This window comes from Trachurus japonicus, chromosome 19 (assembly GCF_045865225.1).
Source record: "Trachurus japonicus isolate A0001 chromosome 19, Traja_1.0".
In the NCBI taxonomy this organism is placed as follows: Eukaryota; Metazoa; Chordata; class Actinopteri; order Carangiformes; family Carangidae; genus Trachurus; species Trachurus japonicus.
Window position 1 is genome coordinate 25659052 of NC_140925.1, and position 72089 is coordinate 25731140.

The 72089-nt window shown below is 41.8% G+C and overlaps 2 protein-coding genes across 2 annotated transcripts in view; one reads left to right on the forward strand and one right to left on the reverse strand.

The window, feature by feature from the left end:
- Positions 1–650: 650 nt before the first annotated feature.
- On the reverse strand, positions 651–58876 carry LOC146968193 (rho-related GTP-binding protein RhoN-like). Its single transcript, XM_085761980.1, has 5 exons — positions 58573–58876; positions 57139–57226; positions 16136–16245; positions 4608–4742; positions 651–1732 (listed from the first exon to the last, which is right to left on the reverse strand). The coding sequence occupies exons 1-5, from the start codon at positions 58675–58677 to the stop codon at positions 1478–1480; spliced, it is 693 nt and encodes a 230-aa protein (XP_085618106.1). The 5' UTR covers positions 58678–58876; the 3' UTR covers positions 651–1477.
- Positions 58877–62008: 3132 nt separating this feature from the next.
- The window catches only part of LOC146968194 (NADPH-dependent quinone oxidoreductase VAT1-like), a 17024-nt gene continuing 6943 nt past the window's right edge, over positions 62009–72089 (forward strand). Inside the window, exons 1-4 of the mRNA XM_085762516.1 lie at positions 62009–62543; positions 67907–68114; positions 70193–70363; positions 70515–70604. Coding sequence (XP_085618642.1) covers positions 62160–62543; positions 67907–68114; positions 70193–70363; positions 70515–70604 — 853 coding nt within the window. The 5' untranslated portion in view covers positions 62009–62159. The remainder of the gene's footprint in view (positions 62544–67906; positions 68115–70192; positions 70364–70514; positions 70605–72089) is intronic.

The following is a 72089-nucleotide window of genomic DNA, read 5'->3' on the forward strand; positions in this document are numbered from 1 at the left end:
TACCCAGAAAATGAGTTGTTAACTTAAACCTTATTGTCATGTCAGGTATTTTTGAGCCAATATCTCCGAAACTCGGAGACTTAAATGCATTTTGTTTAAATGCTAAACCTCTAAACTAAGATGGGAACGTGGTAGATTACTTGTTACTTGTTTAACATCAACTTCTGATGCTAGCAGACTAGCAGTGGTATTTAGCTCTTAAAGTCTCATGTTTACAAATGTGTTGTTGAATTTATTCTTAATCAAATTTGTCTTGAGTTGTTGCAAACAGGCTGCCAGGTGAATATAGTGGATTTATCTCTGTGCATTTTTGTTCCCAGCCAAGTTTTCTATTTGCTGTGCAGTTATTCTGTGCAGTGGATTCTGGTTGGAGATGTTTTTCAAGTGAAAGATTTCCGTATCTTTCCCAAGATACAGAAGAAACTTTTTCAGAGAAAAATTGTTTGTGTCTTCCTGAGACAAAATGTTCAGAGGTAGAAAGTACCACTGAGCTCTTTGCTCAGATGAGGTGAACTGAGATGCACAGAGAAAAAATTCTGGCCAAGACGAAAGAAGAATGAATCAAAGATTTCCCATTTATATACTTAACTTTTCTACCCATAATTATTCAGGGGAAATTAATAACTTACATAATAAAAATGTTCCACCACTCAGCAGAGCAAGTTTTTTTTAATTTCATTATTACATGTACAACATAACAGTCACCCTCTTAACTCCCTCTGTGACTTTCTTCCCAGTGTGGATTAATAGAACAGTATTAATTTCACAACACTTCAGTATTATGTGGTGAGTGATTATTCAGTTTTCAATATTAAAAGCACTTGTGGTTTAAGAAAATTAGTGTCATCTCAGCCCACGAGTATTTGTCTGTCCAGATTTTTCTTTTTCGGCTCATCGTATGAAGTGGAGGTTCATTCCCTGACATTTACAGATGAACTCAGAACAGCTTGCGTGCATTGCATTGTGCTTCATTTACTTAGAGAGAGTAGCATTTCAAAATGGGGAAACAACATAATAGAGGTCAAGACCAGCACTGTTATCACTGGTTCTTGCAAGATGATATTTCAAATTATTGTTATTTTTTTTCTTTTGAATCCACACACACACACACACATATTCAATTCCTTGTATTTCATTTGACAACCAGCCTTTTTGCGTCCATGCTCATTTCCTTCCACTTGTTCAAAAGGCATCAAACTAAACCAGCTTTTCCCGCTACATACCCCCCCCCCCCCGATGAGAACACGGCCACAGAGAAAAAATAACAAGGAGATTTTTGCTAAAGATGACAAGACAAACAAATCCTTAAGTATTCCACAGGATAGTATTCATTCTTGTTTTCATCACATTGTCCTTTTATGCAGTGCAAAAGATCGACACCAATAAATTAAGTTCATGTGCGTCATGGTTTGCATCCATTGGCAGCGCACACACACACACACACACACACAGAGGCCAGGTTGCTGGTAGAACGGTCCTACATGAGCACGCAGCTTTTGGCCCGGTCCTTTCTAATGGGAGGTGGGTGCTCATGGATCTCAGTCCGTGGCGGTTGCTGGGAGACCCGCTTAAGGCCGCGGCGTGAGCCAGCACGTTTGAGCTGTGGCCGATGGATGCGGGACACGGACGCCAGCGTGGTGACGTGGAAAACATCGCGGACACTGTTCTCCGAATACTTGGAGGTGCACTCGGTGTAGGCCACGGCTCCGATCTGCCTCGCCAGGTTAGTGCCCTGAAAACACAGAGAAATACAGAATGAACAGTGAAGACTTTACTCTGCTTTTTACTGATTTAGCCGGCCACTTTGGCTCCAGCAGATGTGGTGCAACATTATTCAGTAAAGATCTTGGCTGAGGTCAAATTAAATTCCTTTATTTAAAAGTCTCCTTCTCCTTCAACCTCTGATTTTGTCATTTTCTGACTCATGAGGGAAATATCTGGCTCTGGCTCCATCTCCTAAATGCTACAAAATGTTCACAAGCTAGCTGTATGTTTTCGGGTTGTACGTCTGTCCGTCCGTTTATTCTATTCCTGTCCATTGCCTTTAGGGAGTCCTTCAGATTTACTCCTCAAGGATCAACTGTTCAGATTTTGTCGGTCAAAACTCAAAGTCACTGTGAAAACAATGTTTGGGGGAAGGACTCGAGGCAAAGTTAGCACAATTGTTGACTTGGATTTGAGGATGAAGTTGTTCAAACTCTATGTTCAAACCACTATGATATACAATCATAAAGCAGTAACTCTGGTGTGTTTGCTGTTTGGTGTTGGTGTTATCAGAGCTTCAGTGTCTGAAAACAATTCTCTATGGGTTCTTATCTACAAGTGTCTTGTTTGTAATTATATGAAGTTTTTCATCAGTTGTTACCATAACGTATTGATTTGTGCAGATTTAAAATCCAAAGAGTTATCTAGCCCTCAGCTGCACTTTGTGTTTGTTTGCAGTCCAGAAGTGAGTGACTCACCTTGAGAGCTGCTGAGAGCTAATACTTAGAGCTATGATAAAAATAAATTGTGTGCCTGTGTGAGAGAAGCAGATTGGCATCATGTGGTGGAAATGATGCTTTTTACATTCTTAAATGTCCTTAAACCATGGTGAACCTGAAATACTTGAATTGTGTGGGAGGCCTGGTGTAATTCAATACAGGCGCATAAAGCATTTACACAACATACTAAAACATTCTCAATTTGGTGAATTCTGGGTTTGGACATTTCAAAACAGGCCCTGAAGGATTATTGTTATTATCACAGCTTGTTAGACGCTGTCACTGTTTACCTTGCTTTTGTAGAAACTGAGCCGTTGTACTTGTGTACAGGAAAAACGCTCCACTCAGTAAAAGCCTTCACTCAGAGGCATGATAGGTCAGGGCATACAGATGGCTAAGATCCCCTACGCTGCTATGAAATATTTAAGTCCTATCTGTGTGACTATAAAACTCTGGCGTAAAAGCTCAGCTTATTCCCAGTGGTGGTTAGCACCGTCTTAAATCTGGCCTGCTTGAACTTGCATGGCGTGCATTTATTTTGCTCACCTGTTCTCCAACAGCACTGACTCTGTGTGCACTCGCAGTATGTTGTAATACAGCAAGGGACACCTAGACATTAAACCGATTTAACGACTCTGAGGTTGTTGATCCAGTCAAGTCAAATTCTATTGATTGGTGTAATTTTATAGATATATCATGGATCAGAGCTGAGAGTTAGACCAGACTGAAGAAATACCTAGCGACAAGATTGAGCTGTATTACTTTTTCTTAATGGAAAATATTAAGTTTAAGCTGTGCTAGCAGAGAGGCTGTATTATTTTTTCAATAATGGAAACTTTCCAACATTTGAAGTCTCCATTTCAAAGACCCGGCCACTGAGCTGATTTCAGCTGTAGCGACACAGTTCACATACGATTTAATTGCACATGGACTGTGCCGTTTGTTCTGGTGAGTGCACTTCCCCCGGGGGTCACATCAGTTGGAACGAAGTGCATTAATTGTAAAGATCCAAGTTTGTGGCCATTTGTGGCAAAGTCCTTTTAAATGAATAAGGAAAAGCTCATCTGGTTCATACCACAATGTTCAAGTACCCCAGCCATTTTCAGTCCAAATCATCCCTCATCTGCTTTATTTACACGTTTACCACTATGTGCATCTCTGGCAACATCTGTGACTTTTTCTTTTGTGTTTAAAGTGAAAGTGTAGCTGCCTATGTGCAGGGTCGTTAAGTGGCCCTCCATTAGAAATGACCCCAACAAAGTAACAGTGGCCTCGAAGTGAGGATCGGATAGAAAAGTTGAAGAAACGGTTTCAAAGTTTAATGTGGCTGCAGGAAAAAAAACAAAAAACATATATAGATGTTTTGGTTTAATCAAAGGCCTTTGTGAATTTGGAGTTAAATCAATTCATGCATAGAAAACTAATCTGAGATCTTGATGGACCAATTTTGATGCCATTACTGACAGGACAATGAAGGTCGTTACCTTTGCTTTGTCAGAGGTATGAGAAAATATTAATTTGTTGACAAAAGGCTGCCAAGAAGTGGGAATTCACATTTACATGAAAATAGGCTATTAAAATTCATGCGTGCCACTGTTCATCGCTCCAAGACACAAACAAAACAATTGTATTATCGCACATCCTGCTGTTTGTCTCCTCCTTTGTTCAGTCCCGGCTCTCTTTATACTCCTTGTGTTTCCATATTTGTGGAAGTTATGATCTGAAGCGAATGTCATTCTCCAAATTCATTTTCCAACGTTTTGTTTATGTGCACAGGAGAACAAAATAATAGGTGTCATTTGTTTGGGATGATACTGTTTAATTTTGAACGTGAATCAGTGTTACTATAGGCAAATGAAAATCGCTGTGGTGGAAAATTACAAAGGACTGCACATTTTAAAACCATATGTCACACATGTTTCAATAGTGTTCAATAAATTAAATACTATTCAGTTCTTCTCACACGCAAAATTACTGTGGCGTTGTTGGTGAACAGACGTTCATTTTAAGCTAGGTTTGACAGTGCAGATGGTCTCAGAGGAGATGGACACCAATACAAACAAACTCTTTCAAGAAAGAAAGAAAGACAGACAGAGGATGTGTCATTGTCTTTGTGCTCCTCACCTGTTCGTGGGTGACAGGGATGAGTCTGTGTTTGGAGAGCTCTCTCAGGACGTTGAGGTCCGTCCTCATGTCCAACTTGCAGCCGACCAGCACCACCTTGGCATTGGGACAGAATTCCTGCGTCTCGCCTTGCCACTGTGTATCAAAGGATAAATACATGTGAGTCAACAATAATAACATACATATGCGGACAACTTAACATTTAATTTGTTGTTGCATCTCAGTCCAAAATCATGGGTATCAGTTTGCTGCTATTCATTTCCTAAACTTAGTAAAAGTTCCATTCAGCATCTCATCAGGTCATAATTTCTGAACGTGCTCTGAAACAGTAACACCCCCTGAAGATCTGGTTTTTCCTGACCTTCAACAGTTGAACTTCTCACCTCCCATCACTCCTGGACCTTCTGACATTCCTGTCAGTTGTTGCTAAACTTCTGCTCCCTACACCCTGAGCTAAAACACTTCCTTGTGTAAGTCACTGTCGTAAGCTATTATCACTAATGTCAAACACCAAAAGCTCTCATTAAATAATTTGTCAAATGACTTTGATTTGGATAAGTACACTGTATTTTAAAGGAGACATATTCTGCCCCTTTTCCACAAATTAAAACAGTCCCCAGGTGTCTTAAAGACATGTCTGTGACATGCTTTGGTCAAAATCCCCCAAGGATCAAACATCACAGCTCTTTTCATCCTCTCTAAACAGCCCTGTTCACAACGGCTGCTTTCAGTGCCTGTCCCTTTAAATGCAAATCACTGCTTGCCCCGCCCCTTCTACTGGTCCCAGGTAGGGGTGGGGTTATGCAAATTTGAAAGCTAGTTACATCACTGGGAGACATCTGAGGGAGCAGCTCATAAAACCACATGGTTGTCAATCTAGGGATCCTGCAAATTACAGATTTTTTTTGGTAGTTTGTTTTTCAATTCTTGCATTTTGGGGCAAGACAAACACCCAAATATATGTTAAAGAGCCTTCAAAAAGTGATATTTCCATAATATGTCCCCCTTAAACGACGAATAAGACATTTTACATTTGTAACATTTGAGAACTTTGTTTTGTTTTTACAGGTATCATGTCTGAAACCATTCTAATGATCTGATACCTGCAACTACCACACTAAAACACACTTTCTATTCCAAGTTTTGAAAGTAAAGATAATGGGCTTCGTGAACTAGGTGCAGGCGGGGCGAGTCAGCCCTGCGCCTCGCCTTCGCTTCGCTAACGAGGCATGTCCAGGAGCAGTTTGCAATTTTCCTTCGAACCGCAGTGGGGCGCATCCCGCCTACTTCCCTCCCACCGGCGCAAATGGCATAGAGGGAGGAGAGAAGGCGTGGAGTGGGTTTGACACAGCCGAGTCAGATCTTCACCAATCAAATGAGCTCCTCTCCTCGCCTTTAAATCCGCCGCGCGCGAGAGGCGCACGTTTGATTTCACCGTGGAAGAGGGAGGTAATTGACTTGGTGCGCACACGTCACCAAGACCTCACAGGCAGGTTTCCACAGTTCCAGGCACATTTAGATGGAATTAATAATCACAATAATCAGCACATACACGTACTGTATATCCATATCGATTGTCCCGTCACACTGATGACAGATCAAAGGCTGTCGGCATGCTTAATGGAAACTCAGCCTGACTGAATTAACACAGATGAAAGTTGAGGATGGATTACTGCTGTGTTGACACTACACACTGTGCCGTTGCGATGATCTGCTATATTTAAAGAGTTCATTTGCAAAAGCAGATAAGTGCCATTTTGAAAAAAATGAGCTGAGGCTTTGTAATTATTCTTTGCATAGTGTTGTTTTCAATAAAACTTAATTTTTTTGAGATATGTCTGTTTTGTTACATCTCAAAGTCACTCAACTTTGGTTTGACTGATATCACCTTATGTAAATAAAAAAAATAAAAAAAATGAAGATTCTAGAATTTAAAAAAAAAACGGAGTTATCTGCTTTTGCAAATGAACTCTTCATTTATTTATTTACTTATTGATTTATTGAGCCGCATCGTCACGCGACCATAACAAATAAAACTGAAAACAAATAAACTATCATCTTTCACAGCAAGTGAGACGGGAGGAAACTGATGTTCTGGTCCGGTCCAAGCTGGCAGTGTCCGGTCGCGCGAACAGACATCACGGGCTGATGATGCAAAAGTAGTCTGGGAGGGAGGAGGTTATGATGTTATCCAGGTTTGCTCTGACATATTGAGAGCTGTTGCCCAGTAAAAAAAAACAAAAAACAAAACACACACACACCTTTTCCATTAATAAAGACACTCATATTTAGTAACCTATATTTAAACACGTGTGCACAGATCACAACATAAACAAACAGCTGTGCGTAAAGGAGGCATCACGGAGCGTCTCTCTTTTTCTTTTTTCTTTAGAATTTACCTGAGATGGGAGATGTGAATATCTGCTCACTATCTGATGCCGAGGCTGATTGTGGTTTGCTGTGAGAGATGATAGTTTATTTGTTTTCAGTTTTATTTGTTATGGTCGCGTGACGATGCGCGCTGGCCCCTAATAAATCAATAAGTAAATAAATAAATAAATAGCTGATCATCGCAACGGCACAGTGTGTAGTGTCAACACCTGCTCTTGGGACATCCACGGCTGCTTTTTTGTCCCTCCCTGGTTTCATCTGTGTTAATTCAGTCAGGCTGAGTTTCCATTACGCAAGCCTTTGATCTGTCATCAGTGTGACGGGACAATCTATATAGATATACGTGTATGTGCTGATTCAGATACAATAAATAGGGGTTATTGTGATTATTATTATTATTATTATTATTATTAATTGCATTTAAATGTGCCTGGAACTGTGGAAACCTGCCTGTGAGGTCTTGGTGACGTCGGCGCACTGCGCGCTGGGCAGTCAAAATACCAGTCCGCTGGCTGCGCTGCGCCTTGCGCTGAGATTAGACCAGGTTGGAGCTGGCGAGCTTTCGGCGCACTCTCCGCGCGGTCTATCTGCAACAAATTGTCACTGCGCCACGGTGAATCTGTCGACACCTCCCCCTGCTGCGCGACCACTCCCATCTCGGCGCACAGCAGTCTGCCAATTTACCGAATCCGCTGCGCACCTTGTTGCACTGGAGGAAAATGCCACTGCGCCAGCTGCGCCAGGGCTCGCCTCGCTGCGCCCCCCTGAGTTGCGCCAGGAAAATAGGGCCCAATATGAGGATTGACATAATAATATTTGTTTGTTGTTGTGCAACCTGTTGATCCAATTTTGCAGTTTTTCAATAATACAAAACTTTTTGTGTGTTTTGTGGCCTTGATTTCTTTTCAGAGTTGAGTAAATCTGAATTTCTTTATATTTCATCCTCTCATCTTTTAACCTGTCATCACCAACCCAAACCCCTGTATTAGCTGATGTGAGACATCACGGGCCCTAGTTTCCTAGACCGAGCGAAGTCTAAGCGCAGCGCAGCTTCGCCACGCCAACGAGGCGTGTCCAGGTCCATTTCGCAAGTTTGGTGGGCAGCCCAGTCCGACTTACGCCAGCGCAAGCCCTCCCCTCGTCCCTCCTACCGGCGCAAACGGCAAAGGGGGAGGAGAGAGGGCGGGAGGGAGACAGGAGGAGGAGAAGTGGGATTAACACAGCCGATTCGGATCTTCACCAATCAAATGAGCTCCTCTCCTCACCTTTAACTGCGTCGCGGGCGATGCGCGCTGCAAGTTTGTCATTTTATACTTTGACATGGACGGAGGAGACAGCGACGCCAGAGGCCGAACCTCTCCCAGGAGGAAACAGCTGTTTTGGTCCGGAGGTCCGAGCTCAGAGTGGCCGAATAATGAGTTTACTAATATCCTTGATCAGGTTTGATCTGATACACTGAGAACCGCTGCCCAGTGTAAGAAACAACAACTAATAAACTAATAAAGAAACTCATATTTATTCACACCCTGTGTAAGCAAGATGAGAGGTGTACACTAATCACAACATAAACAAACACCATGCGGGATGAAATCAGCATAAAGGACGCTCTCTCTCTCTCTCTCGCTCTCTCTGTCCTCCTCTCTTTTTTCTCTGTGATGAGAGCTGCTGAGTATAGGCTGTATACTGACTATCTGATACCGAGGCTGTTGTGGTGGGCTAAGAGAGATGATGATTTGTGTTTTGTTTTTCATTACTCACCGCTAATGAATTAATAAGTAAATAAATAAAGCGGATCATCACAACGGCACAGTGCGTATCTCAACACTGCAGTGACATGCAGTCATCCGCCCTCAGTCCTGCTTGGGACATCCACAGCTGCTTTTCAGTGCCAGTTCGTCCCTGCTGTGTTAATTCAGGTGGAGTTTCCATTACGCGTGCCGACAGCCTTTGATCTCTGCTTTGATCTGACGTCAGATGTGACGGGACAATCTATATAGATATAAATTCACGTGTTGATTCCATTAGTTGCATTAAATAGTGGTTATTGTGGATATTTATTGCATTGAAGTGTGCCTGGAACTGTGGAAACCTGCCTGTGAGGTCTTGGTGATGTGTGTGCACTGCACGCCAGTCAGCCAAACTTCCACTGCACCAGCTGCGCTTCGCCCTGCGCTGAGAGTAGACCTGGTTTGAGGTGGCGAGCTTTCAGCGCAACCTCGGCGGGACATTTTCGCACGAAACTTCCACTGCACCAAGCTGAATCTGTGACGCCTCCCCCTGCTGCGCGGCCATGCCTATCTCAGCGCAGCGCAATCTACCAATCTGCCAATCTGACTTTGCGCTAGGCTGCGCTGGTCGAAACTTGCATTACACCGGCTGCGCTACCTTGCGCCACCTGCGCTGCGCCACCAAACTAGGGCCCCACATCTTAGTCAACCTAAAGTTAAGAACTGTGAACTTGAACCCATTACATCCTGTAATGATCATGTGGCAGAACAATACTCAGACATGGAAACAGACACAGAGTGGAGCAGACGACAAACTAACACTGTAGAGGAACAACAGTGTAATTGTTTTGTTTGCCACAACATGAGCTCACTACAACGTGATGTCCATGGTAGAGTAGACAGATGGAGAGAGACAGACAATATGAATTACAGACCACAAACATGACTCAGAACTATCTAACTTCTCTTCATCGCCGTCGTTCTCTCTGAGACTCCTTTCATTATCTTCTCACACCATGGCACAGGCAGCCACTTTGAGCACTGATGCTGCATTTGTTCGTTCTCACAAAGAGATCTTTTCTCCCGGATGCCTGCGTCGCTGCTGTTACGGGCTTCAGCGTGTTGTGCGTGTTGTGCTGTTGTGCAGAGCGAGCAGTTGCTTTTCAGTACGCCTCTCCACCAAAAAACTGTGCAACTGGTGAATAGCAGCAATTTAGATGAGTCACAAAGGACCCATGGGACGAGTGGCTTATTGTTCGTGTTAATGTTAAGAACTGGTGAGTTTTGTCCCCGATGCAGAGCACGAGCTGCTGGTGCAGAGTCCATCAAAGGATGTAAAATTGATGCTGTGTGTTTTCAGAGCAGTTGACAGATTGGACACAATATTATGATCTGAGGAGATATTTACACCACGATTAACAATAAATCCTATGAACTTTTAGGAGCTCCTGACTTTTCCTTTAATGCCACCTTCAGTTTGGCCTTTTTTATTTTTATTTTTATTTTTAAATATTTCATGACATGTGCCACTGTTTCCATGTTTTGTTTTGGGTTTTTTTTCAAAGGAGGTTAAATCGAAAGCAACTGGACTTAGTTATTTGTCTAGGAAGACGTTTCACCTCTCATCCAAGAGGCTTCATCAGTTCATGTACGCATCTGACCAGGCTGGGACTGGTCCAACTATCTGGTGTGGAGACTCACTATTTAACCTCTTGTGTGGGCGTTCACAAGGGTGATGATGTCACTGTTGTGCTCCAAGTGCCAACGACAGTCGTTAAAATTACCGTCTTTGATGGAAAGTGGTTTCGACTTCGTTAGTGCCCTATGTTGTTATAACGACAGTCGTTGGAGTCACTTACCACTTGTGAACAGTAGTTGTTCTTTGAGGCTAGATTGTTGAATCTCCTGGGAAGGGATGAAAGGGCAGCATTGTAAATTGGAGATAGGTGGTGTCTCAGACCTCCTCCCCTGTTGAGGGATGGTTTCTCTACTTTTACATAGATGGCTTCTTTAACTCCTCTTTCAAACCATCTGTCCTCTCTGTCTAGGATTTGGACATTGCTGTCCTCAAAGGAGTGGGCTTTCTCCTTGAGGTGTAAATGGACAGCAGAGTCCAGGAGTTAGGAGTTAGCTCTCCTGTGTTGGGCCATGCGTTTATGCAGTGGTTGTTTTGTTTCTCCAATGTAGAGGTCTTTGCATTCCTCGTTGCATTGGACTGCATACACCAGATTGCTTTTGTGGGTGTGTGGTGTTTTGTCCTTGGGATGTACCAGTCTCTGTCTGAGTGTGTTGCTGGGTTTGAAATACACAGGGATACGGTGTTTGTTAAAGATCCTCCTGAGTGTTTCTTTTTTTTTTTTTTTTTTTTTTTTTAGTATATTTTTGGCTTTTTGCCTTTATTTGATAGTGATGACAGTAGAGATAGACAGGAAATGGGGAGGCAGAGAGAGGGGGAATGACACGCAGGAAAGGTCTGCCCGACGCGGGATTCGAACCGGGGACGCCTGCGGCGAGGACTGTAGCCTCTACATGGGGCGGCCGCTCTACCCACTGCGCCACGCACCGCCCCCTCCTGAGTGTTTCTGATACTCCAGACACATATGGAATGACTATGTTGTTTCTCTTGTTTTGTCTTTCTTTCTCAACCACTTTTTGGTTTTCTTTCTGGAAGCAGCTGCAGTTTTCACAAAGGTCCAGCTAGGGTAACCACAAGTTGTGAGGGCGCCTCTCAGGTGCTTGTGTTCTGCCCCTTGGGCCTGTGAGCTGGTGGGCACGTTATCAGCTCTGTGTTGCAAAGTTCTGACAACACCAAGCTTATGTTCCAGAGGGTGGTGAGAGTCGAAAAGTAGATATTGGTCTGTATGTGTGGGTTTTCTGTATACCCCAATGTGGAGGCTCCTGTCCTTTTTCATATGGACGTCACAATCTAAGAAAGGCAGACTATTGTCCTTGACATCCTCTCTGGTGAACTTGATGTTTTTGTCCACTGAGTTAATGTGTTCGGTAAAAGCTTGCACCTCTTTGGTTTTGATTTTAACCCATGTGTCGTCCACATACCTGAACCAGTGGCTCGGTGTTGTTCCTTCAAAGGAGTTCAAAGCCTTGTTCTCTACCTCCTCCATGTATAGATTAGCCACAATAGGGGATACTGGTGAACCCATGGCACAGCCGTGTTTTTGTCTGTAAAATTTGCCGTTGAACTGGAAGTATGTGGTGTTCAGGCACAAATCCAGAAGCTGGCAAATATGTTCAGGTTTGAGTTTTGTTCGGTTTTGCAGGGAGTTGTCTTGTGTGAGTCGTTCTCTTACTGTGGCCGAAGCCTCCATAGTTGGAATACAGGTAAAAAGATAAGTCACATCGTAGGATACCATAGTGTCATCTGGTTCCATTTTTATGTCCCGGACTTTACCCACAAAGTCTATAGAGTTTTGGATGTGGTGTGGGGTGTTTCCCACCAAAGGAGCCAAGATATTGGCTATGTGTTTGGCTATGTTGTAAGTGACCGAGTTTATGCTGCTGACAATGGGCCTGAGCGGGGACCCTTCTTTATGGATTTTGGGGAGTCCATATAGGCATGGGATTGAATCCTGGGGATAAAGCCGGTAGTATTGTGTTTTGTCAATGACCCCTTCTTTTTGTAATTGTTGTAGATATTCTATCACCTTCTTTTTATAGCCACTGGTCGGGTCTCGTTTCAGAGTTTCATAAGTGTTAGAGTCGCTGAGTAGTGTAGATATCTTAGCCTGGTAGTCAGTTGTATTGAGCACAACTGAGCATCTACCCTTGTCTGCTGGGAGGATTGTAATGTTTTGGTCTTTGCTCAAAGCCGTCACTGCTTTCCTCTCCTCAAAAGTGAGGTTAGAGGGGGGGACCTTAGCCTCGGCCACCGCCGCTGACACTTTTAACCTTAGCTGATCCGCCTCAGTTCCGGTTAAGTTGTTTTTCCTTATAGCAGATTCTGTAGCTGTAATCAAATCCACTATAGGTAGCTCTTTCGGTGTCATGGCGAAATTCAAGCCCTTGGCTAGGACCTCTTTCTCAGGTTGGGTGAGTTCTCTGTCTGACAAATTCTTAACCCATCTGTTTTGTGTTTCTTTCTGTGCTGAATGGTCAGTTTTTTGCCTCCATGTGAGTATTTCTGTGTTATCACTGTTTCCATGAAATGTGTTTTGAACATTCATGCACTTGGCGCTTGTGCCAAATATCATCATGATAACATATAAAATGTTTATGATAACCCATTAAAGTAAGGCGGTGAACATGGGGAAACAGCTTCTAAATATCATTTGTTTAGCATTTTGGTGTACTGATACTTGTTATCTTAAACTGAAATGTCTTTAAAGGGATAGTTCACCCAAAATTCAAATTTCACTCATTATCTACTCACCCTCATGTCGACTAAGGACTGGGAGAAGTTTCAGAGTCCTCCGCACCTTCTCTGAGTTACAGGGGGGGTCCACGCAGCAGTATTTGTCCATATAATGGTTGTGAATGGTGCTCACTTTTCTTCGTCCAAAAAGACACCAAAAAACATCCAAATACCTTGTTCCGAAAAAAATTAAATAAGTCTATATTTTAATGTATATGTAGCGGAATCTCCCAGTGCCTCAGTTCACTGCTCTTCCTGTGTCCGGTGGAACAATTTCTCATATTGGGGCTTCAATACAAGAGGGACATTACAGGCGAGCAGTATGGAGGTATTTGGATGTTTTTTGGTGTGTCTTTTTGGACGAAGAAAAGTGAGCACCATTCACAACCATTATATGGACAAATACTGCTGCGCGGACCCCCCCGTAACTCAGAGAAGGCACAGACTCTGAAAATTCTCCCAGCCCTTAGTCAACATGAGTAGATAATGAGTGAAATTTGAATTTTGGGTGAACTATCCCTTTAATTACTATGCCATGCAGGGCGTGAACAGGGCTTTCAAACAGCATTAAAACCATAATATGAGAAATAAAGTTAACATTAATGAAATGTAATTAGAATAATTTAAAAGGGAAATTAACAAACAATTTTTAATTCACTGGAAAATAAATTAAAGATTCCTAGATGGATTAATTGTGCTTGGAAAGACTCTCGGCACTCTCTAAAATTAACACTCCATCCCAGAGTGTCATCAGTGAATCAGTCCTAGGAAGCTGATACTCAAACAGCAGCTTTGAAACCTGTGATTACAATTACACACCCTTGCATTATCAGGGAAAGTTGTTTGTGCTGTGTGTCTGTCTGTCTTCTTCTTTTTCAGTCCTTAATAACAAAAGATGTGGTGTGTACATGTTGAGAATGCTGTATGTTGTAGCCTGGCAGGTTGAAGACAGAAATGGCCTCAGCACATCAAACATTTGATACTTGAATCCAAAAGGCCAGGAGAATAAAAACACTGACACATGATAGAAAGGTGGGGATGCTGCCATGATGGCAGGCTGTTAATCAGAAAGTCAAGAAGAAGAAGAAGAAAAAAAGAAAAGGTGAGAAAGTGTTGCTGGCTGTGAAGAAAGGATGATAGCTGGGTAGAGATTGGGATGACATTTTAGGCTGGGTAATGCTGTATGATAGCGGCAACACAGAAGGACACCCAACATTGTTGATTGGAATGAGGATTTGAAGAGAGATTGGACTGAACAGAACAACACATACAAAAAGGAAATGCTAAAGATTCGAGAGGTATTTTTGTAATTTAGCTGAGAAATAAAGATCCTCTAAGAAGGAAAATTGGAGGGCACAAAAATTGGTTACGCAGAAAGCTATCGAATGAAAGTGCCATGTACTGCAATGAGTGTTATTTGAGAGTGGATGGAAAAAGCTGAAAAAAATAACACCACACTAAACTAGTAACAAGAAAAGACAAGAGAGAACATTTCCATTCATATAGGTACTTCAATTAGACTCGTTCGTTATGCTTCTAATCTGTTTGTTTGAGCGACCACTGAACGTGTCACTCTGGCATCCCGTGCATGCATTGTGTGGTCACTTTATTCTCCGCTACTACCACTAAGGTCAAAGTTCAAGTTAGTTCTCAAGTGGAGCCCCTCTAGTTGTGAGAATTTACCCACCATGAAAGATAAATGTTTTGTTCTGTATTGACGACGTCGGTGGTGTTGAGTGATGGCGTCGGCTGCAGGAATGTCAGTCGCCTGAGAAACGCTCCCTGATGTTCACCTCTCACATACGATCATTAGCTGTGAGAATCATGATTCATCTGTTTGGCTCTAGCGAAATAGCGTCTTTTCTTTAGATAAAGGCTCACGATTTCTTGAAAATAACATACCTTCAGATGCTAATTTGAGTTAGCTAAGTTTACTAGTTAGTCGAACTGAGTGGATATTTTCTTAACTTATTCTCTTTTTAGCCCAAAACTCCTTATTTGTGTTTCTGCGGATAGTGTTTTCTTGCTGAACTAAAGCATTGGTGCACAATTAATCACAATGTAAGTGAAACTGTAATATTTGAAAAATCCTTTTTTGTGTTAAATGTAAAATCTCTCATTGTACAACATTGTTTTGCATTGTTGGAGACGTGCCCCGGAAAAAAAAGTAATGTTCTCTGGATGCTAAAGGGACATGTTAGACCAAACAAAAATTTCATCATCACTTTTATATCCTTTCCAAATGAAAATGTAAAACAAATCCGACCAGTCGAATCATGTATCATAATGTCAATATCTGCCCACATCACTGTATGATGTATTTTTTTTTTGCACACATATTCGCATACAAGTTTTGGTTAAACCTAAAGAACTGAAACTCCAAAAAGTCAATATTTTTTATAGTAACAATGTATCGTATGACAGTGTGACTGTGAAAGAAGTGAATCTGCAGTTCAGCTAAGCTTATGGAGTTTTGTAGCAACTTTCAACTCATTTTATAACTTTATTGTTTTGGTTTACTCTCATCAGTCTCAAAGCTTATAGTTTTTAGCTTCAACAGATTAACTGTAATTGTGAACATTGGACATCCATCCATGATGGCCACAAACACAATCCCAAATGAATGATCGTGTTCCTCTGTAACTGTATAAATAAGCAACTGTTTACCAACAAGCTCACATTAGCATCTTAAACACTGATGATAAAATGAATAATTTACAGTTTACAATACACTCATGTATTCAACATTTTTTACATTGAACGAAAACTTGATTGTGTTCCTGTGCCTTACTGTGTAGTTGTGTGACAAAAGAATTGCATCACAGCATGAATGAAGAAGGGGAAACAGTCACGCTGGCTCATAACACATTCAAGTCTTTTATTATTACAGGCCTGAAAATACCAGAACCTCCTTTAAGGTTGTTCAGTTGTCTGTTCTGGTAAAAGACAAAATGTACCTTTTTTTGAAAATTGTCTGCGATATGTTTAGAGGGGGGGGACATTAGAGGACACATTCACACCTCTGTTAATGTGACACTGACCTTTTTCAGCACGCTGTCCAGTGTCTCTGGACGGCTGATATCAAAGCAGATGAGCACAGCGTCCGAGTCGGGGTAAGCTAAGGGCCTCACGTTGTCATAGTAGGCTGAACCTGTGGGTGAAAAATAAACACAGACATGAGCATTTCCATGTGGATTATATGTTATTTAGTTACTTTGCTGAAGAGTTAACTTGTTACTTTTTTTTGAAATCACAAAGTGAGTCATTACAGAGCAGCTTTGGCAGTAATAACTGTGATTAAACGTAATTACCATGAACTAAGCCACTCTGCAGATGACAATGTGTGGGTGTGATTCATTGCTTTTTTCAAAAACCGAACAGAGGGGCCTCTTCCACGTTCCCCTGGTCTGGTTTGTCTGATTCAGTCTTGAATAAGCCAACGGACCGACATGTGACAGTGATATAATGAATGGCTCTCACAAAGCGTCACCTGGTATTTCAGAATGGCATGTGTTTTTCGCTGGGGGGGCCGAGCTGAATTGAGCATTGTGACCTGGGCAAGGGGACACATTCCTACCCAGGGGGGACAGCATTCCATCTCCATTTCCCTCATTGTCTCCAGCACTACGTCCTTTTGGCACAGGGCTTTGGCAATGCAACAAAAAAACAAAAGGTTCCCAAAGGAATCCACACAAACACTAAACTACCACACAGAGAAGAACTTTTATAAATTAGTTAGTTCTGTTACAATAACTGTTCCTATCATTATTTGCCATATCTAAAAAAAATATTTGTAATGACTCATCCTGTACTCGGAGATTTATGTATAAATGTATTTAATCAAATGTGATAAACTTATTTAAATATACACCTGACCTTTACCTTCGTCGTGAAGTTCAGAAAGTACAGAAAGTATTCACTTCATTTAAGAGGGAGGTAGGAGGAGGTGAACGGGTCTACAGCTTCAAATCACCGGGGTTTCTCCAAACACTTAATTCTCACTTCTAACTGATTAAATTATATCCCGGAAAGACTTGGCATTAATCAAATTCCCCTTAAACTTATTGTAATGTCAATTGCAATGTAGGATACAGGTAACATTTGGGTCATAATTCATGCATTCACATTTCTGTATGCTTTTATTTCCCAACTAGTGATTTACATGAATATAACTTGAAAACTGAAAATGGGATCTGTTCACAACCTGTCTCCTGCTGTTTCCCAATCGTTATCACAACCCATAATGTGGAGGGTAAAAAAAATATATGTGTGTGTGCGTGTGCATGTGTGCGCGTGTGCAAGACACAGGCCAAAAAAGGAAATCAAGCACATTTACTCTCATATGTGTTGTGCTGTCAAAAGCTGGCCCCAAAGCAAAACATGTGTTTGTGCACATTTGCTGGAACCTTTTTTCTCTGTCTCTCCATATTCACAAACACACACACACACACACACACACAATCATGAACACGCTCTGCCTTCTTGTGATTTAGCATTTGGTAGGTGCAGATTAGGTCTTAACAGTCCCGGAAAATGAGGATGATTAATTGAATATCAGGCGAAGGCAGCAAGGGAGAGAGGAAGCGAAGCCAACAATCTCCATAAACCACCCGTAGGTCTCCACAGCTTCACGCGCTCCCACTGACAGCAGTGAAGCGGCTCTTAACAGTTGTAGCTCAGCTTCACACTGATGGCTCCACCTCTGCATCAGGCAGCAGCTGTGATCAACAGCAGCGTTACCAACTTTGAGGCATTGTCTCTGGAACAATCCACGGGAATTACTCTTACTACAAGATGTGGGAGTCTTGTGAAAAAAAAACATACCTTTTTAAACATCCTCTTTTTTTATTTTACCAACACTTGGTTTTCTTTTGAATTGTTTGTTTTGAACTGATGCCAGATATGCTCGGGTCAAACAGAACAAAACAGAGTGAAAACAACAAGATTTAGGTTGTGGTCTCAGCCCACCTCAAGTCATGCAAACTGTATTTTTGAAATAGTCCTGGTGGAACCTGGGCAGCAGGATGGGATGCTGTAAAACAAGTCATTTGCAGAGCTGCTCAGTCTGCACTTCTGCAAGCACCTCCAGTGCCTATATAGGTTACAGCTATGCAGAGTAATGCCTTTTGGTCAGCTACTATCATTAGAAGTAGAACTCGGGCAGACTATTGGAAAATACTTTAATAAATCTTGTATTTACCCACACACCTGGAGCTATTTAATGTACAGAGACATGAGGTAGTTGTTTTCAGTTTCTACTTATTCTGTCTGCCCTGGAACTCATCAATAACACATCATTTTCATTATTCATGTTAAGCTTAGAGAAAAATATATTCTTATTTCTCTGTGTGATTGAGCATGGATCTCTCAACTTGAGCTCCAGTTAATTGGTTTTTCAACCATATCCCATGGTCTTCCTCAGTAACTGCTGCTCTATATCAACATGACAACTAACTCAGCCAATAAGCTGAGGAAGACTGCAAATAGTGATTGAAAGCTAACAAGTGGACTTGGAGATATTTTTTAAATAAGATCTTCTATATGAACTTACCAGTAGTTCAACTTCAGCTAGGATTAAATATAAGTCAACTAAGTTGTAACGCACAATCTTTTCAATTTTCTCTGTATAGAACTTCAGATCAAAACAATTAAGTTCCTCCCAACCTTCCTCAGGCAAACAGGAGTAAAGAAACATGGCAGAATAATAACGTAACGGCAATCCATTATGCTTTAATGTAATTCTAAAAAGCTACTTCCCACCACTTATTCTCCAGTTTTTTCAAGCAGAAATAATGGAAGTGGAAGTCTATTCTCCATTATAGATGTAGACAACAACATGGCTGCTAAATTAACTCGGGCAAGTTTTGAAAGAAGCTGATTTACAAGAGCTGTCCAGGGTGCTGATCCCATTCTGCTACTGTCGCTGCCAAAGGAATAAAACCTCCCATGTGCTGCTGACCAGGGATCAGTGTGTGCTAACTAACCGAGCTGTGTGGGACCGTGGCTTTGTCTTAGTCTCACAGGGGGAAAAAACACACAATGTGATCTGTTTATTCAGGAGAGTGTCTATCAAGCTCAGGCGATTGCTTCTCTCTGGTGTATTCAGTTACTTGGTATTTCTTTAGTACTGTAATTGTTTATTGCTTTGCCAAGTCCCCCTCTGTTCACTCTGCCAGAATAAACAAGTACCAAGACCCACATGAGATTAACGTCCCTCTGCTCTTGAATCCTCCTCCTCCTCCTCCTCCTCCTCCTCCTCCTCCTCCTCGGTGGGTTAAAAAACAGATACCTGCCAAAGCCAGCTTTGAATAAAACACTCATTAGATGAAGCTGTCAAAAGGCTTTTGGGTTGTGTCATCAACTATCCTGACAACATGCAGGAGGTTGTATAGATGTCAGAAATGTTTCCTAAAAGAGAAATAAACACAATAGTGTATTTTGTGGAATAGGGTTGTTGTGTCTTTGTGTTTGTTAGAAGACTGTGGTTAAAGCAGCATATTACTGTTTTGCTTCACTCTCACTGTGCTCATCTGTGTTTTGGGCTGCAGGAAGCAGCTGTTTACAATGAGTCTCTAAACCCTCTGTTTATTACCTGCCCAGCACCAGGCTGCACACAAACTATATGAGGAACATAGTGGAGCATGTAGCAGCTGAGTTAATGGAGACCAAAACAAAGCTAAAAGTGAATATTAGGACGTAGGCTACATTCATCAAGTGGCCAGAAACACAACTGAAGTCACTCTGTATATTATTCATGTATAAATAGATTGAAATTCGGGAAAACACCGGCCATCGACTCAAAAGAATTTAAATATCTGGGGCCAGATTCACAAAACGTTCTTAAGAAAAAAAATCTTCTTAAGTGTAATTTTTTTCTTAACTTCTGTCTTAAGAAGAAAAAGGAGAAGAAGTCATATTCTCCAAAAAAGTTCTTAAGTATTTTCTCAACTTTGTTCTTAAGTTTCTTCTTAAGAAAAAACTTAAGAACAAATGGTATTCTTGAAATCAAAGTTCTCAAATTTGTTCTTTACTTTTTTCTTAACTTTAAGACAACCTTGACCTGTCTTAAATTCCTACGGTGTATGGGTAAACCTCTAAAATCACCTTTTTCAACAAATTTTTAGACAAGTTTAGACTAGTAGCTAGGTCATATTTGTGCCCAAAAATAAATGTTAGACTTGTACGAAATCCGTTTTAATTATCACCTATGGGCTTCTAGTCCTGTGTGGTGGTTGCTTTGTTTTGTTGTGCACAGAGTCGTTTCTGGGTGGAGAGCGACAGTGCTCAGGTGAAGCTATGTGGAGCAGAGCAGAGTGGGAGGCTGAGGGCTGCTAGCTGCACTAACTTAGCTATCTCTGATGCTGCTGAGTGCTAGCACGTCTCTCTCCATCAGCAGCAGCAGTCAGGACTGCAAAGAAAAAGAAATACAGTCTGAGTGAAGCGCTAGAGCCGCGGACCGATTCCCGACCGACACAGGGTACTTGTAGTGAGCTAGCTCGATGCTAACTAGCGGTTAGCATCCGCCGCTAACACCGTCTTCCCAGCTCACCGCGATAACCGCACACCGCACATAACACCGGAGGCTCCCGTGACGGTCGGCTATCGGCTCACGGCTCCAGAGCGTCAGTCAGACTGTATTTCCTTTCCTTTGCGGTCCTGACAACTGCTGCTGTCTGGGGCAGGAGGCTACACAGCTTAGCCCCAGAGGAGGGGCCCAGTTTCAATGTTTTGTTTACAAACTGCAACGAACAAAACTCCAGACTCTACCTGCTATGCTGTTTGATGGTGCATGCAATGCAATGCAATGACGTATTTAAGAAGTTCTTAAGTAGGAAAAATAAGAAATTCGTAAGATATGGCTGTTCTTAAGACAGTTCTTAAGAAAATATTGAGGAATTGCACTTAAAGAGGAACTAAACCCCTAAACCACTTTTTTCTGCTGAAAACAAATGTATTTGGGTATAAGGTAGTGTTGTCAGTTGATTCTGGTCCAACTTTTGACATTTTAGTCAAAATATTTCAATTTGGTGTATTTTGTAGTAAAAATGTAGAGTGACTGCCCTCTATGGGTTGAAACACGGCTATTACAATCGAATTTTCCTATTGGCTGAGATGGAGGCAGATGACGTTTTGGAGGCAGCTTTCGTCACCGGCCACCGGCTCCCTGGCCAATCAGCACCGGCTGCTGCCTGCCGCTAACGGTTGCTAGGCACTCTAGCTGCTCTGCTGCGGCTAACGGCTGCTAACAGCTGCCTGAATGGGAATCGTTATTGCGGCCGGCGCTAACGAGCCGTTAACGAGCTAACGAGCCGGCGGATCAGCTGTAGATGCTGTGTCACGGCTCTGGCGTCCTCTCCTAGTAGTGTCCGCGCTACTAGTGTTGAGTCGCTCGTTAGTAGCTCGTTAGCGCTAGCAGAAGTGTCGATGTGTGTTTATTACTTTTTTTTCTCTTTTGTGTGATTTCGCGGGTGTGAATGGGGCGCAGGGGGGAGGGGGGGTCGTAGAGTGCTCCTGGAGTCCCGCCCATAATCAAGGCATTTTTTGAATTTCAAGCTTAGAGCACGTCATCCAAAACTGAGGGGTTTAGTTCCCCTTTAAGAACTATCTTAGGAACTTCTTAATTTTCTTCTTAAGACATTTCTTTTAAGATCTTTCTTAAGAACATATTGGTGAATCCGGCCCCAGATTTCCAGTATCTGTGAAACTGACTAATGAACATGTTGCACCTTGTTTTTTTAAATAGCCTATACAAAGGAAGAAGGGTGGGACTGATGGACATAAGGCTCTGTGACTCAGTTCACCGCCTGAGACGTCTCGCTACATGAGCATGAGAAACTCATTCAGGCGGAACGCATTTCAAAGCCTACTCCCTGTTTCACGTCAGTACATTTGTTTTGTAGATCTGTCAGTGGGATTCTGCAGAGCAGTGACTCAGGACACATGTTACCGCTGTGTTTGACAAAAGAAGCCCTGTTACACAATAAGGAAATGAAGGATTACAGCAGGTTAAGGTGCATGAACAGCTCTTGGCACAAGCTGTGGTTTTCTCACTCCTCGGCTAGCGCATCGCCCTCTGGCTGGCTTCAGCCCTCACAGTTGGTCCAGGACGCTGTGGCCCTTCTGGTCTTTGATCAGTCTGAGTACAGACTGCAGATCCAGAGGCTCTGAAGACAAGTGTTAGTGACTTGGATTTGATTTGGGCAGCCACAGGTAGACGGATCAACCTACACTGGCTACCTGTGGCCGCCCAAATCAAATCCAAGTCATTAAAGAGGAACTATGCAGGATTTGTTGCTTAACTATGCTTATTTTATTTGACCTTAAACAGCTTTGGAGTAATTGTGATGGTGTAATAAATGGCTTAAAGGGATAGATCACCCAAAATTCAAATTGCACTCATTATCTACTCACCCTCATGTCGACTGGGGACCAGAAATTAGATGGACCAGAAAGAGGACGGAACCTGGCAATTTGAATTTTGGGTGAACTATCCCTTTAAGCCATTTATTACACCATCACAAGAGGAGCTTCCACTACAAACAAGCTTGAAATATAGACTTATTCATTTTGGGGCTTCAATACAAGACGGACATTACATACGAGCAGCATGGAGGTATTTGGATGTTTTTTGGTGTGTCTTTTTGTCACGAAGACAGTTAGTATCCATTTGCAACCGTTATATGGACATGCACTGCTACGCCGAGACCCCCTGTAACTCAGAGAAGCCACGGAGGACTCTGAAACTTCTCCCAGCCCTTAGTCCACATGAGGGGGAGGAGATAATGAGTGCAATTTGAATTTTGGGTGAACTATCCCTTTGACTTGTTAGGAGGGGCGGTAGAGGCTCTGCCTTCCACGTGCGTGTCACTTAGCTGAAAACCAACTCTGCAAGATCGGTGCCCCGTAACTAGGGATGTCCCGATCCAATATTGATATCAACCAAAAAAACGAATATCGGATTATATCCGACTGCATCTAAAATCTCCGATATAAACGCTCCGATACAAGCAGTCCATTATTCCGCTCCAGCACTTCTGTCCCATATGAATACACACAGGTGACTTGTTCACACTCCAACACAGTAGGTGGCGGTAATGCACCTTAATGTTGGTGCGCCGCCCGCGAGAGGAAGAGCGCCCGGCTCCAGCATGCAGAGATCACATGATCACAACAACAATAGCGTGTGTGCCCCACACACACACACACACACAGACACAGAACGGGTGCATGGACAGGTCGCGCTTGCCCGCTAATCAACGGTAAATGCGCTATATTGCTCTAAATGTACAGTTCAAATTAACTACCGACGGGGTCGGTGGTCAGATTTTTCTGGAGGAAGACCAGCTGGTCCACATGTTGTGCCGTGTTAAGGCAGAGACGTTCTAATATGAGGAGACAGACCACTCTGCCCGTTTTGAATGGGGAAAGCTGCGACGCCAAAGATGGCGCATGTCCCGCCCCTTTTCACCAGCAGCCAATCACCTGCGTTGCCAGAGCTGAACTAGGCCAATCATGTTGTTGCACCAGCGCATGCGCACAAGTAGATTTACGACAGACCTACCTACCTGGTGGCAACAACAACGAAAACGAAATGAACGAAAGAGCTACCTCAGGGCCATAGGCGGCCTTACCTATGTTTCAACCGTTTCAATTGAAACGGGCCCCAGCCACCAGGGGGGCCCCCAACTGCCAGCCACCAAGTCAAAGACAGTACAATAATTCATAGGTTTCACCTTATCATACACACACACACGTAGACATCCACCACACACACAAACAGCTCTGTCCACCGTGCGGTCACACACTCGACCCCTGATCCGCTCTGCAACCACTGATGCGCGTTATAATGCCACACCGCGACTGTACCCTACTAATCGCTCCTAATTAATAATACGGCAGGAAATATCAATAACAACGTAGGCTATTACCTTTGAAAACGGCCCGCAAACTATCAATAGACCCTCGTTTTCCTTCTCCCAGTATTATTCCTTTTCTCTTAGTGTTTGTTTTTCCTGCTTTCCTCCTGACGTGCGCCCAGTTGCGTAACCTGATGATTGACGTCTGTCAATCACTTTCCTCCTCTTTCCTTTTTTTCCTCGGGTTAAAATGCCTCCAAACAGGCGATCTATGAGTAGGCTACGTCCTAACTTAACAGAGAAATAAAACACAGCGAGAGCACAACTAAAATGTGATATTATTGGCAGCTTATTTACAGATTGTAATAATGGAGGAGACAGCTGTCTGTCCGCTGCTCCAGCACCGCAGCACCGACAGGATCAGCGCCTGACGTCTGTCTGTCCGCCTGTCTCGTCCTTTCCTTGTCCGTGGTCGTGGTGCTGAAATAACGCGGAGCACTTTGCTCTCATTACTTTTGTTGCCAATTTAAATTCAGAATATTGTTAAAGCCTGTAGTTTGTCTGAAAATGTAGGCTACATAATGATTTTGCTTTCTGATGAAAACCAACTTCAGTCCTCGTTTTTTCTGCGAAGTCCTGGTTTCTTGCCCTGATAGTGATTTTAACATAATGTGTTGTGCGTACCTGGGATGCATGGATAGTGCGTTTACTGCGTCCTTTCAGGGTTTAAAGCATCAGCGACACATGGGCACATAGCTGGCAAATAATTTTATGTTTAACAGGGTAGGGCCTCATATGAAATATTGAAACGGGCCCCCAGATGTCTAAGGCCGCCACTGCTCAGGGCTACGGAACAGAATTCACCACATTCACATCAATAAGCGTTTTACAATGAACCGATCAGTCCACATTTTCTTTAATTTAATTTTTGAATGTATAGTTTTGTTCGTTTCATTTTTTAACCTAAACATTCAAACTGGGCCCCCTCCCCTGGGGGCGTTAGCCTCCTGTCCATGATAGCAGCAGCAGCAGCAGCAGCAGTCCACTCCAAAAAAAAAAACACACACAGTCCGGGTGAAGCACTGGAGCCGTGGACCGATAGACACCGTCACCATTAACGAGAGCCTCTATTGTTTTATTGTACCGAGAGGCTTGTTGTGAGCTGAGAAGCGGCTGTTAGCGGCGGATGCTAGCGCAGCACAACGCCCCTCATGCTTGTTACCGGTCGAGGCTTTAGTTGTCAGTGATGGTCGGTAATCAGTCCGTGGCTCCAGCGGTTCACTCGGACTGTATTTATTTATTTTAACTGAATGCTGCTGCTGAGACAACATGCTAGCACTTGATAGCATCCAAGACAGCTAACGTTAGTGGGGATCGGGGGAGCGGGTGGGAGGGGGGAGCAGACACAGTCACCACACACAGAACTAGGAGCCCATAGGTGATGATTAAGACGGATTTCATGTAAGTCTAGCGTTTATGTTTGGGCAAAAATCTCCAGACTCAAGCTGATATGTCTCCAGGTAGAGCAGGGCAGACCGGTGTAGGTAAGCTGGGGCAGCTGCTAGATCACGGACTCAGCCGTACAGTCACGGCGGTGTCGTAAAACCGCGCGCATGCGCAGTTGAGTTCTCCCTGTGGAAAAATAGCGATTTAAACGTCATTCTGCGGTAAAGTCTATGTTTTTTTTGGTTTTTATTTGTATCTTATTTCACTGGCTAGCACGTCTGTATGTTTTTTCCGCCCTGCTATCACGTTAAAGGGTGGATTTGACCATCCCTCCATTCATTTAGATAGGGGTCTGGTCTCCTTGGGGTTTTAGTGGCGTCACCAAGATGGCCGCCGAGTGGCATGACTTGCCTAGAAGGACTTTGGTTAAGGTGCGTTCACACCGGGCGCGAGTAACAGTGCTAAAGTAACAGTGCTAAAGCCAGAATTAAATTAACGATGCTAATTTCTGTTAGCCTGTCTATGGCGTTTTACATTATACGTTAGCATTAAGCTAGCGGGCTTTATGCTTAGTTGTGACACTGGCTGTGTGTTTTGAATGTTGTTTCAAACTATGTGGGTTTGATTGAACATATTTGATGCTTAAATATTGCTGCTTAATATATTGCTTTACTCCTCTTTTTATTTTATGTATGCCATTTTTACTGTAGGGCAGGCTATAATCTTCAATTTGGAGTGACAAATAAAACCAGTTGAAGCAAGAAGATTTTGCCTTTTATTTGACATTGATGTACATACAGTAATTCAATAACAGTTGTAAATAAGGTTTATTTTTTAATATTTTACAGTTTAAAAGTAAGCTGCCTGCCTGTCAGTCAGCAACAGGAGGACTCTCCTTTGTATTAGAATTAGAATTTTTTTTTTCACCACCCCTAATATCGGATCAATATCGGTATCGGGCCGATATTGAAGGCTGCAATATTGGTATCGTATCGGAAGTGAAAAAGTGGTATCGGGACATCCCTACCCGTAACCCGTAATCTCTTGTTTATGACAGATTAAACTACACAAATAAACATATTGTAACATCGTATATGATGTATAATGTTATGTAGCCTACCGCTCTATTGATTGATTTCTCACCGGCTTCATAGTAAACAAATGCACATGGCCAAGAGGAAGGTTAGCAAAGCTTCTAACACCTCTGACACCTTAAATGCCTACCTACCACTTACTAGTCTACTTGCCAGCCCATAGGGCCCCATTGTGAACCCGGAAATGTTGAGTACCCCAAAGTTTTATGTTAGAAATATATAGTATGGGTCCCCAGCATTCAGAAACTGTCGGATGCTAACTTATATATATTGGGCAATTAGCACAATTGACATAATTAGCATAAATTACCATAGTTTCCTATATGGGCAATATTTCATCAAAATTGACTTGGCTGATCTGGGCAATATTGGAGTGGTTTTAGGGGTTATTGATGATGCTGAATCCATTTCTGACATTTTCAAAATTTAAAATGGCTGTCTAAACCGGTAGTGACCAGATTTTAACCGCCAGTGGGCCAATTTTGATGGATTTCAATCTGGTCCCTTCCGGTTTAGACAGCCATTTTGAATTTTGAAAATGTCAGAAATGGATTCAGCATCATCAATAACCCCTAAAACCACTCCAATATTGCCCAGATCAGCCAAGTCAATTTTGATGAAATATTGCCCATATGGGAAACTATGCTAATTTATGCTAATTATGGCAATTGTGCTAATTGCCCAATATATATAAGTTAGCATCCGGCAGTTTCTGAATACTGGAGACCCATACTATATATTTCTAAAATAAAACATTGGGGTACTCAACATTTCCGGGTACTCATTTTTGGCAAGTAGACTATACTGTGTACTTTGGTTTCACCTCTTTACCTGATCTCCTCGTACCTATTGAATAGATGTGGTACTTACTTCCAGTGTTGTGCAAGTTACTTAAAAGTAGTAACTAGTTACAGTTACTAGTTACTTCATTTTAAAAGTAACTCAGTTAGTAACTGAGTTATAATGTTATGTAACTGAGTTACATAACATGTAATGTAACTGAGTTGTTAGTAACTGAGTTACTTAAACCAAAAAGTAATGCGTTACTGAGAAAGTAACTTTTTCGTTACTTTAAATTTTTTTTTTTTTTTTTCAGTGCTCCCACTAAATAAAGGTTGATTGAATAGGCTTTATGCACAGCTCCACTACTTCCTTTTTTTTATCTGTAAATTTTACCATCATCATCATCATGCTACATGATGTCAGTATGTACAGCAGCTTGACCTAACAGAACTGCAAAAAAATCTTGAGGATACGTCTTAACCGAGTTACATTCAAGAACCTGTTTCAGTGACGGAAAGTAAATTCATTTTTTTCGATCGATCAGCTGTGTTTACCCAGAGCGGTCGATCAGCTGTGTTTACCGTTTTATAGAGGTGGATTCGAGTCCGTCTGTCGGACTCCAACCGCTGCTGCTCGGGTGGAGTGGGTGCTTGTGTGTGCTCGCTGTGACTCTCGGGCTGTGTCCCAGGGGCTGCAGCCTGAACTGGTACATAGCTGATCGGTCTCGGATGCTGCGTTAGCTACGTTACCTTAGCTCACCGTCATACCCTGTCCTGAGGCAGCTGACGTGTGGCCGAAACCACCTTGTGTTTCATTCAACGAAACTGTAGTAACGCGCCACTTCACATTCTCAGTAACGGCAACGGCGTTGTAACGATGGGAAAAGTAATTAATTAGATTACTCGTTACTGAAAAATATAACGCCGTTAGTAACGCCGTTATACTCTAACGCCGTTATTACCAACACTGCTTACTTCTATACTTACACTAAGGTCTCCTACTGCAGTGAAGCTACAGTATAGTTGTTTCCCTTAACTTTTCATTCATTTGCTTTGGGTATAAGAATCTGCCAATTGAGTAAATGTAGTAAATGTATGCCAGGTAGTCATTCTGAAATTACAGCTTGTAGAGTGACTTCATTCTATTGAACAAGATTTTGACTCAAACTGATGATATGAAGTCAGCAATAGCTTAAGTGGTGCAGCAAAATTAATACAATAGACAGATTGCAATGATTTCATAATAGCATGATTTGATGCTTTAGGCCTCAGATAACGTGATTCATCTGTATCTGCAAGCTGCTGGCGGTGATGTCATGTTTGCAGACATTTGTGAGTTTTAGTTGTAGATATGTCCTCAAACCATCTCTGAGCCTCCCTCATGTTCAGCTGAGTATCTAAAGCCCTGTTCGCCATCATGTTGCTTATCAAACTCACAATCTTGCAAGCAGCCGCTGGTGGTGACACCCCGCAGACGTACAGTAGGCATCATGTCACGAGAGCTTCACACAGAGCTCCATGTACTCTAGAACATAATGTAATACAGTTATTGCTCAATATGGGTGGCGTGCACTTTGTGGCCCTCTACTTCTGTAATGAATCCCGCATTCTTAGTTTTGTGGTCCAACAGTGACTTACCTGCTGTGACAATTTCCTACAGCATCAAGAGCCATGTGCAGCGTTTTCTTTAACTTTAGCCGTGTCCCCCTGCTTTCAGTCATCATGCTAAGATAAGCTCATCAACCATCAATTCAATATTTTATCCCCAGAAATACACAGACATGAGCAATCAATCTCCTGGTCTAACTTTGGTAAGGAAGTGATTATGCGTGTGTGTAGAATATTATCCTAAACGTCAGTGCTCTGCAGAAAGTGGTGATCCTCAACCAGAGGTTTGATGCCGACATAAAGTCAGGACTAAAAAAGTCTGAGGTTACAGTAATGATCATTTCATATTCCTGCTAATTAAAACATACTTCAGATGTAGAGAATCAGGTCAGTCATGCTTAGAAAATTAATTCAGCTTCACTATTCCTCATAGAACTGCTATTGGCATAATCTTGGTGCTTACTTGACTTTTCATAAAAAACAAAACACAAATTCACAGTGACACATGCACGACTCTGAGCCTCAAGGTTCCTCCATGTCAACTAATCCATGTTCAGTGCTGGAGCAGCAGCTAATGCGTATTGATCTTTGAGCTTTTTTTGACCCTCTCTGGGACCTGTAGTTTGATGCCCCACGTGGGAGAATTCCTGCTGTTGTAGCAGCACCACAAAGAAACTTCAAGCCCATCTGTCTCTGTCTAAAACCCTCTGATCCAGCACAAACTCTTAAAAGACACCCTGCTGCTGCAGTGCTGCATGTATTTAGCCGCTCTCACAGGAGAACACGAGTGTCATTTAAAATGGTTACAGCTTGTTTGCGTCACTGTTGCACCGGTTATATATAATTGAATATTTGTCTGGCACGTGTTTATAAATTTACAAGCTCCAAAACTAATTGTGCACGGGTTTATTTTTAAGTTTTGTTTAAATGTTGCCAAGGAAACGTCGAAAGTTTTTGGATGTGCGGTTGCTGTACGACGCTTGGCACGGTGACACACAACAGCCTGGGAGGCAGAAACAACATGTTGCCAGTCCACATGGAGCCGTCGTGCTTTTGATGTTTGATGTTCACAAAAAGCTGCGTACCCTTTTTTTCTGTTCGCTTGCAAACAACACGGAGGTAAACTTGTTCTGAGGTAAACTTTCTGTCCATGCCCCCTTGTCAACATGTGTAAAAATCTACTGGTGATGTGCTTAAAAGCACACTACCAGGCTTGTCCTCTGACTGTTGTTCTCTGGCTTTTATTCTGGAGGAGGTTTACTCCTTATGTTGAAGAGAAATGCTGCTTTTCTGGAAAGGGCAGTTGCATCTAATAATGAATGTCATCGCCATGATTTTGAGCTGAAAGTATCATAATGTAATATTAATGCAAATTAAAATATAAATAAATAGATATAAACTCACAACACAAATTAATCACAAATAACATCAACATAACAAACGTCTCTTCGTAATTCACCCATTTCACTGCACGGTCACTGCACTTGATATCAAAGCCTCCACAGTCGTTATATTTTCCACTCATGTTTTCAGCTTTGTCCCAACTTCATCTTTATATTCTAGACTTCATTGCAAGTTCAGCTTAGAGGTACAGAATTTCTTTTTTCTTATGATTTGTCTTGATGATTAACCTTTAATGAGCCCCACTGGGCAGGTTTTCTTAATTATGAAAAGAAAATAGGAGTCATATTCCATATTAAATATGGTAAATCTTGTTAGTGATGTTTTTATGCTCTGGAAATATCTCATTTCCCCTCATTCTGTCTCAGATTTCTCAACCTCAAAGCTGAAAGGTGACTGAGAGGAGACAGCGTGTCTTTCAAAATGATTCAGGAGAAACACACACACACACACACACACACACACACACACACACACACACACACACACACACACACACACCCTGGGATGTTTGCACAGGAAATCAGTATTAATCCTCTACTAGAAAAAACATTTCCAAGAATGGAAATGGTGTGAATGCTGGAAGCAATGCTGAATGAGCTGAAGAAATTGTTGAAAGAAAGAAAGAAAGAAAGATTGAAACAAGAGAGAAAAAAGAAAAGGACAGAAAGAAAGAAAGAAAGAAAGAAAGAAAGAAAGAAAGAAAGAAAGAAAGAAAGAAAGAAATGGAGTAAAAACAAAGGAAGAGAAAAGGAGTAGAAAGAAAGAAAGAAAGAAAGAATCAAACAAACAAAGAAGTAAAAAGACAGAAATGGAGTGAAAAGAAAGAAAAGAAAGAAAGAAGAAAGAAAGAAAAAGAATAAGAAAGAAAAGAAAGAAAGAAATGGAGTAAAAACAAAAGGAAGAGAAAAGGAATAGAAAGAAAGAAAGAAACAATCAAACAAACAAAGAAGTAAAAAGACAGAAATGAGTGAAAGACAAGAAAGAAGAAAGAAGAAAGAAAGAAAGAAAGAAGAAAGAAAGAAAGAAAGAAAGAAAGAAAGAAAGAAAGAAAGAAAGAAAGAAAGAAAGAAAGAAGAAAAAGAGAGAGGGGGATGATAGATAGATAAAGAGGTAGATGGATGGATGGATGGATGGATGGATGGATGGATGGATGGATGGATAGAGAGGAAGGATATAAAAAGTTACGTAAAATACAAATGAAGAGTGAAGAAAGAAGATAGGGAAGAAAGAAAGAAAGAAAAGAAAGAAAAGAAAGAAAGAAAGAAAGAATCAAAAAGAAAGAAAGAAAGAAAGAAAGAAAGAAGAAAGGAGTACAGAGTGGTTAAAAAAATAGGAGGGGTATAGATAGATAGATAGATAGATGAAGATAGATAGATAGATAGATAGATTAGATAGATAGATAATAGAATAGATAGAATAGATAGAATAGAATAGATAGATGAATAGATAGATAGATAGATGGATAGACACATGTTAAAAGCTTGGCATCCTATGTCCAAATAGGCTCCACCTGTAATTGTACTACAATAAAGAATTGGAAAGACTAAACGTCTGAACTTAAATTCATGAGAAAAAAATAAAATTGTTGGAGATGTTTACATCAAAAGTAATAAAAATAATTGAGAGCCTGATGAATTGAGCTGAAAACCTGTTGTTGTTGTGTGTGTGTGTGTGAGTCTGACGGTTCTCTCTGTCTGCGAGAAATATGTGCAGAAAGTAAAACTGTTAAGCGCCAACAAAACTCCTCTCATCCCTAATGATCTGATTGATTGGCAGCCTGCCTCAGAAGTTGCCATGACGACTACCATGCTTACATTTTACTGTTTGAACAGTGTTGTGTTTGTGTGTTTGTCCTGTTTGTGTATGTGTGGTGTTGATGACTGAGTGTGTGAGCGTCTGTTGTGTGTCAGTCTCTGTGATGAGTGTGATGCTATGTTTGTGCGTGGACATCCTCTTTCAGTCTGGTTTATCATGTGTGTGTGTGGGCTGTGTTTAAAAAAACATCTTAACGAGCGTGCCAGGCTGCAGCTGACCCTGTTCTATTTATAGACTTTGATAACGAGCTGGCCCCAACAGCTGGACCAACTGCACACAGAGCAGAGCAGAGCAAGAGAGATTTGTGCTATCTGAGCAGCTTCCCAAAACAGCCCAGAAAAAGATACCGTACCTCTTATAGAATGTGGTCCTCCTGACCATCTGGGCAAGCTACCTTCCTGAGCACATTGATGTGCCATTAAATGTTTGTAGGGCAAAAACTTTTCTCAGGGTCGCAAGGTAGAAAAGGGGGGCATTTCTCCTGCTTTTCTAAAAAAAATCAGCTCTCTACTTTTATATTTGAAGTGGATGAGCCATCACTGGAGTGGGTCTAGCTGCACAATATAGGCCCTGTCCCCAATATCCGCACTTCCGCCCTAAGGTCATTCCTTGAAGTGTGCATTTCTGGAAAAGCGCACTATAGGGGTGTAAAGTGCGCAAGGGACCGATTCAATTAACAGCGGAATTGGGACGCTTCTGACGACGTCACGTTGTTACGTCATTTTCTGTGTTGGTTCATTGTGGAGACATGGAGGCTGCAGTGGCGCTGCTCGCTGAGTGCTTGTGGTGATGCGACATCACCAAGAGCTATTTAAGGAGAATTAGGAGTCGCAGGAGAAGAGATATCTTCACCTCACCCAGCTGTTGATGCTGATGCCTGATCAACATGTAAATTAACATTATTGTATCCTACCTTTTAAAGTTAACTGTTAATGAGACCAGCGCTATTTTTTACAAAAAAAAATCTGTTAACGTTATAACCTGTTGACACCGGAGTTTGGCCGAGGATATATTGAGATATTACTCAAATATTAAGTAATGGTGAACTGTAGCTACTGGGTCCATAAAAGGGTGTAGTCCCTGAGAAAATGAATGATTACATTGTTTCATTATTCATCTCATATTTTGTTTTCACTGCGGTCCATGTTGCCAGCGCTTTTATTAACGGCTTGGATAACGTTAGAAAGACACTATATTTTTTTTTTAATTATGTTAACGATATTTCCTATTGAAAAAGAGTGTGGGTACGTTATACTGTATATTATTCAAATTATAAAATGATGATGTGAACTCTACAGGTTTTTCCTTTCATGAAATGATTGAATTGTGAGGGCCAAACGCAGAGGATGTTGTTATGATTGCTTGGTGTGAAGCCTCTTTGATGAACAAACAGTATATAGCCTAGCTCTAGCCTTGTCTTGCCTTGCCTAAAACCAAAAATAATTAATATCCTCATATTACACTGCAAATGATAGATGAGTTGAGGCTGCCAGACAAATTATTTTTATTTTATTTATTAATTATTTATTATTATTATGTTTTCCCTTCAAGGTTAAATAAATGTAGCTATATCTTATCTTATCTGTAATATTTTGAGCAATTAAATGAAGAAATACTTGTAATCTGTGTTTTAATAAAACTGTTTTTTGTATTTTTAAGGTTGGAAGAATGATTCAGATATTGCCAGGCTGAATCGCACCAATGCCCTGTGCATCAGTTTTACTTTGATGTAGATGATGAGACCCTCCGACCTGACTACCGCTTATCCAGAAGATCCATGAGGGGCCTGATGGATGTTCTCCGCAGGGACCAGGACCATGGCTGGGGATATCATTTAGAGAGGTTCTTATATTGTGTTATTGGATTGCCCACGGACTGTCCTACAGAGTCACCTCCCGAGCTTTCTCTGTGCCAAAGTCCACCGTATGCCGTATGTACATAGAATCGCAGGAAAAATCATGGACATTAAAGAAAAAGTAATTCATTATCCAAATCATGATGAACTTGAGGGAAACTGGCCAGAGATTTGGACGCTTAGCTCGCCATGCTGCATTTGAAAGGCTGTAGAGCAATTGACGATGTCACATACGCATCAAACCACCCAATCATGGCAAGGAAACTACTTTAACTACAAGCAGTTCTACTCTATACAAATGCAAGCTGTCTGTGACTCCAGATGGAACGCTTTCTAATATCTTTGTTGGGTTTCCCCGGTTCGGTTCATGACACCCGTGTACTGAAGAACAGCCACTGTATTGAATGCTGATAAACCCCACCTGGTTTTGTTCTCCTCGGTGATGGAGGATATCCATGCATACAGTCATCCCATAACAATCATCACACCCTTCAAAACACAACCCACTTCAGGGAAGGGTCGAAGAAGAGCGAGTTCAATCACTGTCCCATTCACGTTCTCGTATCCATTGTGGAAAAGAGCATTTGGCATGAATGAAAGCACGCTGGAAGGGCAACGCAGTTTCAAGCCTTGGAGGTTGAAAGTTGGCTTTTGCACATAGGTGGTCACTAGCCTGTGCTTTCTTGCACAAATGTGTGTCTGACATCATGGTGATGTACTGTAACCCAGAGCCAGCTGATGAAGGCCCCCCCAACACCACCACTACCTACCACCAGCAGCAGATCCTGGACAGAGACAAATGGCAACCTGCTGGGGGCGGGGATCGCTGCTCATGTGTCCGCACACCATTCACGTACAGGAACAACTTCATGAACAATGACTATCACTAGAACGTAAAAAACCATAGCTTAACTATTTATGCCATGTTGTCTATGTAACAATACACTGTTAAATTTATTTTCTTGTTAACATGCCTTGAAGCTTATGGTTTCAGTAGGAATAATTTTTTTCTTTCTATGCTAAATGAAAATTGTCTTATTGCTATAATTAATTAATGTTTCTATATACTGTTCACTAATTGTACTGTAAATTTATTTTCTTATGAACATGCCTTGAAGCTGATGTTTCAGTAAGGAATTTTTTTTCTATGTTAAATGCAAAATTGTCCTTAATTATACCAAATACTGTACACTGATGTCTCTGTTTTCTTGCACTGTCAACTGATGAAAAAACTTTTTTTTTACGTGATTACAGTAATGAAAAAGAAGAATCTCTTAATGCAAAAAAATACTTTATTTTACCTAATACTTATCACAAAAAAAATGAAAAAAATCACTTTGTCGCTGTCATGTTTTTCACCAACTGTCCAAAGAAGATCCAGCCATCCTATCCAGCTGATTGCTGTGACCTCTCCACCCACACACTCTTCTCTCTCACGAGCCTCGTCCCGCTGTCAACTCTTTGTATCTCACAGTAGTCTTTACATAAAATCTAATGAGTCTTGACTCCTCTTCCTCTTTTTCATTCCGACACCAGCTGCAGATTCTGTTCTGTTCAGGGGCCTGCATGTCAGAGGTCTCTGCTGAGTCGGTTTCCTCTGCCTTCTGTGAAGGACCCAGCTTCCTCCACAAACCTCACGTGAAGGTACTGGGGCCTCCTTACATTATGTGGACCAGATGAGAAAAGACTGACCGCCTTACGGACGCCTCTGCCCAATGGCCCTCATGCATAGCTGCATAAAAAATCCAGTTTGCTGCCAGTTACCATTCTCCCTCATCTGTCCCTGACCTGTTTTTGGGGAGTGTTTTAAGTCCTATGTAGCATATGGGAAATTAAAAAGAAAGAAAGAAAGAAAAAAATGTCATTTACAATCCTGACGTCTAGTGTTATAGCACTCATACTAATCAAACATTACAAAAGAGATTACCTTGTAACTTTTTCTTAAGGTTTTCCCACTTTTTTTTGCACTGCTGTGGGACAGCTTTCCCTCCACCCCCATGATTTTGATAATTCATTCACATGGAAAACACAGTTTCCTCCATTAAATAATTGTACTGTTACATCAGGCCTGCATACTTTTTTGCTCATGTATGGTCATTATGATAACTTACTCATATCCCTGGGTAGAGGCGTTTCTGTGCCCTGTGAAGAGCCTTGTCATTCTCTGCCCTGGAACTTTATAAAGTTAAAGGTCATCTTCGACGGTCCCTATGTGAAAATAAAAGCAAAACAGTTAATTTTGTCGTGTGTTATAGCCTGTATAAGCATGCCACAGCTTCACATGATTCATCTCTCTCTCTCTCTCTCTCTCTTCTGATAAGCTTTGTTTGCACTTAACCTCCCCTGCATCTAGTCCCCCTTCGTGATGAGATAATGCATAATATTTGACGGATTGACGGGAAAAAAGTGCCATCTTCCTTTAGATCTATTTGATGTTTTTATTCCATTTTTCCATTTCTAACGGACAGAGCTCTCCTTAACGTGTTAAACGTTAAACAGCAAACGGAACAAACTTCCGATTCGTTAAAAAATAATCAATAATCACTTTGTTAAAAGTCTAAAATTCGGCACAAGCCACAAGACATAAGACAATCAGCGTCCTAAAAGCTGACCAGGACATGATGGATTAAGAGGACGAATAACAGCGGAGGTGGAAAAAAAAAACGCAACATTTTATTGATACAATACATCCGTTTTACAAAACAATAACAGAGAAAAGGCTGACAAAACCCGGTTCTGTATTGAACTACCATTTACACTTGAGGAAATACGTTTTTACATAATTTATAGATGCCAATTCTGATCAAAAACACTTTATACTTACACTTTACAAGCATTTTCTTTTCCATCGCTAACCCGCTATCTTCTCGGCTTCAGATAACTCAACTCACCCGTCTTCAGATCTCCAAGGCATCACAGAAAACGCTTTGGCCGTTCGAAACGTCACGACACGATATTTGAAATTATTGGGAAACTGCCTTCAGCGAAGTGCGGTCTGATGGCCACTTCAGGGAGGGGTGCATGAAGGGCGCAATACGGCACCCTTGATGAACCACATTAGAGAATTGGGACACCCTACGGTCTTCCACCCTCAGCGTGAACGCGCATTTGAGGGGCACAAGGGCGGAAGTGCGGATATTGGGACAGGGCCTTAGGCTCACTGAGACAATTCTGTAAGTCTGTCTGCTGTTTTGAGCACATTAAATGAGACACAACAAGTGTGGCTACAAACCGGTGAGGAAATCATGTGTCTAGAGTTTAATTTGTGGCCGTGCTGGCAATTTATCCAGAAAAAATCCTGAATGTTTTTTCGATCCCTCTCACTCTAACGATGATGTCACTCACTCTGACCCAACCCCATACACACTCATTGAAAAGTGTGAAATTTGTCAGAAATCCTCATGTGCTTTTAAAGGATTTATCTCAAAAACGGTACAAGCTATGAAAAAGTTGTAAATACAGGATGAATACATTAGAAGTTTGTCTACAGCTCAGAATTTGAATGAAGTCTCTAGCTGAAAGTATGTGGACGCTTTAAAGGCTGAAAGAAAGAAAGTAAGAAGATTTGAAGAGTTTCAAGACTGTTCCAATGCATTCTCTATGGGGAAAAAAAAATCAGAAATAGTTGAATATTGCAAAAAGTATGAATAGTTGAAAAGAGAAAAGACATAGCACACCTGTCCCGAAAAGGCTGAACATTTTGATATTTGAATTGTTGAAATAGCACAAAGTATGAAGGACTAGTTACATGACAAAGAAAGGCAGAAAATGGCCGAACCGAATAACAATAGTGTGAATGCTTCCAGCATTCACACTAATTATGGCATTTTTGTGAGCCAGCTTCTGTCACTGCAAAGTAATGTTCATTAGTGTGAATGCTGGAAGCATTCACACTATTGTTATTCGGTTCGGCCATTTTCTGCCTTTCTTTGTCATGTAACTAGTCCTTCATACTTTGTGCTATTTCAACAATTCAAATATCAAAATGTTCAGCCTTTTCGGGACAGGTGTGCTATGTCTTTTCTCTTTTCAACTATTCATACTTTTTGCAATATTCAACTATTTCTGATTTTTTTTTCCCCATAGAGAATGCATTGGAACAGTCTTGAAACTCTTCAAATCTTCTTACTTTCTTTCTTTCAGCCTTTAAAGCGTCCACATACTTTCAGCTAGAGACTTCATTCAAATTCTGAGCTGTAGACAAACTTCTAATGTATTCATCCTGTATGTACAACTTTTTCATAGCTTGTACCGTTTTTGAGATAAATCCTTTAAAAGCACATGAGGATTTCTGACAAATTTCACACTTTTCAATGAGTGTGTATGGGGTTGGGTCAGAGTGAGTGACATCATCGTTAGAGTGAGAGGGATCGAAAAAACATTCAGGATTTTTTCTGGATAAATTGCCAGCACGGCCACAAATTAAACTCTAGACACATGATTTCCTCACTGGTTTGTAGCCACACTTGTCGTGTCTCATTTAATGTGCTCAAAACAGCAGACAGACTTACAGAATTGTCTCAGTGAGCCTAATTGTGCAGTTAGACCCGCTCCAGTGGCTCATCCACTTCAATAGAAAAGTAGGAGCTGATTTTTTTAGAAAAGCAGAAATGCCCCCCTTTTCTACCTTGCGACCCTGAGAAAAGTTTTTGCCCTACAAACATTTAATGCACATCAATGTGCTCAGGAAGGTCTCCTTGCCCCGATGGTCAGGACAGCACATTCTGATAAGAGTTACGGTTCTCTTTTTATGGGCTGTTTTGGGAAGCTGCACAGAGCTCAAATCTCTCTGCTCTGCTCTGCTCTGTGTGCAGTTGGTCCAGCTGTAGTGGCCAGCTCGTTATCAAAGTCTATAAATAGAACAGGTGCAGGTGCATCCTGGCCGCTCGTTAAGATGTTTTTAAACACAGCCCCACACACACACATGATAAACCAGACTGACAGAGGATGTCCACGCACAAACACAGGCATCACACTCACACAGACAGACACACACAGACACTCACACACAGTCTCACACACACACACACACATACACATACACAAACAGACAAACAACACAACACTGTTCCACACAGTAAAATGTAAGCATGGTAGTCGCCATGGTAACTTCTGAGGGCAGGCTGCCAATCAATCAGATCATTAGGGAGAGAGGAGTTTTGTGGCGCTTAACAGTTTTACTTTCTGCACATGTACACGCAGACAGAGAGACTGTCAGACTCACACACCCAGACACACACACACACACACACACACACACACACACAGGTTTTCAGCTCAAATTCATCAGGCTCTCAATTATTTTATACTTTTGATGTAAACATCTCCAACAATTTATATTTTTCTCATGAATTTAAGTTCAGACGTTTAGTCTTTCCAACTCTATTAAAGGGATAGTTCAACATTTTGGCAAATTGGCCCATTGCCATAATCGCTATAGTCATAGCAGTAGGTTCGTTACCTTTAATTGTAGGTGTAAGCTATTTTCAGTACGGCGGAGCGCAGCAGCTGGCTGCTCAGAGCTACGCTATGGAGGCTAACGGAATTTCTTGGTTTCCCTCATTAAACTCATCAAATTCAACATCCCAAAACTCCACAGCGCTTTTGTAGACAAGTTGTGACCTGCACAACCACCACGCTATGAGATAATGACGGAACGATACGAAACGGAGCCGTTTTCGAGGTAAATACAGGGTAAATACGGAGACTGCTTGCTGAAAAACTGTCCCTGAACGCAACGCGCATCAGCGGTTTTGTATGTATTTACCTCGAAAACAGCTCCGTTTCGTATCGTTCCGTCATTATCTCATAGCGTGGTGGTTGTGCAGCTCACAACTTGTCTACAAAAGCGCTGTGGAGTTTTGGGATGTTGTATTTGATGAGTTTAATGAGGGAAACCAAGAAATTCCGTTAGCCTCCATAGCGTAGCTCTGAGCAGCCAGCTGCTGCGCTCCGCCGTACTGAAAATAGCTTACACCGACAATTAAAGGTAATGAACCTACTGCTATGACTATAGCAATTATGGCAATGGGCCAATTTGCCAAAATGTTGAACTATCCCTTTAATAGTAGTACAATTACAGGTGGAGCCAGGACATAGGATGCAGCTTTTAACATGTGTCCTATCTATCTATCTATCTATCTATCTATCTATCTATCTATCTATCTATCTATCTATCTATCTATCTATCTATCTATCTATCTATCTATCTATCTATCTATACCCCTCCCTATTTTTTAACCCCTCTGTCTCCTTTTTTTCTTTCTTTCTTTCTTTCTTTCTTCTACTCCTTCATTTGTATTTTACGTAACTTTTTATATCCTTCCCTCTCTATCCATCCATCCATCCATCCATCCATCTACCTCTTTCTATCATCCCCCTCTCTCTTTTTCTTCTTTCTTTCTTTCTTTCTTTCTTTCTTTCTTTCACTCCATTTCTGTCTTTTTACTTCTTTGTTTGTTTGATTGTTTCTTTCTTTCTTTCTATTCCTTTTCTCTTCCTTTGTTTTTACTCCATTTCTTTTTTTCTTTCTTTCTTTCTTTCTTTCTTTCTTTCTTTCACTCCATTTCTGTCTTTTTACTTCTTTGTTTGTTTGATTCTTTCTTTCTTTCTTTCTTTCTGTCCTTTTCTTTTTTCTCTCTTGTTTCAATCTTTCTTTCTTTCTTTCTTTCTTTCAACAATTTCTTCAGCTCATTCAGCATTGCTTCCAGCATTCACACCATTTCCATTCTTGGAAATGTTTTTTCTAGTTAATATTAAAATCCTGTTTGTCCCAGTTACGCCCTTCTGAAGAAATAGTGCCTTTTTAAAGTTTTCATGCAGGTCTGGGTTCCTGAATTCCATCCAGAGAGGACCTGGCAGAGCAATTTAATGCTATTGATTAATGTATTTTTCTTCCACTACCTGAACATATAAATAATGCCACCCACTGAGACTGAGCATTACTGCTGCACACTCCTGCTGGGGGAAGTGGTGGAACAATGTGGCTGTTTAGTAAATAACAGAAGAGAAATCAGCCCGTACTTTTAGATGATTATCATACAGTAATGTCCACACACACACACACACACACACACACACACACATATATACAAGCACACACACACTCGCTGATTGTGGCTAATCACTCAGCGAACATGCACAAACCCTCTGAGACTCCCTGCAGAGTAGACCATGTTCTGCTCGGCTTGTTTTTCTGTCTGAACTGAATTGCATTTTAAAATTTGTACTCAGTTTCATAATGAAGGTGTTAACCCTGATATGTTTTTGTTTTTCCAATTTAGTTTGTGATTAAAACAAGTCATCCATTGAGCTAGAAATATTAGATCATAACATAACAGATATCGTAATGAGTAATGTATCAGTGGGCCTAGAAGCTGAGACTTGAAGAGACACACCATCGGATCTACACAGTGATGAGTTTATTTGTTATGGAGAGTGACCTGTGGCTGAGTGAGCTTTGTCAAGTCTGAGGAAACAACTCATCACTCAAGAATATCATCAGGATTATACAGGACTGAGTTTGGAGATGAATGACAAAATATACAACTCAGTTGCATTGTGGGAAGTGAAGGATCCAGTCTTTTTAGAGCTTGAGACTAAAAATCTAGATGTATCATTTCCCTCTCCCTCACTACTGTTAAGTGGTCACTGTTGACCTTGGAAAAAGTTGTTTTTGTTTTTTTTTAATTAAAGCAGAAGTAAGCGATCCGGTCGTTTTGGCTAATGCTGCGTTCCAGGTAGGCTTTTGAAACCGTAAATTACAGCTTCAAGTCACAACGTCATAGTTCTGGAGAGTATAAGTGCTTAATTTAATTCAACTCTATAGTGAAATTAAACTATGCAAGCCCTCCAGAATAATAATCCATTTTAGATGTAGTACATAGGCTACTGTATTAATCATGGGGCTGGAGTATCTGGAGTAAACTGCTGGTTGTTATGCACAGATTTATTCTTGAATAGGAAACAATGGCCTGAAAAGCAGCGTGGAGGAATGAGTGAAGCTGATGCTGTCAATCAAATCAATGTGCCTGTCAACAATGTGACTACACTGCATATTTTTATTTTCCATACCACACACACACACACGTGCACACGTTGCAGATGTGTGCTGTAGGCTACTATTTAACATGTGCATAAATGAAGCTTGTGTCCTTCAGATTACTTATTTACTAAACTGCTTGATCCTCCTAATCACATTACTCAAATCTGGCCAGAGTGTTTAACGTATAAACAGAATATCAGGCTGGATTTCAGTCAGAGGTTGTATATGATGTTCTGCCATATTTCCAACTCAGTGGGCACAGAGGGGAAGAGCTGCCAGCCAGCACAGTTGGGTCTAAAATCCTGCAGGATTCCTTCAAATTGATGACAGAGGTAACCGAATGGCATATGGGCATCCCCCCATCCCCACCCTCCCACCCCCTCACATTAAAACTGCCAGCTCCTGGTGTGATTTTATGTGCTGTAAAGTTTGGAGCAGTGTGTGTGTGTGTGTGTGTGTGTGTGTGTGCAGCCCAGAGAGTGTGTGTACAAAACCAGAGGAAAATATAAGAACCTCTGATCCACACATGTTGTTTAGTTGGAACAAACACACTGAGGTCAGGATTTGTCAGTTAAAGCAGAAGCAAGCGGAATGTTTGTGTTCATATAAGTCTTCCGACAGCAATCACTTATTGATAGATATCACGTGACGTCACACAGCGTTCGCAGCCGGTCACAGCGCCATCTTGGGTACCGACTTCCAAAGGCAGTCTATGGGCTGTGACATCAAATCTCACAAAAATAGTGGATAAACCTTTTTTTATTACATGGCTCTATTGAATGTCGTATTCCGATAATTTATTGATATTTCTGATATTTATTTACATCTTAATTTTGCATTTAACAGTCTGTTATTCCTGTTTAACAGATCGTTGCTAGTAAAATACACTAGGTAGGGACGCCGCTCTGATCAGCGCAGCACAGAAAAGAGAAACTATGCAGGATATTTACTTTCTGTTTCATTTTTTACCGTCATTAAACAGCTTGGGAGACATGTCCGCCAAGGGAGGCTGCCTCACTCTACTGAGTGTGAGCGGCACGTACGTTCACGTTGCTTTCGTGAATTGTAAACACACAGACGCCCCCTCGGTTTTAGCGTCCAGCAGTTTAGCGGCTAATTCAACTGCAGTGATGGATAACTGTACCGGAGAGCCTCAACATGAGCTTCATCTGAGGAATAAACGGCAGCTTTTACCTGACGGGAGACCGACGCCTGAGCTACGGTAGCTAACAGCTAGCAGCTTTTACCTACTTTCTCTCTCTCCCTCCCTCCCTCCCTCCCTTTCTTATACACGCACACGCGCGCACACACACACACACACGGCCCAGGTTGTCTGTCATATCTGTTGTAAACCTTGTAATAATAGCTTGTTGAGTACAGTTAACACTATTGCTGCCTCGGTTTGAGTGTGGATTATTAATTGTTAACGGTTTGTTTAATGTGAGTGGTGGTCATCGCGTCCTGATGAGTTGGGTTTTAATAACAGCTGATAACGTAGCTGTGTAGATGGCGTGGATTGTGATGAGAAGGTGTTGCGCATATTAAGACTTATTTGTGCAAACCATTGTGCAAAACCTGTTTGTTGTGCCTTTTTGCGTGATAAGATGATTTGCCGAATTCTTCTTCCATTCCTGCAGCCTTTTGTCTCAATGTTAACGATGGCAAAATGTCCAGATATGTTATTACTTTATGAAAATGTCTGTGAGTTAAAAAAGAAAAAAGAAGTGGGCTACGCATTTTTGATTTGATTTGGCTTTTCGTGTATTTGGTTAAACACATATAAGTAACAGGAGAGAGACAGTGAGCGAGAGAGAGAGAGAGAGACGAGGAGAGAGAGAGAGAGGTCCGCTGGGTGAGCTAGATTAACTGTTAACGGGAGAGAGAGCGGCGCACCGCGCTGTCAAAGCTCGTCTCAGCAGAAAGGTGCTGGAGGTGTGTGCGTTCAAGGCAAGGCCATCAAAATGAGAAATATCCATATCCAAACTACATCAGGCAGCAGTCTTCTAGTCAGAGAGGATGTGGCTGCACTGAGCTGAATAGAGGTTAACTCAGTGTTCGGTACCCAGCATGGCGGCGGCCAGGTGGAACGCATCGTGACGTCACCCTACTGATAAGTATCTATATGGAGTGTTTGGTCTAGGGATGCACATGATTAACCGTTAACCGATAACAAGAACTTTGACCGATTAATACTATCGGTTATTTTTTGAATTATTATTAGGTCCTTATGTCGTAAACTCATGGGGGCGTGTCGACACGTGCAGAGTTCACGTGCCTTCAGTCATATTTCGCAGCAAAAAGTTACACAGGAGGAATGACAGTATAGCAGCCCCATGAAGGAAGATCAGACAATAAATGTAGCCTACACGGACATAGATGTCAATCACCTGTAACTACAGCGCTGAGAAAAAAAAAAAAGAGGATGAGGACGAGGACGTCGCTGCTCTCCAGCCTGTTCACCTGCAGCTCTCCTGCAGCTCCACAGAGGAGCTGTCAGAGGAGCTCTGCTGTTCCTTCAACCTGGTTTTTGGCTGCACTTTGTAAAAACAGTTCTACATTGGACGATCTAAGCTCCATATGAGCGCGATCAGCTGAGACAGAGCACAGTGAATGTGGCGCTGCTCTGTCGCAGCGCACGTGTGTATTTAACAAGGGGGCAGTTGTCGGTCTGAGAAGTGAAGCTCACTTCCGCGTTCAAAAAACTGCAATCCCCTCGGCTTCCTCTGGGGGCTGGTGTCAGAAGGGAGCATTCCCCATAGACCCCCATGTTAAAATCGCCGATTTTACATCCTCAATAAACATGTTAAAAGCCTGGTGTCAGAACGTTTTTTTGTCTCAATCACCCCCGCACACACTTTTTTTTTAACTCTACCATTTTACTGTTATTAGGTTAAAACTCTGGCCAATTAGGGCGCGGAAACGTTGAGTGACAGGTCCAAGCAGCTCCGTGGACAGCTGCTTCGAGGCCAGTGGGCGGGCCTCGGCCGGCCAATCCAACATGGCGCTGTTCAGGCTGCCATATAGAGTGCCGAAGCGGAAGTAGCCCCATGGGTCCTCAAATCGAAAAAAGTCTCCATACGAATGAATGGGAGTCCAAGATTTATTTCGTGATCCGTTTGAATTGACCTTTCGCAAAAGCCCCGCCCCCCTTAGTTACCGTTGCTAGCCCGACAAGCTTCTCGATGCTGCCCGAGTGTCAACAGTGTTTTTATATTGAGCGTCTTGCTCAGAGCAGGGTTGCCAACTCTCACGCATCTGGCGACACGCTTTTAGGTCCTGTCTCACGCTCTCACGCCACTCAAACAATTCTCACGCCAAAATCAAGCGATTTGGCAAAAAAAAAAAAAAAAAAATTAAAGCAAGCTTGGCACTCGTCAATAGGCTCTCTGATTGGTGTGCGCGATCCGCGTGTCGATTGGACGGCTGCTCAAGCCTGTGATCACAGCACAGCAGGACGGGGAGTTGTCCACCAACAGCGGCACGGTGCTGAAGCCTGGACCCGACTTGGTCCGAATCCGATGGCCAAAAAAAAGAGGGAGAGAGCGAAGCCCGAGACACAACCTGACCTGACCAAGTTATGTTTTCAGACTGAACGCGGCTCGAACTCACGCCTGCGGGCTGGTTGGGCCAGTCCGTTGAAAACTATAAAATCAAGACGCAGACTGGGTAGCACAAAAGTACAGCCAGGCAGCTCAGTCCAGAGAGCAGAGCAGAGAGAGACAGCGCAGCAACAGGTGTGTGTGTGTGTGTGTGTGTGTGTGTGTGTGTGTACGTGTGTGCGCAACTGCGCATGCATGCACGTGTGCCATACCTGCAAACTCCGAATGGGTATGTAGAATGTTTATTACAGAAGAGAAACACACATTTCAGGACCTGACTTGTATCATCAGGCTGTAGCTTAATAGAAGACTGAAAATCACTGGACATGTCTGTTCTGTCCTTTCATATATTAATAGGGTCAATAGGCTGGTCCAGGCCAAAAGCCACAGCTCCTCACTAGACCAGTTTCATACACTCCAGCCATACAATGATAGGAACCACAGATCTGCTTTTTTTCCCTGTTATCTGAAGCAAATGTTGTGTTTTCCCTTTATTTTCTTCTCAGAGTACACCAGAATGCTTCAAATACATGTTAAAATCACAATTTTTTCCTGGGGGGGTGCCCCGAGACCCCCCTAGAGGGATATACGTATTTTGTCACCTATTACACCTCTAGCCTACTCAGTTTGCAGGTATAATGTGTGTGTGTTTGTTTGTGTGTGTGTGTGTGTGTGTGTGAGAGAGAGAGAGTGTGTGAGTGTGTGTGTGAGTGAGAGAGAGAGACAGAGAGAAAAACTACAATAAACATAACTATTATTATTATAGACAACCCCCCCCCCCCCGCCAACAGAATCTCACTCCAGCAACCCTGGCTCAGAGGAATATGAGCGCTATATTTATGAATATTAATAATCACTAAACAATCTGACACCACTACAAAATTGCGTGGTCACAATGTAAACATAATGGTGATCAAAATACGGCTTTCATCGATTCATAAATTGCATCATGTGGCGCATCTGCAAGTCTGGACACTTCCCTGCTGTTTTGCTAAGTTTTGCTGTTTTTGTCCTGTGCATGTATTTTCAACGAAGCCTTTCATAATCAATCAGTGGATCGATTAATTATAATATGTTATTGTAACCCTTGAGGTCGGCTCCCTCTGGCCTGGATCAGAGTAGGCCCTCGGTCTACCTTATGATGTAGTCTATAGTCTTATTTGTCATAAACAAGAGAATATGGGACGTGGTGTTTGTGTCGCGGACCGAGACCAGAGCTTCTTCTTTTCTTTTTTTTCCCCACCGAGAGGAGAGTTGTGACACCATTCAATCTGTGTAAGTGCACTATATAGTACAGTGTTTCCTCATACGTATTTTTTATTTTGTCGCAAATACACCGCTGCATGTGTTCCGTTCATTAATCTCCTCATAGCGCTGTTTGTTATTGGCATTCACACACACACACACACACACACACACACACACACACACACACACACAGAGAAGCGCACATGCTGCAGCAGTGCGTGATGAAAGTGAAAGTTATATTGTCCGATCGCGCCCCCCCCCATCCAACAGCCGCCACTCCTTAAAAAAAAAAAAAGAAATCCTAGAGGAAACACTGTAGTAGTGAGTGAGTGATTTCGGATACAGCCCTAGTCCTGCTAGCTTACCTTGGAGCTGATGTTGGCTACATGCTTGTTTATTTTCATGACATTTAGCTGGGAGTGGGAGAAGGGTCCGGCTGCGGGGGGCTTCCACACGGTTTGACCCATTGTAGGCACCTCTCCTGTTGTGTTTTCAGCTTTGGGAAGGGAAAGAACACGACTCCCCCAGCCAAACTCTTCCGGTAACTACTGTCCGACAATACACTTTTTGCTTGTCGGAGGTCCGAAGCTTGACGGACCTTGTTTACATAGTAACGGTTGCTATGATGTCTGATTGGCGAATGACCGTTCGGGGGCGTGGTTTTGCGAAAGGTCAATTGTGCCATGACAAAAAAATATGTCCTCCACCTGTTTAAAACATCACGTTTCATGCCGAGAAATCAGCAGTTTATCGTAAAACGGCAACAGAAGAATGTATTTTGTGTGACGACGCTCTGCGGACTACAAATCTCGTGTCCCACAAAAAATACGTCACCAACTGTCACGTGAAAGGGCGGCATTTGGTGTGTGACGTCATCTACGCGACTTGTAGTCTTTCTGGTTACGGACTCTTCGGGATTTTATTTTACAATAGTTTTACAACAAACGGCTGATTTCTCAGCATGAAACGTGATGTTTTAAACAGGTGGAGGACATATTTTTTTGTCATGGCACAATTCAAACGGATCACGAAATAAATCTTGGACTCCCATTCATTCGTATGGAGACTTTTTTCGATTTGAGGACCCATGGCTACTTCCGCCTCGGCACTCTATTTGAGTCACAAAAACGACTCCCCAAAACCAATGGGTGACGTCACGGGTGCTACGTCCATTCTTTTTACAGTCTATGGTATTTAATGGTATTTAAAAAAAAAAAAAATTGGAGCGATAATTTTTTTTTAATTTTTTTTTTTTGCCCTGAGCATCTTAATCTTATCGGTTAACGGTTAATAATCGGTTAATGAGCGTTGGTTATCGGTCAGAAAAAAAATTCAAAATGTGCATCCCTAGTTTGGTCTGAAACACGGGTCTGTCAGTCACTCTGCTCTGCTGTAAGCCGAGGAGAAAACTTTCCTTGTATCCTACAACCTTTATCCAATGAGGAGAGAGAACGGCATAAAGGGCCGTTCCTCTCTGTGTGTGCAGCCAAGGGATGCGCGTGAATGTGGTGACGTAGGGATGAGGGCGGGGACTGCTAACTCGATCTGCTGACAAGAAGAAGTTAGCCAAAACTACTGGATTGCTTACTTCTGCTTTAATCAATGGACAGGAAGTGTTTGGCTTTTGGACTGTTCTCATCCTCTATGACATCACATAAGGCTTAAAGAAACTGTGGTGGAAAAAACAAATAATTGAAAGTAATCAACAAAATAAATAACATATTAATCGATAATGAACTTATTTACTATTTCATTGCAAACACATTTTAATCACAAGTTTTTATAAAATAAATGAGTAAATTAGAGCATGACAAGACCTGGCAGTGATGAAGTGCTCGAGTTCATCTGATCTGACTGTAGAATGGATCGATTTGCAATTTATTACATTTCTCTGCACAGCGTTTCCATCACCTGGTCGACTGTTGTGAATCATTATTGATCTGCTTCCTGCAGTGACATGGATTAGTGATTATAATGTATTTAACTCACTTATCAAAACAGAAATAAAGCAACATAAACCCAGGGCTCACTGTAGTGTTTGTATTACTATACAGTAGAAGTAAGGTCACTCAGCCAGTCTCCCAGTAGCTAATAGCTGTGAACAGAGTGGTCATCGCTGCGTCTGCATTATAGATAAAGGACAGACGGGCCCTTAAGTGGATGGATAGACTCCAGGAGTGCCCTCTGTGTGTGTGTGTGTGTGTGTATCTGTGTGTCTGTGTGCACAACAAAATCTAATTACCTTTCTCCACTCAAGTTTTGTATCAACTCAGCTACTGTGGCTCTGAAACCATTGTCTAAAAAGTGACAAATGACTGATACTTTGTGTAGCTGCACGGTCTGATTAAAAATGTCAGTGTTCGGTTTTTGTCATCCTGTAAAAAACTGTTTAAACATGTTTATGTGTAATGTTTTGTAGAGCATATCAAGTCAATTTGATCTGCTTAAAACTATATTACCGGTAAAATAAAACAAAACATGAGAGTACCTCTCTTAAACAACATTTTTGGATGTAATTGAAGCTGAAGATGCTCAGAGAGCGACTGACTTACTAAATTTGTTTGTTTTTAAATGCAGGCACCAGTGAGCACTGAGACAAAAAAACATATCTAAAAAGGTCTCTTTTGTTGTATTGTGAAAGAGTCTGGTGCAAAAAGTTGTATTTAAAAGTGAAAGTTATTGTGTGTGCTTCTTCATCCAGACTTGGTGTCTGTTCTAGACAGACTGCTCAGTTACACATGCACCAGTGCTGAGACAGGCCGAGCGTGTCTCCTGGGAGCAGGACTGGAGACACATCTAGGCCATTGATTTTCAATGTACCCTTGGTCTTCTAATGGGCTGCATGAGCACAGGAGAATCAGACCAGATTGACTTGAGCACAGACGCAAAACCTACTGACACTGATTCCAGTCCTCACTCAGTCTGCTCCCTCGTCCTATACACCAGCACTTAAAACACACTTCACTTTGACACTATATCCCTCTGTCTCTCCAACGTCTCTATTTATACATTTTCCCACTCCTCCACTCTCTGAGGCCACTTACTCATGCGCTACGCTCTACTACACACACACACACACACACACACACACAGCACTTGGACTTAAGACCCAGTTCCCAGCTCTCTGCCCCTCCATCCCAAAAGCCTTCTGAAACGCTTCAACACAACGAGCCATTTTCTGTGCTGGCTCCTGTCATGGAGCCAGGTGCCACTCACACACACACAGCTGCTCGGTCAGGGCTCGTCTTAGTGATGCTTTCAAGGACCCAGCATGGAACTGGGCTCATAAAAGCTGCTCATGAATGAATGATGGATTGTTAAGGCAATCTGTGCCACAGACTCCATCGACCTGGGATGGATGGATGGATGGATGGAGGGATGGAGGGATGGAGGGATGCAACAGGAGCTTTATGGAGCAAACAGTGCCAGCGACGTTTGGACAGTATGTGACAGTCGCAGCATGTGTTATAGTACGTGTTGAGAAACATGTCGGTACATGTCCTTATTGACTCCTCTGGTCCTGGAGGAAGTATCACAGGACAGAGTTCAAGTGCCTCACTGTTTTAAGGTGTGACACTGCAGGTTGAGCCAGTTGTTTGATTACGTCTTACCTCGCACTTTCACATTCCCAGCTGTGAAACTGGCATCTTTTGAATGCCTGTTGGTATCCTGCAGGCATGAAACTGTTTTTTTTTGTCACCAGCCAGCTGCACAGCAAAATAAACTCAAAAGTCAACCCGAAATTTAATTTTCTTTGCGTCGGTTCTTAACGAGTCCAACAAAGATAAGTGAAAATAAAACTTCAAACCCCAATTTACAACCCTGTTGTGAAGAAGTTGCTAATTATTCAGCATAATTAGTCACTGGGTGATCAAAGTTTTTTTTTTTTTTTTAAAGAAGAAAAAAAAGAATTACATTGCCAAAATCATTGAAGTGAATTGAAGTTTTTTTTTAAACCCGCAAGAACAGATTTTTGTTTGTTCTTGGCAGCAGCAGAAACACAACACAGACATATAACGACCTGGAGTTGACGTGACAAACATCACATGGCAAACAGCTGCCAGTTTACGCAACAGGCAGACAGACAGAGCAACATTAGCATTCATGTGTACATAGACTCAATCCTTTTCCTCTTGTACTTTGCTGAAAAAGCAAACTGCTCTACCACCTTGATAGATGTTTAATGGTGCAGCGTATCATTTCTAGAAAGACCTGATTTCAGTGCACACTCAAAGGCAGCACAAAATAATTAAGAATATAAAGGTCACCCCTCGAGTCTGTATATTAATGTAATTTATGACCTTTTTAATCCTCACATTGGCAAATTGGTTGATAATTGCTTAACACAGATGCTTGTGAAGAGTGAATTCCTTCAGGCCAAAGTCAGAGCATCTCTTACTCTTAATACACAGTCATTAAAGGGGAATCAATGCAAGAGGAAAGAAATAAAGATGAAATCACGCCGGCTGATGACGGACCTCACACAGCCAGTGGCACACAGATGTCCAACTGAACCTCACACCCGCCGCATTATGATCATCTGTTGCTACGCTGCAGGACGACGAGGCCGGAGACACATCAATCAACGGCGGAATCGTCCCCAAACAACCAAGTTTTCTGTTTTTGTCACAGCACATAAAGACGGATTAGAGCGAGCCATGTGGTGTCTGAAGTGCCAGGATGCATGGAGTGGAGAGGAAGAGGACAGGAGCTTTGGAGGAAATGAGAAAAAGATTGAGAGAGAAGTAAAAGGCAAGACATAAAGACAGATAGAGAGACGGACAAAGAAAACGCAGGGTAAGCTAATCAAGTGCAAGAGTGCTGAGAGGGCACTGCCCCAATACAGTGGGACTCGTGACCTTGAAAGAAATAGACTGGTGGGAAGTTGGCAGCCGGACTGGATATTTGAAATAGATGAAATTAAAGAAGGGGAAGAAGAAAAAGTGCAGAGAAGGGAAAATCAAAGAAATGAAAACTGTGTTATAGCACATGAGGTTGGCTGGGATCAGATTTAAAGACCCAGGTCCTTTTTGCAGAAGCAACAGCTCCTCACTGCACGACCGCTGTGTAATCAGTATCAGCAATGCTTCCGGTTATGAGTCTAATTGTTTTTTTTTGTTTTATGGTGATCTGATCGAACAGTTGCTTTGAGTTGATGTCTCTGCAGTCAGTTGCAGCTTAACCCTTGTGCTTAAGAAAAACTTACACTACTCCTGTTAGGGACAAAAAAACGCTAATAAGAAGCTCATTACTTATTATTAGTACCTGAGTTATTTGTTTTGAGCAGAAATAGTGGCAGAAGGTGGCACAGTGAAATTATCTGCAAGACATCGTGAAATGTTTGGCTCTAAAGTCTTAAATCGTTTTTGTTTTATTCTTATTCTTGTGAGCCTGCTAGCTGAGGACTAACAAGCAAATAGGTTTTAAACACAATTGCACCATTGAAAAAATTCAAGATGCAACAATGAGGTGAAGTTACAGCTCTTTGATCAAAGATCAGCACTGACGTTAATGTTTGCTGTTGGTCACAAAGTTACTCCCCCTCCAAATAATAATGTACTGTAGATTTACTTTACCCCTAATTCACTGCAGTTCAATGGCAGTGAGCTCATTTACTCCTAAAAAAAAACCCACAGATTTGTAAAAAAGGGACATTATATTCCTGAGCCAGAGCCAATAAAAAGGAAATGGGTGCATGAATGAGATTGATGCAACCAGACAGGTTGTTGCAAGTCAATTTACAGAAATAACAACTGTAAAATCAGCATATATCTGTCCCTCCCTGTGCTGACTGGCAATGAGGCTCTGTGGGATGGATATGTCACTTGCTGCTGACAGCTAGCATGAATACAAAAGGGAAATTTAGTCTGATTATCAGGCCAAGGCACTTTGATTTCCAGCAGGGAAATAAAGACTCAAAGCTTCTTTTCTTGCCTCCTAGTCTGTTATTCCGGCCGTGTAGCATTTAACCCCTCGTCACAGTGGAAGACCAGCAAAGCCACAGTAATGCTCTTGAACTTGACTCTCACTTGACTTTTCTGATACGGACACTAGGCTATCTGCTGGAGACGATAATGTGATAAGATCAATCAAATAAAATAAGAAAAAGAAAATAAAAACAGACACGAGCGGCTTCTAAATCGACCTTGAAGAGCAGCTGGTTTGTTAACCGCTGATTCCAAGGCCAAGAACGAACTTCAAATCTCAGCACGAGTCACGCTGTTCTGATCTTAATCTCGGGATCAGTGCCACCTACAGCAGTGCATGAGAGACAGCAAAGGAAAGAGAAAAATATGGCAGAGAGATTTAGAGAAGAATGAGGGATAACAGAGATGCACACAGAACAGACTGAAGGAGGAATTCGCTTTGGCAGGAAGGAAGAAAAACGCAGGGGTAGAGTTTAACCTCCGAGGCAGGAGGTCTGGAAACAAACGTGTTTGGATGTAAAGGAAGGAGGCAGGAGTCTGAGGAGGCGTGGGTGGTGCGGCCAGATGAAGAATGAGGAAGACAGGGGGCAAGTGTTTGGTCACACAGCAAGTGCCTGATTAATTAAATCCACTGTTTGTTCCTGCACAATGAGCGGTAGCTGGAGGCTGGAGGCTGGTCCTGGCACCTTGCCGAACTCTCTCTCCTCTGTGCAACTCTCATCCTGCTCCTGCTTTTCTTATCAAGCCCTTTGTCTAATCTTATATCTTCCTCTGTCATCCACACAGGTCTCATATCTTCAAATCTGTAAGAGCTTCTGCTCCTTTATCTTGTATATTCCTTTGATTCTCCGAAGCCACTCGCAGCAAATCTTTTCTTTAAAGCAATTCAAAAGCAATTTATTAGCACGATATCAGGAGTCCAGATCTGACATTTAATGGAACATCGGTGCTGACAGTAGCTTGTTAAAACACCCAAAACTAAACCGACAACACAACAGATCTATGATACTCGATTGATGTCTGAGTTTCGGTCACGGCCTCGCTCCCAGTGGCTTCGCTTCACCTGCTGACACACATGCACACACACACACACAGTGGCAGGCCATGCGCACAGACAAATTGAATGCTTACAAACATTTGCCAGGCTGTCTCTTACGCATGCCTGCACATGCACACACACATAATCAAACAAAACTCTGATTGCATAAGAAACAAATCTAACTAATCCCAGAAGTTATAGATAGAATTACCGGCCCCACCCACACGGAAAAAACCTATAGGTTTTAATATAGGTTTGAATATATGTGACATACATAAAATTGGCCGTTTTCATATAAACTGCATATAGGTTTCATATATACATATGAAACCTATATGCAGTTTATCTGTGCACATATGCTGCATATATGCACCATAACAAACCTATAGGTTTTTTCCGTGTGGGCATGGTTGTACTGTAGGCCTCTGCTATAACCTGCCAGGTTGTAATAAATATTGTCCCCTTAACACATCGAATACTGGTCACAGTGAGGTTGACCTTTGACTGTTTGGATATTAAAAGTCATCACTTCATCACTTTGTTTTTAAATTGTGTCATAATAGCAAGTTGTCACTTTAAATCTGTGAGTTATGGCCAAAAACCAAAAGGTCACCGTGACCTTAAGCTTTTGATCTTTGACCTTTGCCCACCAAAACTTGAAAACACTCCCTCGAGGTGAGATATCACATTCACAAGTAAGAGGCGTACGAGTCCGACAGACCATCTAAAAACATAAAGCCCTCAGCTCTGGTGTTAAAACTCATGGGTGTTAGAGATTTTCCCTGAACCATGTTTGTATAATCACAGTGGAAAACCGTGCTCCCTCTGCTCACTCATTAGTACGAGGACACAGGCACCAGAGGGAGCTGCCATGATACTGATGTGGGTGTTGATGCACCTGTCTCCTCCTGAGACTGACCTGGGAACAGCTCACGGGGACGCTGCGAGGCAACAAACACGTCTACTGACTCTCAGAGACTCAGACTCTGGAGGAAACCAGCTCAAGTCAGACATGGATCACAGATAGTCTGGTTTTTCATGTAAGTTCATGTTCAAATCACATGAACACATCTTTAGCTCCATTTACCTTTGAAGTTAAGGACAAAAAAACATTTAAGTGTAAATAAAAAGAGGATCTGTTAATGTTGAAGAGGATTATTAGATGCATAAATAATCTCAAAGTAAAACATTTTGATTGTGATTTGCTTTTCAAGATTTATTCATTTATTTATTTTAGTCAGTTATGCATTTCAAGACTTCTATTTTCATTTCATTCGTATATTCCTACATTTATTCATTGATTTATTCATTTCTGTTTTTGAATGCTAATTAGGGAGGCGGTCCTTCTTCAGTCTAAAGCCGGATTGGTTCCAGCTGTGTGACTGATTGGATGGATCTGCTGCTACTGACTGGACTAGTGCAGGAGCTTTACCTTTCTAGTGTTGCTAACTGAGCAACTGTGACATTAGATTTTTTTTTTTGTTTTACCTGGCACCAAGCACAGAGCCACAAATCTAGTTTAGTCTTTATTCAATTATTTTATTTATTTATTGTAATTTCTCATCCTTCATACTTTTAGGCTGATATGGTCTCCAGTTGGGGTGTCCTAACTGCCTCCTGTCTTTATATCCAAAAATATAACACATTTGTGCCACTTTTTTACCTCTAAAACAATATATTTATTATTATTTTATTATTTATATAACAAGTTATAGCAACTTGTTATATAAACATGAGTGTATCAGTCATCCTAGCTTCATAAGTAGGGTAAGTAAGGAGCCATTAATACATTCAACATTTGTGTTGCGACTTGTGAGGCTGTTCAAACTTCCTCTGCCTGGTGTGTATCCTTGCAAAACCCTTTGTCAAGTATTCCTCATGAAAAAGTAATACCTATTTTGTCTCACAGTCGCACACATGCTCAGATAGAAATAGACTCATGTTCAATTTATTAATGGAGAAGGTTTTAGCAGCACTGTGCTGAAGAAACACCTTCAATGTTATTCATAAAGAATTCCCAGATTCACACCCATGAATGCTATGACTGCTATGTTTATATTGTATTAATATGACACAATAAACCACTGAGTGACACATGCTACAGACAAAAAGAAAGATGAATTGACCTTTTCCATGCGGTGGAGTTAATTACTGTTTAAGCTTTGCCATGGTGTAACTTTTAAACACCACATACCTCAGTGAGAGAAAGGTGTGTGTTTGAAACTACCTCTCATTTTAAATGGGCGTTATTCAAACACAGTGGAGCGGCCTCACCCACTGTGAACCAACAGGCAATACCAGCCTCAGCAGCTGCAGCTCTTAATCTCCAGCTCGTCTAGCTGGTCTGTCTGTCTGCCTGGGCGGAGGCTAATAGATACACTGTGCATTAGAGCCTCCTCTCTGCTGTGTGAGAACAAGTTTTCGGGTGGTGTTTGTGGATGTGGAGATGAAATGTGAAAGGGCCTGAAGGCTGACAGAGGGGGAAAGTTAACTCTCTGCCGGAGACTGAAAGAATCTGACCGTTGGAGCCACAACAAACTCCACTCATTACTCACGTTTTAGGCTGAATTTTATAGTTTCTTTTTTTTTTTTTTTAAAGTATATTTTTTGGCATTTTTGCCTTTATTGGATAGCACAGTGAGATAGACAGGAAAGGGGGAGGCAGAGAGTGGGGGAATGACATGCAGCAAAGGTCTGCCCGACGCGGGATTCGAACCGGGGACGCCTGCGTTGAGGACTGTAGCCTCTACATGAGGCAATGAATTTTATGTTTCTAACAGATGACCAACGTCATATCAGCACAAAAAGTCTCTGCGATCAACACTTGTTAACTCAAAACAACAAAATGAACTTATTTCAACACTGGAAAACCTCACGATGACAACTCTGACTGTACCAAACTCGCATAATGTAAGACATTTTTTGAACGCTTATAAGTGTTGATTATGCTGTGACAGCTACTTGGAGCAGGCGAGTGCTGAATGACACGTTGTTGATCCTCTCTCAGAGCCAATACGACTCTGTGAGTGGCTGCTCAAAATGAACCACGAGTGTGACACTGACTGTAAAAGTGGTGACAGGAGTGGAGTTATATAAACGCCATAATGACACAGACAAGTTCAGCGTCTGCCAGCACCGTGTTCCAACAACTCCAGCTGTGGGCTTTGCTCTTGTTTTGGGGCCCACGCTCCGAGGAGTCACATGAATCACTTCACAGGCCCAGTGATGCAGCTCCACTCTAATCACATTGGCATGATCACATCTTGCCACACACCAGGCAGGGACTGGAAACCCAAATCCAAAAAAGAAGTTGAAGCAAGCACCTACCTGAGGTGTCCCACATGTTGAGCTCGATCCGCTGCTTGTCGATCTCAAAGCTGGCTGTGTAATTCTCAAACACCGTGGGAACATAATTCTGAAACGAGACGTTAGATTTTAGATGGGAGCTCCAGGGCTGTGTGTGTGTGTGTGTGTGTGTGTGTGTGTGTGTGTGTGTGTGTGTGTGTGTGTGTGTGTGTGTGTGTGTGTGTGTGTGTGTGTGTGTGCGTGTGTGTGTTGCATCATGTGTAACTTGTGTGTAAATTTGGCATGATTTAAAAAAAAAAAACAGTCCAATGAAGGGACATCGAGATAAGTGTGATGTTTGGGGAAAGGAGAAATAGAAATAAAAACCTTAATGAATTCAAATAGCTGGTGCAGATGAAAGTGCAGTGATGAACATGGAGAAGTGTGTGGAAAGTAGAAGAGGCCATTTCTTAGCTTTGACCAGGAATTTAGGTCAACAAGTTTTGATTTAATTATCCTCAGCAGTTTGAAGGTTCAATTGAAGAAGAAGAAGAAGAAGAAGAAGAAGAAGAAGAAAAGAAAAAAACGACCCCATTTGACATTTTACCCCATCATCATCATCGTCATCATCATCCTATTGGGTGATGAACATACTTGTATTTCTGAACAATATCTGCGAATCAGCTGCATTAGGGACTGTTGTTAATATAATGAACATCTATTGTCACCAAAGTACTTGAAAAAAAAAAGTATAATGCTCTAATATTTATCCTTTCAAAATGTCTAAAATGTGCTCATTAGATGATGCGTGTTGGGTCCCAAAATTTTTAAAGTTTAAACATTAATTTTTGATGACCTCAGATTTCTGAGTTTGTTTATGATTTAAATGATGAAGAGGAGGTTCAGTCAGCAAAGAGGAACTGGTTTCTTTAGCTGGGTGGTTTAATGATGTTCTGACAGTATTTAGTTGCCATAATGATGGAGAATGATGCAGTGTGTTGCTCAGTCCGTTGCTGCTGCTGTGATCAAACCACTGATCCTTCAGTGTTTACACATCAGTCTGATGCGCAAAAGCGCCCACTGCCCAGATTATTTCTTATTTTCACGGCTGAATGGAAACAAATGTGAAGTCTGAAAGGGTCTTTCTCTGATTAAACACGTTTTAAAAAACTAATAGACGATTAAGATCCAGAAAAAGTTATATGATAAAGAATTATGAAATCACAACATTTGGGTATCTGGTCTAATTTGCGTGTCTGCTCGTGGTCATAAAGGAAAATAATATAGGAATAAAATAGCCTACATATAAATAAATGAATAATGTGGATGTGAATCAGCTCCAAACTGATGGTGTGAGAAGGTTTAAAGTTTCGGTGTAAATGTCAGACCAGGTGGAGACTTGGTCTCGCCCTGTGGTTTCAGGGACTCGGTCTGCGGTGACCGTCGTCCTGGTCCCGGTCAGACCCGGTCTCTTACCTCTGGGTACGAGTCTTTGGCGAAAACGTGGAGGAGAGCCGTCTTGCCACACTGCGTATCCCCGACCACCACGATCTTACAGCGGAGTAATCCCTTGCTCTCCATCGTGCCCCGTGTTATCACTGAGTGCTCCTCTTCTCTCTACTGCTCATTGAGCTCCGGGACAAGTTGAGGGACGAAGAAAAGATCTAAGCGGTGCCAGAAAAATAAATCAACAAACTTCAGCTCCGCTGTCCACTGGAGTTTCGGCTACATGCTCTGCGTAACGCTGCTGCGCTCCTCTGCTCCACCGGTGAAGTGAGGAGAGGCATAGCACACCGGTGATACCCGGCAAGATCACGTCATTCAGAAGGAATTTCCTGTGGGATGTTTCAAAATAAAAGCCGTAAACTATTGAACAGCCATGCAGTAGCCAATGCAAACTCATATATCCAAAAATACTCAGATAAACAAGGAAATTGTTGCCACAAAAAATATTATATTTTAAAACAAGTTCAAGTTATTGTTATAATTATTATTGATAGCCATATTATTATTACTATAATATATAATATAGCCTAATATATTATTATTTCGAAGGCAAAGCATCCTACTTCCGGTCTATTAGCTCTCTCTGACTGACTTAACATGGTCATGTTAGGTTTCAGGTGACAGATGTTTCATAATGAATTGTAACGTTAATATCAAATTTCTCACAATCAGTCCACACCGAAGCTCCTAACATGAAGTGTAAGTGTTTATTTTATTCGTCATATTCTGAGTCACGATGATCCCAATTGACACAGAAGGGGAAAATAATCTATTTGTAATGTAATAAACCCTATTCAATTATGTGGTTTTGCTTTATTATTAGCCCCCATCACCATGACAGAAGTCAACACAACAATAAAGTCAATAGCTACTTAATAAACACCTAGACAAATACAGCGGGTTCACTGTAATGTTATTGTGCGTAGAGATTTCTATTGTGATTTTCTTTTCTTTTTTTAACTCCCGTGCGTGTTTATTATCTAACTATATAATTCACTTGATCATTATGTGTTACTTGTAACTTCAGTGAACCGGTTCCGTTCAAACAACCAACCAAACCTCAGAGAAGTGTCTTAGCGCCATCTTCTGGTCAAAAGGCAGCAGCCAATCTGCTTCCACACAGTCCTGTTGTTTGTACTGTAGGCTTAATTACGTAAGTTGTTTGTTTATTTTACAGTAAGCCATTTTACCTCCTTTTTTAGGCTAATTTAAAGAAAAGTCAGTCGACACCTGATTGTTACATCACTACCTGTAAATATTGAATTATATCATGTGTTCACTTGTATGCTGTTTTAATCAATTTAATCAACACAAGTTAAAGTAGCCTATACCACAATGGAAAACTAATTGTTGACCTACATGCAAGTTAAGAATTAATATGATAGATTAAGGTCAACTGTATACAGGTATTGGTTTCTTTTTATAAAGTTACCACCGCCTTTGTCTGTAAAACTGTGTGAGCCATCTATATTTTGTTAAACCATAGATGTAATGCAGTAAAGTAGAGCACCTGAGTAAATACCAACTGTTTGCATTTTTGAAAGCAAATATTGAAAGTGTTGTAGAACATGTAAACAAGTTCAAAACTGTAACTTGAATAATTCATAGCAGTGTGGATCATAGTGGGTTTTCTTGTTTTCCATTTTAAATCAAGTTTGAACGGTTTTTATGAGAACATTGGGCAAAGGTAAAATATGTCAATAGGAATAGGTAAACAAGTGGTCACATTGTGCGTTCAAAAACATCTTTAGTGTGACTGAAAACTGTGTACACTGTGTGTGTGTGTGTGTGTGTGTGTGTGTGTGTGTGTGTGTGTGTGTGTGTGTGTGTGTGTGCGTGCGTGCGTGCGTGTGTGTGCGTGTGTGTGTGTGTGTGTGTGTGTGTGTCCTGAAAACACAGAGCATCTGAGAACACTTACCACATTTCCCTCAGACACACTGCTTACTGTTTGTTTTCCCAACTAACGTCTTGTTTGTACCAGCTTGTGTGCACAAGAGCTGAAGAGCACAGTGTGTTTGTGTATGAGCTGCTGATGTGTGGTTATGTGTTTACCATGCAGTGAACATTCACACACACCTGAACACTTCCTCTCAACTTGAATGCTGATGAGTGTATTAAACCTCTCACTGCCCTGCCTCTGCACATTATAAGTCATCTCTCTATCTGTTCACTTCCTGTTTGACACTGCCATTATATGGTGTGAGAGAGCAGCTTTAGTTGCAGGTTGCACACACACACACACACACACACACACACACACACACACACACACACACACACACACACACACACACACACACACACACACACACACTGTGTGAGTGTGCAGAAACTGTGTGTTGGTTTAGAGCATGTAATTTACATTGTGAGACAGTGTGGGAAATCTCACTCAGACCTGATGTAGGGGATAAACCCACTTCAGTTTGGCTCATTTCTTTGCACAATTGCACATTGTTTAACTCTTGAAATGCAGGTGGTGGGTGGGAGCTGCATGTGTGACCTCAGATAATCCCGTCTCTCCCTGCCAGTGCTCCAGTGTCCGGGCTTTGACTCTCTCCGCAGCCCCCTGGATCACATCTCACATCAAAACCATGGGGCTGGTCACTCTGCTGAGGTGCGTCAAGTCAGTTGACAGCAGCCAGAAACGAACAGGAAGTAACCCGATTTGATTTGCAAAATAAAACTCATTCCTTATTATTTTCTTTAATCGTTAATCTATTGTAATGAAATCACATGCGCATCAACAACAAATACTGAGTACATCTGTGTCCCCACAAAAAAACTCCATTATAATGAATCAGGCCTGTCATGTTGCATACTTTTATGTTGTGAAAGACATTGCGGTCTTCTTTGCGCTGTTAAAATTTGTGCAGAGTCTGCTTTGGTCTGGTTTCTGTTGTGTTGGTGTTGGCTGATCTTCAAATAGGCTGAAAAGTGCTAGGCTACATAAATTTGATTTGATTTGTCAAAGTTTTCAGTGGGACAATATATGGTTGCTAGGATTTATTTATGCTGATTAAACGTGAATTACCCATGATTACATAAACCATTCATAATCACAATTTATTTTAGACGTCCAAGAAGAGATTAAGAAATTCAGAAAAACACAAGGACGGTCCTTGTGTTTTTCTCAGTTTCTTAATCCCTTGTTTACTTGTTGTGTACCATTGTTACTTTTTGCTTTTGTTTTCTTTTTGTTGTCTTTGAATTTTTTTTTTTATCATACTGAAACAAAGTAAGGGATGTAAATAACGTTTTGATTTGTTTTTAGTCAAAATGACTAAATCAAGCCTCAAGTCAAGAATTGAGGTGTTTTATTTTGAAAATCAAAACCGGAAACAGTATTTCATTGGGCCAGCCTTGACACTGGGCACTTGTTGAGTGCAGCTCTCACACAGGAAACCACGCAGTTCCAGAGTTATTTTGCAGAGGAGCTGGCAGACAGTCTGCACTGAGCAGCATCTCATTTGATGAGAGTTTTCAACAGGAAGGTTTCTTTTATTCTTCCTGTTGATCTGGACTGAAACCCCGCATAGCGCTCATCTCCACTGCTCACCATGTCTGAAGAAGCTCCAACTCAGCAGCAGCAACCTGAGCAGGAGAAGCAGCCGGATGAAGCTCCAGCAGCAGCAGCGGCTGCTGAGGATCCGGACAGCGGAGCAGCAGCAGCAGCAGCCGGGGAGAAGCCGCTCTCCTGCCGGGCTCTGGTGCTCAGCGGCTTCGGCGGCTACGACAAGGTGAAGCTGCAGGTGAAGACGCAGAGCCAGCCGCAGCTGGCGCCTGGAGAGGTGCTGCTGCGCGTCAAGGCGTGCGGGCTCAACTTCGCCGAGCTGCTGGGCAGACAGGGGCTGTACGAGCTGCTGCCAGCCCCGCCGGTTACCATGGGGATGGAGGGCTCCGGGGTCATCGAGGCGGTCGGGGAGGATGTGAAAGACAGGAAAGTGAGTAAAGGCCCTCACGCATACCATAATACCCACTGTCATCATCCACATGTGCTGTGTGGAGCTGCTGGAGTTTTGACTCTGAAAGTCTTGTGTCTTTGGTTTGGACATCTGCTCCTAAATGCTCCTGCTCCCAATCTTTTCCAAACACTGAACCAGATTATTCCTCTCACTATTTCCTTGGTGGAAATTATAGAGAAGTCAAGAAAATCTGCAAAGTCTTGGAAAACTGAAGCCATAAATTACTCTTCAGACTCAGATTGAATAAAAATAAGTTTAAATATGAGCATTATCCAAAAATGACATTTTTATTCCTTTCTGAGCCACTGACACTGACATTTTAGCCTTTTCCTTGGTGCAAATTCTGAAAATATCTGTGTGCAATGACTTTGATATTCAGGCTGAAAAAGTAGCTGTTCTTCGATGAATAAATAGCCTCCCTCTGTCCCACCCATTAATGTGCTGTAGCCTCCATATTTGAGGAAAAGCTGTGTGGAAAGAGGCTCTGGAAAATGTTACATCCTGCCATTATGAATAGTTAGTGTTTGATTTACCGTGTGTCCTTGAAGTGTTTTTCCCTGGTACAAAGGCACATTTACCTGCAGCTTTGATAAGAGCTTTCCAAAGGCCAGGTTTTCTGGAGTATATTAATTATTGAGTTGGATGAAAATGTAGAGAACATTTAGATGGTTTGTTTCTGTGTTTTCTTAAAATGTATATAGAACCCTGTATAATGTCCGTTCTGCTTTTTGTGGCTCTGAGATGTAAGTACCTGTGTGAACCTACCTGCATCCTACAGTTTTTAGCACATTTCCACAGACACTGCAGAGCTGATCTCGATGACAAAGGCTGCACAGATTATTTGTGCTGCATTTATTTTCATGCAAGCATATAAATGGTCTCATTGCACGACTCTGACATCTCAGCTTATCCACAAAAGCCTGCGGTGTTTGCAGGTTCAGGTGTGTTTGCTTCAAAAGCAGCAGGGTCTGCTAAACCTTCACTGTTTATCTTTAACTGGAGGTTGCTTACGCAGCCAGTGTGTGCACATTCATGCATAATATGGAGGATGGAAAACACCCACAGCTGAATGAGTAACAAGACTCTTCAGCTGTTTCACTGGGATAATATAGTAAGACGCACATTTATTTGCTTTGTATGGAAATCGGAGCAGCAGATGACTCCCAGGCCGAAGTTTAAGAGGAACTCTGATGTTTTTCCTCCGATTCTCCTCAGAATATCGTCGTTGTTTCAGAGCAAAGAAAAAGCAATTTCCTTTGAGGAGCAGGAGAAGTCAATCAGTGATCTGCCATCCGCGCCAATGTTTTCAAGACAAATGAACCATTCAGTGAACTTTGCACAGTTTCATTATTGTGCATCCTCCCCCCAGTTTGTGCCTCTCGCATCACAGAGTTATGCATCAGATTTTTCTGGAATACGTAAAGATCACTGAACAACACTTTCTGCTGTTCTGAAGGTATTTGCACAATCCTTTAAAAACCTACTGTGATCATCCCGGGTGGAAAAATATTCCACCTGTTGTTGGATGCTCAGTTTGCGCAGTGTAAACCAGAATTAAAGCATTTCTTCATCCTAATATTATCCTATAATGTTGTTACAGCTCAATATTTTATATTTTCATTCAAAATAACACAGAACTAAGGATTAATTTAGTCTAGTACATGCAATATATGTACATTCAAATAGTCCTTGATGATTTTGGAGGTATCTTCACATCAGTGGTACTGTAATTCTTGGTTTATAGATTTTAGAAAATTAAATCAGAAAAGAAACCGGAGCTTCATGCATCTCTTTCTAAGTCTTTCTAAAATCCCTCTCTGACCCTGGTGTCATATGGAATTCCCTCTTCTGCCTCTTACTACACTCGTATCCCACCCTCCTCTCATTCCTCCCTCCATCCATCGCTCCATTTTCGGAGAGCAAGAATCCTGTTGAGGGAGTGGTGCGTTCCTGCACCTCTTCTTTGGATGGAAGCAGCAAAACACAAGATACCACTAAACACCAGATAGAGCAGTGCAGGAAGCAGACTGGAATTAAGGGCACGGAGAAAGAATTTGAAATGTATGCAAACAAAGAGCAAAAAATGTTTAAGTGTGAGATAGACGACCACTGTGTTTGGGTTAAGGTTAGAGTAAGAATCTGGGCCGAGCTGCAGGGGGAAACACACAGTAGTAACACACAGCAGCAGCAGCAGAGCGTACCACAGAGTGAAGCCGCAGTGTTTTCAGAGACTGACAAGTCAGTGAGGCTGCACATCAGCACATCAGGGTGTGGCTGCTATCATGAGATAGTTGTGAAGCAGATAGAGCCCATGTGTGAATGTAGGATCACATTCAAGTTTTAGATTTTCAGACCCTTGCTTCACCTCGTCACAGGAGAAGCTCTGTGATCACACCTCAGACACCTCAATAGATGAGCTTCTTTTAAACCCCTCCCACTGGTTGCTCTAAAAACACACCAACACACACACACACACACACACACACACACACACACACACACACACACACACACCATCTGTTCTGTCAATAAGCTTGTTCATCAACTTTATGCTATATGAACAGACAACGTGTAGCAGCATGTGTTGTGTGTGTATAGTGCTCGGTATTGAGATACTTGAGCTGGGCTGTTCTGCAGATTGAGATTTGGCCTAAAACTGAATATGAAATACATATTTAAAGATTAAACCAACTTCTTTCGGCTTGTGACTAAAACAAACACACATAAAGTGTATAATCAGGGCCCAAGCAACTTTCATGAGTCTCTAGGTGCATTTCCTAATAGAGTCTTCAAAATAAAAGAGTCAAATTATCGAATATTTGATCAATAAAGATAAGAAATATAGTTTTTTCCTGCCCTGTTTATTATCTCATGACCCCTCAGATTGTTCTTGGGAATTTAGGAACCAGGACTGAACTATCTAATTGTATATAATTGATAAAGCTGGTAAAAATAAATAAATTAATTAAAAAAGCTCCAGTTTGACCAGATACAACAGTGAAACAGTGTTTACAGTAGGATTCTGCAGGGCTTTTACTTGTTGTGGAAATATTTGACACTGTGGTGCTGGTAGGAAAGAAGGAAGGAAGGGATCTGAGCACTTCTTCCAGCAGAGTCCAACTGCTTGTTTGAGGATTATGTAAAAAACAAAAAACAAACCCAGAGCAACATGTTTGCTGTGGTTGCATTGATATCAACAGCAGGAAAACCTGTCACACTTGCTGTCATTAACTTTGCTATGACTGATTCAAGACTTCCTCGCTGTGCTGCTTTGAGCCCTATTTTAGTTTCCTTCAGATCAGATGTCCAGGAACTGAGCTCAGCCATTTTTGTACTGACTATCATGCGTTTTTGAGTTCATCCAGAGGGAGTTTGAAAGTGTTTCATAAGAGCAGAGGTTGAGAAACACTGTCAACCCCAAAAAACAGACCCGTCATCTGAGCAGTTGGTTAAACACAAAAGTGGAAGTGTTAAGAGTTATCTCTATGCAACAGACACACAAAAATGTGTTTGTGTGCATGTCTGTTTTGTATTTGTTTTTTATATCACATGGTTGTTTAAATCTGTCTATTGCCATGGGTTTGTGTGCAGCAGGAAGTGGGTGTGGCTCAGTGGAGCTCTTGAAGCTGTTTTAACAGGAAGCAGTACAGCAGTCACAGTCAGATTAGACCTCTTTCCTGTGCCCTTCACTTTTTTGGCAACAGCAGTGATGCTTTAATGAGAACACATATCTGTTGAAGAGAGCAGCTCACAACGCACAGACAATTAAGCGAGGAAACATTAAGCAGAATAAATAATAATGATGCACTAATGTCATTAGTGCATGAATTGGGGATGAAGGTATCTCCTATTCTCTACTCGTCCTCTGTTGGGATGGAAGTGGATGTTAGAAAGCAGCAGTGTAATAACAGGTCTTCATGTCATTCAAATATAGATACATGAGATGACTTCCTGCTTCCTGCCTTCTTGACTTGATTTGTAAGTGGAAACAACGAACGGCCTCAGTGTTTCCAATTCTCAAGAGCAAAGTGGCACAAGAAACTGAGCTCAATTACTTCTTTCTCATGACTAATACGATCTGCTTCTCTTCCCTCTGCAGCATTATAGAGTCAGTCTCTACCTCTAATGGTCATGCAGCTTGTTTTATCTTCTGTTTTGTCCAGGTTATGAGATCTGCCTTCACCTTAATGCAATAGATATGACTGCTGCTTTTGTTTTCTGCTTTCTGCTGAAGAAGTGAGCCCTCTGCAAAGAACTATAGGTGGATTATTGTATAAATAGATTGTTCACTGTTCACTGTTGGTTGGATTTACAGTAAATTGAACGCAACACACACACACGCACACACATGGTTTGCAGAGGATGAATCCTAATGACAGTGCTAAACTATCACCCCCATTAAGTTAACATACTGGTACTTGGCTTTTTGATACTCCAAAGCTTCATTTGTACTTAGTGTTTAGTGTTAATTACTAACACACTATACAAAGATGGAGATGATGGTAAACAACATTATACCTGTTACTGTTAGTATCATCCCACCCCTGTGGTGATAGACCCTTTCCCTTGTTTAAATGTGGTTTTTCAACATGGCCAACACCACGTGTAAAGTTTTCTTCACGGTGGGCGACACAGTAGTAAAGTGGCTACAGGAGCTTTGTGGTATCTCAGCAAGAAGGTTCTGGGTTCGATTCTGGATGGACTTTGCATTTTCTGGCCACACACAGGCCATGCAATACAATATTATCATGATATTTGTGTGTTGTGTACGATATTATTGTGATGGTAAAAATACTGTAATATGCTGCAGTATGTTGCTATTTATTAGCTTTTTTTCAACAGCAAATGATGTCTCCAAATGAAAATGTTGTTATCTGTTTTACTAAGATAGAAAGCAGAAGGGTTTCTAAGATAAACTTCTTAGTCTGTCCAGATCGATACTTGCTGTCCGTATCTCAACACAATGTCGGCATGCAAAGTATCATAAAACTATGCTGTATTGATTTTTTGCCCCTCCCCTACTCATTAGGTGGACTGGAGACTCTAAGGTGTGACAGCGGTGTGTGCGTTGTTCATCTCTATATGTCGTCCTGTGATGGACTGGTGACCTGTCCAGGGTGTTCTCCTTTCTGGCCTTGTGTCAGCTGGGATTGGCTCCATGCATGAATAAGCAGTAGCTATAGACAATGGATGGACAGCTGCATGTAACATGTTTTGTAATGATCAGGTTGATTAGGAAATGAATGAATTTGTGCTTCTCTGAATTATTTATGACATCACTATAGCCATAAATCTCCTCATTAACCCTCTCCCTCCCTCCTTCCCTCCCTCCTCCTCCTCAGGTGGGAGACCGTGTCATTGCGTTGAACCGCAGCGGCATGTGGCAGGAAATGGTTGTTGTTCCCGCTGACCGCACCTTCCCCATGCCCGAGCAGATGAGCTTTGAGGAAGGTGCTGCTTTTCCCGTCAACTACATCACGGCCTACATGATGCTGTTTGAGATGGCCAACGTGAGACCGGGCAAGAGCGTTCTCATACACATGGCCGCAGGTAAAGAAAAAAAAAAATTCCAACAGGTCCCCCAAAATAAAATAAAATACACTATGTCTGATGTGTGAACAATTTATGAAGTGCAATTGTCTCAATATGATTAGTGCTGGATAAAAAATGGACAACTTGGTAACGTGGTGTTGATGCAAGTTGGGACAAAAGACAATTGAAAAACCTAAACTTTTCTAATGATTGCTTCTTTGTTGCTATTTCTTCTATATGTTGTGGCACTTTGCAGTTGATTTCAATCTTATTTAATCTAGATATATGCTGAAGAACCTGTGTCATTGGACGACAACTGTGAAGACCGAATAATTATTGAAGTCATTTATCTGGCAAAAATGCCCAAGCATGATCAATGTGAGCAATGTCAACATGTTCACAGAGAAATTGATCAAAGTTCTCGAACTCGGTCCACTCTGCTACTGTGTTGGGCAGACGGCCTCCCCCATGATTTAATTGTGTCGGTGTAATAAACCCAAACAAACACCCCCACCCCCGGTCTCCTGGGCAACAGGAGAAGATCCAGGTCTCTAATCACTCCCCTGGATGCAGCCGCATTTCTGTGCTGAAAAATCATCAGTGGAGAGACCACCGTGGTCACAGGTGAGGATGGAGTGTGCAGACATGGTTGCCTCAGCAACGGCTGACCTTTCAAAAATCAACAGGGGAGGAGGGGGTGGGGGGTGGGGGCTCCAGCACAGTAACAAGCAAACATGTCTCATTTCCGATGTGTATCCAGGGGTTTAAACAGCCAAGGGGATGGTAGCAGGACATTATTAGATATGAGAAACCCATTATTATGACTTAAGCTTCAGCTTCAGCAAAATGTCCAATGGTGTTGAGTTTTACATCAAATCTGAATTAATCTTGGCCTATTTTAACAATATATTTAAACCTGGCTTAAACAAAGGCTGAATGTTCATCTCAGATTTCAAAATAAAAGCCTTCTCTGTAGTCATGAGTTCATTTTTCCAGCACATAGAAAACTCTCATATGCTACAGGAGTGGGTGGGTCTTTGTGTTGTCTTTTACTCTAGAGTATAAAGCTTTAACAGATGCTGCTGAGAGCGAGGTGGCTCAGGATGTCAACCACTCGTAGTCCGACTGCACAGGTCAGCTATTGTCAGCATCCTTCACATCCACCATCACGGTCTAGTGCTCTTCTGTGTCCAACGCTCCAGTGTGGAGTGGGTGGTTTGTCAGCTGACCTGCATGAATCAGCCACATGAGGCCAGGGTGAAGAAGAGGGCAGCGAGGATTAGCGGTGATCCTGGTACAACCAGGCAGTCGTCATATTGAAAAAAGAAAAAAGAAAAAAATCTTTAGCTGTTTAATGCTACAAGGCCTCGAAGACCAGACAGTGATGTTCGCTGTTTCAGTGGTCTGTTCCTCACACCTCCAAGATGTCAATTCAACTCGACTTCCACTTTTTAGAAATATGTCCCCTGTTTTATTTCCTCTTAAATAGCTTAAATGTTAAAAATATGACAGAAACATATACTATCTATTCTGTACCAGTAATCAATCTCTTTGATTCTGATTATTCTGGACCTGTTGTTTTTTGCAACCACATATCATGTATTATGAGATATTTCAATGATCAATACCTAATGATCTAATGAAATAAAATAGAAGGATTCAGTCATATGTATAATGTTATGTGGATAGCGACTGTATTCCTCTCTGTGGTTTGTTTGTGTGACAGTTTTCTGCTAAATGACATGAGAGATAAAATGGATGGAAGTTGTTCAAATCATTCATTGAAGGAATCTGAGTTGCTCAATGAACCGCGATGACGATAGTGAAAAGGCTGGTTCACTCAGCCCGGGTATTTATTAGTGTAGGTGCTTATTAAATCAGGTGTGAGTCAGGCAGGAAGTAGCTGTGAGCTGGGCTCTGTGCTAACGCTGCACTTAAAGCTGCTCTGATTTCATTGTTTGATGATTAAATCACTGAGAGGGAATCACATTGACGCTCTGCTGCTGAAAGTGGAAAGAAAAAAGAAAAACACACACAGTCGCTACTGTTGCTGTTCTTCTCATTGTGTGTTTGTGCTGCTGTTGGCACATCTGTAGGTGGTGTGGGCATCGCTGCTACCCAGCTGTGTCAGACAGTGCAGGATGTGACTGTGTTTGGCACTGCATCCGCCTCCAAGCATGAGACCATCGCACAGGGTGGCGTAACTCACCCCATTGACTACCGCACCAAAGACTACGTGGAGGAAATCCGCAAAATCAGCCCAAAGGGTGAGAGAAGACACATGTAGTGCACACTGCACCGAGCAAAAACCACAAATCCTCGACTTTCTTTCTTGATCTGTCTTTTGTTTCTTGTGTATTAAGCCGAGATAAAGACACATAAAAGCATGTCTTTCTATTTTATTGTGTCTCTCTGCAGGTGTCGACATCGTCCTCGACCCGCTCGGTGGCTCAGACACCCAGAAAGGCTTTAGTTTGTTGAAACCACTGGGAACTCTTATAGTCTTTGGTAAGACATTTGGAAACAGTTTGCTGTCATGTCTTTGTACCTTTTGGTTTGTTTGGACTGGAACGACTAAGAGTTGATACATTAACCAATATTGCTTTTATCCTTTTTTCCTCCCACAGTAGCTTGCTAATTTGTACAAATAAGTCACTGTAATGATGTCCCTGTCACACATTTAAAATCAGAGTCTAACAATCAGCTCAAAGCCAGAAACCAGAGACCCTCAGACTAAACCTGTGTCCTGCCCGGATACTATGCACTAATTCTAACCAGGCATTGAGTCTGCAGTTAATTCACACTTGAGTAGGAACTGCAGAAACATTTATGAGTCTCACGATGTTTCACAATGAAATAATATGGATGAGCTCCTCACAGCTGGAAAAATGAAAACAGCTTTCTTTTGTTCTTTTGTTTTATTGGAAATCCAAGGTCACAGTTTCACTGACATGTTGTTTATTCTTTGCTAATTTGGCTCCAGTGTACACACATCTGGAAAGTGTCCATTAATAGTCCAGTAATTTTAGGCCAAAAAAGGGGCCAACGTTAAACAAATTGCAACAGAAGCAAACTCAACTGATTTTGTATCCTCAACATGTCCTGAGTGAGGGAAAAAAAGCCCCGAAGAATCCCATTAGGGGAAAGTTTCGAAAAACACCCAAACATATCCCATTTATACGCATATAAAAAAAAAAATTCACGTGTATAGGGTAAAATTTTTAACCTTTAGATATCTCCATGAAAATTACTGAGTTGATTACTTACATTAAGACAAACAAAAAATGTATTACAAGTTTTTTGAAATTCTTTGTTAACATGAGCAAATTTGCATACATTTGTATAAATTTGCATAAATTCCACCGTTTTGACGGCACATGTATATATGAAGTTGCTGTGGTGGTACCGGCATGAAAATTGGAATGAGTTGACTCCATCGGTCAACCGACAAGTTGACCACTTTAAATTTCAAGATGACTGTAATTTTTGAAGACAGCCACATCCTTAGTAGAGCAGGTATGACATGAGCCAACAGTGCATAATCCAATTACGTATGGCTAATTTGCATATATACAACACCTGATCTAAACATTGGGTAGAGCAGATGAAAATGTCTTGTTCAATCTTGTTAACATATAATATGTTGACAAGATTGAACAAGACATTTTTTAACTGTAATATGATATTACAGTTAAAGGACAATTCCGGGCGAATTCAACTCTGGGGTGTATTTTCATATCATTTTAGGTCTAAAAGAATGAATCTGAAGATTTTCAGTTTAATCGCTCCTGTTTTGCGGTAGTTGCGTCTGTCCCCGCGTCCCCACGGCAGCAATGAATGGGAGTGGATGTAAGTTCCGCTGTTTAGGCTGTTTCCAGCCCTCAAAGCCGCAATTTTTTTCCACAGACAGCGTCAGATGGCTACTCAAACATGCACCGAGAAGTTTATTTACTTCAAGCAAGCCGACATGTTTGTAAAACTAGATCTAATTCA

Excerpts from the sequence above, each read along its gene's own strand:
- LOC146968193 (XM_085761980.1), bottom strand. The coding sequence starts at position 58,677 with ATGGAGAGCAAGGGATTACTCCGCTGTAAGATCGTGGTGGTCGGGGAT. Across the intron at positions 16,246-57,138 it reads CAACATGTGGGACACCTCAG|GTTCAGCCTACTATGACAAC; the intron begins GTAGGTGCTTGC and ends TTTCACCCACAG. Across the intron at positions 4,743-16,135 it reads TGGACAGCGTGCTGAAAAAG|TGGCAAGGCGAGACGCAGGA; the intron begins GTCAGTGTCACA and ends TTTGATACACAG.